Source organism: Lepeophtheirus salmonis, chromosome 4 (assembly GCF_016086655.4).
Source record: "Lepeophtheirus salmonis chromosome 4, UVic_Lsal_1.4, whole genome shotgun sequence".
In the NCBI taxonomy this organism is placed as follows: Eukaryota; Metazoa; Arthropoda; class Copepoda; order Siphonostomatoida; family Caligidae; genus Lepeophtheirus; species Lepeophtheirus salmonis.
Window position 1 is genome coordinate 47237515 of NC_052134.2, and position 72089 is coordinate 47309603.

The 72089-nt window shown below is 30.1% G+C and overlaps 1 protein-coding gene and 1 long non-coding RNA gene across 2 annotated transcripts; one reads left to right on the forward strand and one right to left on the reverse strand.

Annotated features, from left to right (window-relative positions):
• Positions 1–23417: 23417 nt before the first annotated feature.
• LOC121116081 (uncharacterized) lies at positions 23418–25802 on the reverse strand. Its single transcript, XM_040710296.2, has 2 exons — positions 25541–25802; positions 23418–25473 (listed from the first exon to the last, which is right to left on the reverse strand). The coding sequence occupies exons 1-2, from the start codon at positions 25581–25583 to the stop codon at positions 23609–23611; spliced, it is 1908 nt and encodes a 635-aa protein (XP_040566230.1). The 5' UTR covers positions 25584–25802; the 3' UTR covers positions 23418–23608.
• Positions 25803–26131: 329 nt separating this feature from the next.
• LOC139905230 (uncharacterized) lies at positions 26132–28541 on the forward strand. Its single transcript, XR_011779864.1, has 2 exons — positions 26132–28131; positions 28388–28541. It is a non-coding gene; the product is annotated as an uncharacterized lncRNA (long non-coding RNA).
• Positions 28542–72089: the final 43548 nt, after the last annotated feature.

Consider the following 72089-nt stretch of genomic DNA (forward strand, 5'->3'; position numbering starts at 1 on the left):
CACCCTAAAAGTGGTTAACTAAATATATAATTTGCTTGTACATTCAATTAATTTGAAAAATATAAAGGTTCTGTGATTAAAGATGTGTTTTGTTAGGGGGAACTGGGTATGAGAAAATAGCACTTGAATAATATTTGGGCTTAAACATTTAATTTATCAGGGCATTTAACTCCTACAAACAAGCCACATTTTGAATCCCATAACCTCCTTATTTTGAAGTGGATAATTTTTGAAGTTTGAAGCTTATCTTAAGCAAAATTCTTAGTAATATACTGTCTATTGGTCCGTTCCAATGCTATAAACATATATATACATTCATGATAGATCTGCTAATCCACCTCAAGATAAAATACATTCACTTTTTTTTTAAATTTCACCAAAAAATTCCCGAACAATTATTGTAAACAAAATTTTGTTGTTGTTGATGATAGATTAGCAATCTTTTCTGACATTGAGCCAAAAACTAAGTCTATACCCTTAAGTTACCAGAATACTACCTATATTTCAAGATTGCACAAGAACATGAACAACACATGTGTAGTTACTCTTTAAGGATACAAAATATATTATTTAATGATAGATTAGGAATGGCTTTAAATATGTGTAAGAGCTTCTCCTGAGGAATATATACCAATTATATTAGGGGTTAATGCTATTGACGCCGTTACAAAAGGAGGCTGTATCTACCATTAAAAGTTGCCATACTGGCTACCTTTGTTATCAGCTGATTCTACTAAGAATAAGCTTTTGCATGCGTTTTCTTTTGAGATGAATGGGTGCATACAGAGACTCTGAGATTAACCATAGTAACTTGATTCGGCGCAGGAAAGACCAATTCAGAGATTATGGAGTTGAAGATCTTTATAATACCGTCAAAAACTAAAAACGGTTTGGACAAAGTACCTTAGGGCGATTCTACCAGATGTAGAAAAAACAATGAGACCATCTAAAAATACAGTCTTGAATAAGTGTTGTTGAGTAAATTTTAAAGTTTCAATTATTTTAAAATATCTTAGAATATAGCACTTTGTTTGATGTACATGTTGCAAACAAAAAATCTGTATATGTCGCCATAGAGGAAAAACATCATAGACAAGTTAATCCGCGCAGGGAGGGCCACCTCGGAAATCATGAAAGCCTTCAACGTCAGTAAAGCCTCAGCCTGTGGGGTGAGAGGTCGTTTGGTTGATAGGGACAACCTTAAGGGCAAACCCAAAAGTGGAAGACCCACCAAAGTGAAGCCTGAAGACATCATGGAGGCCATGTCAGAGACGCCAAAAAGAAGAATGTGCATCGGTCTACTGTGGGTAAGGCAATCCAAAAGGAAAGGATGAATGTCTGAGAAGAATTGAGTGGCCACTCGTTTGGACGTATGACTTCGAATGCTTCTCTATTTTTATGGGTACATATGTGCAAACATAGTAGGTTACTCTCCGTCTTTTATTAGTATAGACGAATATTCAATCAGGTTTTATATATCACTGAATTTTGTAAAAAAATAAGTCGACTACTCGGAATTTTAGTAATAATGACAGCAGCTCGGGTATAGAAATGCTATTCTTGAGATTACCGATTTCAAATAAACGGGCCAGTTAAAACATACACACGATATACATCACTATTGTGGCGTCTATTCGAATCACTCATCCGTAATTTAGTTGAATAGGAGTATCACAATATATTCGGAAGGTTCTTTGTCATTAATACTACATAGTTACAAATGACTCAGATACCTGGGTCAATTCCAAGCTTTACTAAAGGACACATTCAAAGACTTTTGTTTATGGATGAGGTTGTGTGAGATCTTATCAATTGGATGCCACATAATACTAATATGACGTCTTTAAAATATCTTTGTTAAATAAGACTATTGTTTTCAGGGACATTGTAATGTATTGTACATAGACTAAGGATGTAGTATCATAGCCCCAAAATGATCATCTTGATATGGTAAATCTTGACGTATTTACGCGGATAACATGGCATAATATCTTTCAAAGTAAAATGGAATAACTAAATGTTTTGTCATAGTATCTGTATAACAAAAAACAAAATGAATTATCTTGATTGACATAAATTAATTATATATAGTTATGTTGATTGTACAAACATATGTTTGTATTTAAGTTCGTTGATTAGAACAAACGAAGCCTTCATTCACCTTGTATATATTATATATTTAAGAATTTAAAGTAAGACAAAATAATTCATTATTTCATTTTCAAGTCATTTTTGACAGGTTTAATGTTCATTTTTCTTAGATTTATTGACATTTGTTACATGTAAATCCACTTCAAGTACTTGACATGCAAATATCTATGCATCAAATCGTTGAATTGCATATATTCTGTATTATCTGATCATTTGTTTGCATAGTCCAAAAGTAACCCGTCAGTACCAAAGCAAGTTTTAATGTTTTTTCTCAAAATTGAGTTCGGATTACATTTATATTTTAAAAGGAATTTTTGACAAGTTCCTCTAACAGATTACTTTGAAAATGCCGCAAATTGCAATCATTGTGACCATTAACAATTTAATACTTCAGTATTATACGTTCAAGCCACACACCTCCTGTGACGTAGTTGGTAAGGTACGTCATTTCAGCTATTGTTGTTACCATAAAAGACCTTAGGACTAACAAATTCTATTAGGAGCGGACTGATAGTACTTTAACCTTTTTAAGACGGATCCAACGCTAAAAGCAAGAAATTCATATATCAATATTTCTTTTTTTTACATCGGGTTCTAATAAATAACTCACAATTTATATTTAAAATTTTGTTTCCCTTAGTTTTTTCTAGTACTAAATAAGTATCATATGATATTGGTTGATATTGATTTTTTTGCATCTAATACGGAGACGTTTTGTAGATATAGGACAGGATATAAAGTTTTTAGGATCGCTATATTCATTCTTAGGACAATACTATAAATAGTCATTCAAGTTATTATTGGAATTTTCTATACCGAAGATAAAATCAAAATTTACACATTCAAATGGTTCAAACTTATGGAGATTTTAAATGACTTATTTAAAAAAATTCTGAATATTAATTCTTTCTAGGAAAACCTGTTGTCGAAGTGGGAAATAAGGCTTTAGGTTTCAACATTAGTACGTGCGGGTCACACTCCAACTGAAATTCAAGGCTTATTGGAATCTCCAGGAAGATTGTGTACAACATGAAAAAGAAATAAAGACGAGATGTGAAGATTGAATCGAAGAATGGGTCTGGGAGTAAAGCTGTTATTTATAGAAATATCTTCAAATGCCACATTAAGAGAAACCATACTACGTCAATGCGAAATCATATCGGAGTCTCTCACACTACATAAAACAGTTAAAATAATTGGCGGTAAGTTCTTAGTAATGTTTGTGAGACCTATCCTTACGAACAGCATAAAATAGACCAACTTACAACGTTGGAAATAACTTTTAAATGACCTTTAATCTGCAACATTTTTCAGATGAAAAAAACATAAGATGTAGAGCTCATTTATAACAGTCGTAATGACGCTGTATAAGTTTCGGGAAGATACATGATGATATTAGAATAATCAACACCACAGAAAGGCTGTATTAGCCATGGCTTTGGGTACTGGCACCTTTCATTTAGTTCCCTGGAGCTATAGGTGGAAAGCTAAATATTAATTTGATAGTAATATGGTTTTCAAGTAGGATGGAGCTCCTACACTCACGGCCAAATTACAAAACTATTGTAGGGCAAAAAACTCTTTTTTGGTACAAAAAAAGTGACAATTCAACAGCCCCTTGACTATTTATTCGCACGGCATTATGAAATGAAAGTAATTGTAAATAAAGCCTGGATTAGATTGAGTCTGGACTACATACGAAAGACTTGCCTCACTTTCCAAAATCTATACCAGACATCCTTTGGAAAATCCTTTGTTATTAAAATTTTTTTTTGTAATATTAACATTGAATACTATTAAAAGTGTGAAGCAATTATAATATATAAAATTGTGAATTGAGTAAATCTCCATTTTCCACTCGGTATAGGAAAGATAAATATATTTGTAGGGTCCATGATAAACTATTATCTTAGTTCACTTTAAAAAACAACAAATGCACCGCATTTGATTGGTTTTTTTTGTATTATTTGAACTTTGATAAACCTATTTCATTATTTAAATTTATGTTGAGTCACCCAATAAGATAATCTATTCTAGATTCGATAAATGAAAGTTTAATGAAGGTGCCTCTATGTTGGGATAGTGCTGTGATGCAGACATTACTATCCGAGCTTATTACTTTGTCAAGACTTGGGACGTATATAGATATCAGTATCAATTCCATAGAGGCAATATTAATATTGGGAGTGAAGCAATGGGTTATTACTATTGGGATATAATTTATAAATTACTTTAGTAGTAATTTATGAAATACGGTACAAGAGAAAGTTTCTCTTTTTTAATAAACTTGACATTAAGATAACATTTACAAAAACTAAAAATCTTTACGAACTATAAAGTTTGGTACATACCATGAATCTCAGAAGTATCAAATCTAAAATTATTTTTAAGTATTGGGAGTATAGCTAACAATATTTAGATTCAATCTATCTGAAAATCCCCTGAGCAGTCTTTGCATTCTGAATAATTAAAGCATCATTAATTACCTCCGCCAACGAAGCGCCTGATCGTTTGTTTGTTACTTTGTTTACTAGTCACCAGTTTTACGACAAAAGTCAAAGATCGATTTTGATCAAAATTGGTCACAGTAAGAAGATATTAAATTTTGAGAAGTCAAAATCAAAGTAACACAAAATCTAGAAAAAAACATAATCCAAAAATATCTTTGCAACAAATTAAGATACACAAATACATTTACTTTTAGACTTAGGTTTTGTGGTCTACCAAATGCCCATTCTAGTTCATTATGTACTTATTTTAATAAAAATGATATCAATTTTAAATGAATTAGGTGTATGATAGTTGATTGAATCAAACTAATAGCTCCTTTTTAAAATGAATAGTCAAATTGTAAATAGTTTGAATAAAGATATATTAGAAAAGTTTATTTGAACTTGCTTGAAAAAAAAATATAATACAATATTTAACTAGTCATTCGAAACTTTGTAATTTATGCTTGATTTTTTAAACTTTTTAAATACATTAATTAGTTATTCCTTTCTTTATTAAAAAAGTTATCAATAACTTTGTTTTTAACTATGAAAAGCTATGGATTGAATTTTGGATCAATATAATACTTAACTTTTTATTTTTCTTCTTATCTTTACTGTTGGAGGCACTCGAAGATCGTTGTTAAACAACAACTGCATGCTGTATTATTAAAGCAAAATTCGTCTTTTTACTCCGGGTAATGCCAAGTACTGTCCTTAATTTTATTATAAGAAAAGGTATCTTATCATAGTAATTACAAGGGTTATTTATTGTTTTGGCATCAGTTATGACTAAAATCTTGTTCGTATTTTTCATTCGATCATTTGGTAAAATACTTATAAAGTTTGAAACAAGTATGTGTGTAATTTTGGTTCTAAAATTTGGGTATAATGCTTATAATATTAGAAACAAGGGCCTATCTAATTTAGATTTCGGATCTGGATCCAAAAGTTGGGGTACCCAAAATTTATTTGAATATTTACGCATATGATCCGAATCCGAACCAATACAAATCAAAGAAAATGTCTTTAGTTCTTTCATGGTTTGGATGAATTATGTATTCAATTGACTTAATGTCGACGCATTTACCTTACTTGATACTCGTTTAATGACATACAAATATGTTAGTAAAGAAGAGAACAATGCCATTCTAATAACCTTATTATAGTTTACGTGTCAACCAAATAAAATAAATCCCTTTATCTAATAGTTTAAATTGACCTTTTAATCAAAAAGGGTTATATTTTTAACACAGTAATTTACTTCATGAATGGTTTTGGTTTCCTCATATACCTACAAACAATGCAGTAATATAAATGCAGAAAACATATCCACAATATATAAATATATCTACCTACATACATATAATTAATCTTAATATGATTCCAATTGCATTCACTCATGGGAAAAAATAAATAAAAAAACACGATCGTATTTTTCATTATTTCTATTCTATTTATTCGGCAGAATGTATTATTATTTGTAGTTCATATACCCAACTTAATACGGAAATGCCTCAATTTCAAGTTCAAACAAGGTCAATCCATAATAATAAAGAGCGGGAGGTAGGAATGTACATAGTCATGGAGAAATACCGGGTGCGTAGTTGAAATCTGGACATTTATAAATGAGAGGACTCCGAATAGTGCATGACAAGAATTGATAATTTTGAAGTATTATAATAGTGAACGTTGGAGCCCAATTACATTAATACTACGTGTAGGACCTTCTTGGGGCGCATCAAGACCATTATCAAAGACAATGGAGGCTACATTCAGATGAAAGTGTGTCCGCAGGATAATAAATTTTTTGTTCGAAAAAAAGTGTAAGTTGATTTTGAAGATTTTCTGCATTTGCTCACAGCAAACAAGAAACAACAACGCATGGAAGATTCAGAGGCCTATTTGGAGCTGTTCTAGCAAAGGAAAAATGTATCTTTGTTGAAGCATAGATCCACATTACAGGTATGAATCAAAAAAATCAATCAATAGCTGAGTGAACGGCAGGTGGTTTAAGTCGTTTACAAAAACTGTTAAGTATTATTTGTCTATGTTAATTGTATCATCATTTTTTCTTTGATTCTTTTCATATCTTCAATGTTATTTTAATGAAGATTTTGGCTAAAAAATTTATTTGTCATATATTTGTTGAACCAGGGACTTACTGACAGATTAGATAATGTGGTCTAAATATTAAAATTCAATAGATATATCCCTAGAATAATGTATAGTTAAAAACATTCTGGTTGAACATTGTGCTATTAAACAAACTTCAAATAAAAGCCTTACTTTCACCTTCTAGTAGTATTAACAGGGGTTGGGAGAGTGAATAAAGGATCACAAATGGAAATTTTAGATTTAGAAAATGCCAAAGAAAGTAGAGTAGCAAGTAACAAAAATGTAATATTTTCTCTATTAATAAAAGTAATGAAAAAGTTTCTTTTATTAGATCCATTTATTTATTTATTGAAAAAAATATATATATAATTTATGATTAAAAATAATGCATTTTGAACTCCCTTACGCTTCATTATTATGAAATATATTAAAGTTAAAATTATGTGATATTTTGTTAAGTAGATAAATACTTTAAAGTGTCTACTCTTATATTGTCAAGTAATTTACGAGAAAAAATTAATTAAAAAAATATTGTGTGTAATTTATGATGAAAAATAAACATGGTGTAAGTTGTCACGTTTAAAAAAAAAAAGGCACAATATTAACTCTTTTTAATGAAGATGCATAAAACATATATTTAACAATTTGTAGAAAAGGCATCCTTTTAGCAACCTTTTACTCTCCAACCTATATTGTATTCTAACTCTAAAAAAATAAAGAAATTTGTCATAGTGTAGCCAAATTGTTGGACTTCCAGTTATATTTAGCCCCTAATTTTAACTTGTTTAACAAATATATATATCATATAGTTAAATCACAATACGTGCTTCATGATTTATCAATTTCTAAGCGTGTTTTTTTTTGTAAAAAAATCATTTCTTACTATTAATCACAAGAATAATATTACTCCTTATGTCCAATGGATCCTCCCTACATTTTTAATAATATATTCCAGCTATAATATTGTTCAGTTTAATTAAATTTTCTGTGACTGTGTGAAGTTAAACTTTGGTAATATTTTGGCCCCTTTTTTTGTTAGTCAAAAGTTATAGATCGATTTTTTATCAAATCTGGTACGAAAATTATATATGGTCACAGTAAGAAGCCCTTAAGTTCCATGAGTTCAACGTCAAAGGTCGAATTCAACGTTACACCGAACGACAAAAGTGTATAATCGCCCATAACTTAAGAACAAATTGAGATACATAACTCAATTTCACATTAATCCGAGGCTTTCCACTTTGGCGAGTGCCCAAGTCACTTTTGTCATGTATTTACTTCGATGTTTGAAAAATATCGGTTATGAAAAATATGATTCATCTGGTATCCTACAGATCTAACACAATTCATATAGAACGAGTACAATTTGAGACAGTAGTCAAACATATGTTTTTCTAAAACATACAATATACAATGTGTTGCAATTGTTTTCAAAAATTATACTTTTTTCATTATATACATTACCTAATTAAAAATAATATGCAGTAAGATCCGAAATAAATTACAAAAATGATTATATTTGAAACAATATAAATATTTTCAGTATGGGTAATTTACAAAATTATCTATATAACTGTTGCTTATGGGTCCATTGGACCCTTTTGGTTTGTAATGTCATATTTTTTTCTGGTTAAAGAAAGGGTCACTAATGATTGAAATATTAAAAGCAAGGTTTAGGTTAGACTTATACATTTAATTCGTTAAAAATATGAAACTCGGTGTCTTATTCAAATAAATTTTACCTCCCTCTACCATGTGGACTTCCTTGTTTTATTTTCTTTGCCCCCCTAGAACCACGTGTTTTTATGTTAACTGGCTCCCTCCCTAAAAAATTTAATTTTTTTTTCAAAGAAAGTAATATATTTTTTTCATTTTTCGATTGAACTTTTTTTAAAGCGCTTCTTGTAGTTTTTTTGAATGAAGGTGATTTAAAAAAACGAACATCGTAAAAAACCGACATTATGGAATTTTTACAAAAAAATATACAATATTATTTGGATTAGTATAGTTTATTGAACATAAATAAATATATGTTTTAAAAAAAATATTATTGTATCTCTAGATTTTACGCACTTTTTTACACTTAAAAGTATCCCCAAATTAAAAGTGGGATTTATAATACTTATGTAAAAGTATTTTTTATGATTAAAAAGTGTTTTTATTGATTTGGTATCTTGTTCTGAATTCGATATACTTCCATTTTTAGGCTAAACATATAAACGCTTTTGGTGTGCCTCTCGTGTAGACCCAGTACACCAAACCGGTTACAGGCATAAATCTTAAAGCTCTATGATAGGGATTTTCCATGTGCGGATAGTTCCAGAATTGAAGCTCTGTGTTGGTCCATGTTTCTAGCTATGACGCTTTTATTTCTCGGTTGACTTTGCTTATTTTTTGTCTACAGTTTCTTTAGACAATTGTACATCATATTTTTTTGAGTTCAACATCGAAATATAACAAATGTGTCCGATTTTAAAAAGTGTTGGATTTTAGAAAGAGAGTCCTGTATAAAAAAAATAAATGAAAAAAAATGTTTATAAACCTAGTAGAAATATTGTTCACGTGGTAATTGTTTTGACACTTTGCTCCTTCGTAGAATTCTAACTATGTACATAGTTTGTACATACAACATAAATGTAGATATTTCTTCACTCCCTTAAGCTGTCATGATTATGATTTCTTTATCTAGACTATATTTCACCGTCTCTTACGTAAAAAAAAAGAACATATCTGATACATATATAATATATTTCTTCATACATGAAAGGTAATCGAGAAAGGAAATCAGTGAATTTCATCACCTTTTTATGACTCCTTCATATATGTATGTAAACTTGTTCATACATACATTAGGAAAATAATTTTTTTTATTTTTTTCAAAATTTTTTTTGCCTATAATTACAAAAAATTAATTACTATCTACAAAAACAAATAATACCCTTATTTTATAACAATATTAAAAAATATCACGCATACATTATTTAAAAGAACTGAATGTATTATTATAACTACGGATGTAAAAATTGTCCAAATCAACACAAACATTCATTTAATATATATATATATTGATAATTTGCAAGATGTTTGTCTTTTTATCACTTATTTATCCCTATTAAAAAAAAACAACAACCAAAAAACAATTAAAAACAGCATAAGTACTAGCGAGCAAGGATCATTATAGTTTTTACAATGTTCTCTGTAAGCAAATATGGCGCCTATCAAAGTTGCCAACATGTATGAACTTTTTTGATTTACACGAGGATTTAGATAGTTTTTTTTCATCTCTAACTATAACATATTCTAGCATAGAGTGTTTGATATTTTTGGAACTCTCCACAAAAAACAAAAAATAGTTTTATATATTAAAAAAATTACCCTTACAAATATTGGCGGATCCCTAACCCCAATTTGTCCATGGCTCCTATAAATATACAATGTATATATTTAATTTTATATACAAACATATTACATAAGTATATAATTATGCTATGTCGTAGAAAAATTTCCTATAAGTGGATTACCCCCCAAAAGTGAGTCACGGATCTCATGTATGTAGTTCATAGATAACTGTTCAAAAATTGGAATTACAATATCCTCCCAATGCTGAATATTTATAGGTGTTAAATGAATACAATATTTATACGGATCCTCTAGTGGAAAAAATGGTTCATCACTGAGATTCATCCAATTCAATGGCTGTATTACAAATAATTTGGACTCTTGAAGGGTCTTGAGGTTTGGATTTATATTGTATTTAAGCGATTCTTAAATTTGTATTAAAATAGTTTTAATGGTATTTTGATAGCAAACATTAAGTGTATGCATTACCTTATATTTTAATTAAAAAAATCTTTTTTTGCGTGACGTTCTTTGCTTATATTGCTTTAAATATATCACTTTATGCAATTTAAATGTACTAATTATTCAGAAATAGTTCAGGGACGATAGATATTAATTTTTTTATACCCCTAATCTACATATAAAAAGGTTACATGCTTGTAAATAGTATATGAAATTAATGTATGAATATATCTATATATTATGTACGATAAAACACAAGATATTTTTGAAAGATAGAAAGACTATCACATACAGAAAATGAAATAAAAATGTAGTATCAAAATCTATCAAACACGCTTTTCTACTCCGTCTCCTCCTGTTGTTTTTATTGTGTTTGGTGGATGGAATGATGAGGATCATGATTGATAATTATGATTATGGTACTACTTATCTAATAAAAGATCCCACTGAGGGAGGAGAAAGATAAATAAACTGAATGTGTTGACCTTTTCTCTTCCCCTCTCCTCTGAATATTCAGTTATTCCTCCTGATTGGGATCATCCCAAAAATACATGCTTACATATGTACATTAGACTGCTCCGTTTTTGGATAAATGTAAATCCCACCCCCTCCTAAATTACAAAATAGGGTGGCTCTTCAAGAAGAAGGCCAGGGTTGCACTAAAGCAAAAGAGTAAGTTTTAGAGATCTTAGGGGATTTTTGGCGTGGTAGATGTAATTTTTTGGCCGAAAGTGATCATATTGAAGAACTAGTCTTCATCATGGTCCTCATCATTATCCATATCTACAAATGTAAATATTATTATCCAACCAGAAACCTTTTTATTATTACTTCGTCATGCATTAGCTCATATTTGATGCCTCTCAGGTTATTTTAATATAAAAATACTCTTAAATAGAAAAAGTGCATTTATTTAATCATTCCATCCTACCTGGGGCGGTACAAGAGTCCTAAAACAATCAATTTCGCCCCACATATAACCTTTACCACTCCAAAAATGCCCACAGATCCCTCAAACTTTGATAAATGACCTAAAAATGCCTTGCACTTTGCTAGAAGTCCTAAAAATGATATGACATGCTTAAAGGGCCTCAAATTGACATTTACTACCACAAAAAAAGTAATGATTTGCTTAAAACCTTGCTGACAAGAGTTTTTTTCTATGTTCCTAATAGAAAAGCTCTTTGTGCAGAGGAAGAAACATAAACTCAAAAATGGGACAGTCTACTCCACATACCTACAAATTTATATGGAAATAAAACTGGAATAAATTATAAGCCTTTATAACTTTGCAACAGAGTAGACCAAAATGGAAAAGAGAGTGTTTTGTGTAGCAATACATATGTATCAAGGACGAATCATGTATCAATTGTACAAATTTGTAGTTATACAGATTACAGAGTATTTTTTTGCATGATCGCCTTTCACCTTCCTCTGTAATTGCCTATTTTGGTCACAACTACCACGTTACAGAGGTCATTTATGACCCAGATTTGATTTACGCTTCAATTTTTCCAAAATACATTTAGTTAGCCATTAACTCTGTTAGGCCCAAATGTTTTTTCTCAAGACTATCTTTCTGTAGTTTTATATGATGGAAAATTGATTCTAAAAGTCCAGTCCTTTTAAATCCCTAATGTCATATGCAGATTGAAGACTAGGTAAAGACTGAAAATATGTTAGAAATACAATATTTTTCATTATAAAAGAATAATAAATAATCATATTGCTAAGTCCACAAAAATAAACGTATTGAATCTTAATTTTATTCTGTTAGTCGTATTTTTTTTTTCAAACATTGTTAGCCTTAACAATTTCTTTACTTTTTCATTTTTAAAGATTTTTTCCATTTTGTTAAATGTCCCCAACTTGACACAAAACTCTGTATATAAAAAATATGTGATCAGAGGAAACACAATATTTATTTAAAAATCTGTCAAAGAGTAGTTTTACTTTAACCTTCTTGTTGATTTTTTGGTCACACCAACTACTTTAACGTTTAATTTATGAATAAGATACTATAAATGGTAAAATTAATTTATTGTCATGTTTTTTGTTGTCTCATATTGAAGCTTTTGCATATTTATAATAATATTAGCAGGTACTTTGCACCGTAATGAACTTTTTCATAATAAAATATAACAACTATCTAGTATTCTGCATAATTCTTATATCGAAGAGTCTTTACCTAACATTTATTTTTCTAACTCTACTGTTTGATGTATTGAAACAAAAGAAGAAACGTATTCTAGACAAAGTTCCCAAATATATCGCAAAAAAAAGCACGAATACTTCTAATAGTAATTTCTAAGTTTGTAATAGTTTCATTATTTAGATCGATTTGAGTCTCAAATAACTCGTGTTATATCTATCAAAGAGATAATTTTAAGGTTAGAAATTTAATATATTTAATTCATCCATCAAACTTATCAGGATATCAAGCAAAGTCAAAATGTAACTATTATAATCAAATCACTAATGAAGCAACCATAAGAATTTGAACTTGAGATACTAACATTATAGGAAGGTCAATGACAAATATCACCATCAGTATAAAAATAGATGCTTCAGTTCATATTATAACGAAGATTCGTTATTTCCATCTAAAAAAAAATTGTTCAATCTGTTTTTCTTTTTCTTTAAATGGACGAGAGGAGGAGTATGGAAGCTGAAAGATTAATGAATGAAGGCATTATGCTTATCAAACATCGGATTCCAGACGATATGATAATTCAACCAGGAGGTCTATTTTTTTAATTTTGAAGATAAATGTACTGCAATAAGTGTGCGTAAAGCCATTTCCCACTAAAAAGTTTCCTTCTAGGGTTAGGTTCATTAAACTTTGTAAGTGCAATCTGTGTGGAAAAATAACTTTAAACAATTTTGTAAAACGAAAAAATTGGCCTCCGTCTTGAGCAGATCTGAATCCCCTTAATTTTCCATATTGATCGAGAGAAATGCCAATTAAGCTTACATAAATACTTATTTTTGTTATTTGCTAACAAAATCCCTGAAGAAACTGCTCATACCATTTGCAAAGCAAAAACCCAGTAGCGTTTGACCAAGCTTGGCTATTTTGAACAACTTTATATACTTAGTTTTAAATACTTTAATTTTCTAAATATATCAAGGTACTTATTTGCCAATTGGCTTATTCATATTTGTTTAATTTTAAAATTTCTACGAGACAATTACCAAAACCCGCCCTGTACATATTATATAAGATCTCCTTGATAAAAGCCATTTTCTTAATCAAATCTTATTGACAATTTTTGGGGTTTGTCCCTTTTGCTACTTTGGATCAGTGGGAGGAGTAAAGCAATGAGTTTGCACTTTACATATTTTATTGTAAGACGACACAAGGAAGGAACAAAACTCCCTTTTTCATATTAATCTAAATAAGTAGACAATATTATACATATATGAAAGAGAAAATGCTGTATATATATACAGTTGTATAACATACCTCGACTCTTTTCAATGCAGATCAGAAATAGAGCTTTTATAAGTCCTTCAATTTATATCCTACCAATATACTTAATCCATAAAAATCAAACAAATGGAAAAAAATAACGATTCTTCATCGTTTTCTGCTTCATTCACTTATTATTTCTACTTTATATAAAAAAGAAATGATGATTTTGCAATATTTGTTTCAAGAGATAATTAGCAGTTGAATGCATTTTAATACAATTAAGATCTAATCTAATAAACGCAGAAGATCAAACCATATATGGAGTACATAAACATGCATTGAACTGGCAGATTACATAAATGATAAAACAGTAATTTTCCATATCATTCTTGTTCATTTTGGCCTTTATCTCATGACAATTTTCAAGGTTCTCTTTTAAGAATTTTGAAGTTATTGGGAAGAAGGTAACGACTGCCAATCAAAGTTCATGGCAATGTGTATAAATTTAGGGCGAAGAAGAATTTCAATAAAGTTGATCATCTTGGATGAACAGCTCATTTGAGAAAACTTAAATTTGGCTCAGATTATTTTCATATAATAAGTAAGAACTTTTCTACTGAAAATCTTCAAATTCTTAAACAATCGAGTGATACCATTGTTTTTATTTATTGAGAGTAGGCATTAAATGTGAAATCGTTTCCACAATTTTGAACAACTAAGGGATTTTTTTCTAGAATAAAAATATGATGATTTGTCTACACATCTTTTTATCCATTATAATAATTTTCTAAGGCCATATGAAATAAACTCTCCAGCTAAACTTGGACCTTGGGACATCCATTAAGGATCCTTGATTTAAATCGTGCAAGGGATCTACACTGTGCATTGAAAAAATAAGTTATGGCAAATGAAGCACACATCACAAACCTACAAATGATTGATTATTAATTATAACTGTACTTTCCAACATTGTAAACATTGATTTATTTGGGATCTTAAACCAATGTATGTGTACCTTAAAATTTATAACTTCTTTTGTGAAAAATAAATGAAATAAGAAAAATTTTATGTTTTTATTTTCGGTTTTAAGACAATTGGTCTAAGGACAATTTTCCGAACGACATATCACTAAAGGACAATATGGCAAATTTACAATTTGCAGAAGGACAATTTGGGACATTTGGCCGAAAAATGATGTATAGCTTATTTATAGTGCGATAAATAGGTTTAATGACTAAAAAAACAACTCCCAAATATTTATTCGAAATTTCATGTATTTTGATTAATACTATTTTGGCCAAATATATGGTAAGGTAACTGCTCTTGTAAGATATTATGTTTGCTCGTCAATACATGAGTAATTTACAATATTCGATATTACATGTCAAATGATAATTAATTGGAAACGGAGAAGTGGTTAGCACTTATTCCATTAGAACCGCTGTCATGTTCATTTATTATTTGTACTCAAATGGTAAATATTCGAACTTCAATGGAACCACATACTACTGTGTTGTGTTTATATAATAATCATTAATGAATATAATCAATAAAAAAATATTTTTCTGCAAAAGAACAATAATTAATTTTCCTATATGACATATATACAATATGAACAATACCCATTTATTTTAATATAATATTAAATTGAATTAAAATATACAATTGCATATATCAATAAATTAAAAATCATTTTGTACGGCTAATTTAAAAATTGTCCTTTAGCAAAATTTCTGTTAGGCCACTCCAATTGATCTTACAATCAAATGATGAATTGATTAATGTGTTAAAATGATCATTTTATCCGAAAAATTCTAAATTAAATTGCAATTGAGCTTCTAAAAACAATCGGGTCTTCATTTTTGTTGAATGTTTAGATCAAGATAGTTGTGTGAGGTTGCTTTCTTTTATATGAATGTGATGAAAAATAAATATCGTACAACCTCACTCATGGGCACTTCAATGAGATAATGAGGATTGTCACAACCAGAACTTAAAAAAAAAATGCACTTAATCCACGGTCAATTTATAGTCATCGAAGTTAAAACATCTCAAAATAAAAATATTCAAATGTCAATTTTTAATGTGTTTATATTTTATACTGTTCTACGCCAATGTTTAAGTAGGGTGGCCTGTGAGATGCTTAAATATCTTATTTGGCATGCAACCTAAAACTGAAAGAAACACTTTCATTTAAAGCGTTAAAAAATGGATCTCATGTAAATCTTCAAATTTTATTCAACCTTTTTTAATGAATTAGGTACATATGGTAAGGTTATCCATAGGGTTTCTAGCCTAATTTATGGGGGGAGGCTTAACCTTCCACCCCAAAAAGTTGAATAACATTGTAAAAGTTTCAATTTCTTCGTCTCAAAGTGTATTATTTAATTACGACATTGGTTGTTCTAATTACCAACTATTGATAATATAATTTCATTTTTATCTATTAAAATGAGATGGCTATTACTTGTTTATGAATGAAATAACTCTGAGAATTTGAACTCTATAATGTACAGAAACGTACTTATATTTTAGTAATTTGTATAAAAAAATAGCCAAAAATTACACTATTAATGTATTGATCATCATCCATGGAATATTCAATCAGTGAATTATTCTCATCCGAAGTGCTGTAAATCATTCATCTCATTTTTAGGTTGCAACTGTTGCTTGTACGGCTTACAACTTGTACAAAGTCGCAACTTGTACATAACATATATATAAAATAATCCTATTTAAATAAATGGTTAAATTACTGTTTTGATAATTTTTGTTGCAAAGCTAGCGAAGCGCCTAAAGGTTATGCTATGAAAAAATTGAATGTAAGTTTTCTTTCGAAATAATTTATTTCCGGTAAATTTCCCATCGGTGTAAAACACCTATAAATCCCCCTGATTTTGAATTTTCTTTATCTTTCGGAGGAAAAGTTGAGAGATAAAAAGAAGATGCCTACATATTTATGAATGAAGATGAGTATATAACGATAGTTAAAGGCCCCACCCCCACTTTTAAAACAATTGACTATGAGTCAGGATTTCTGCTGTGTATGATTTTAATATAAACAATTATAAATATTACATACAAGGTGCGCAAGCTACCTTTCTGTAACATTACAGACTCTTTTGGGTAAACGTGGCACTTAGGCAGCTAATTGTGTTTTATATAGCTTGTTCAAATTTGTACCAGTTCGAGAAAAATGAAATCAACTGACAAATTTGTTTTCTGAAATATTTGAAAAAGGCAGGTAGCCCTCCTTCGAATCCACGCTAAGGGTGGCAACATAACAATTGTTTGAACTCTTGGACTGAGTGTGACGTTTGTTTGCCAGGTAAGGAGGGAATGTGAAGCCTCGAAGGCTTATTTTGAAGCAACAACAATTTCAGAAGAATCTTCACTGGCTCCAAACTAATTTGGACGACTTCATCTTGCCGGACTTATGGCCTCAAAATTGCCGAATGATAAGCTGATGAATTTATTTTGTTCTCGAACGACAAAGCAATTGCGTTTCAAAGAAATCATATTCACAGTACAGACAGCTAGCACACTCTTTATATGTGGTTTACCAGCTATGATATTGTACAAGTTGTAACCTATACAATAAGATTTCGCAAGTTGCAATTTATATGACTTGCAACGTTTGATTTAATTGATAATACAATGAAACTTTGGTGATGGTAGATATGAGACTAGCTTTTATTTTTATCTTTATCTTGAGGTTAAAAACTTTTCGGATCACCCTCGTATATTTTGTGTATAGTAAAAAATTTGGTTTATAAGATTTTTAGTGTTGGATTCGAATATTACTCGAACTCAACTTTAAAAAAATTAATTCTTGTATCATTCCTAAGGATTATAAAAAGCAACAAACTCTTTTTTCTACTGATAAGAAGTGATGATCATTAAAAATCAAAAACAATATTACTGTTGTATAGTATAATAGATTTGTGTATCAATTGACGTAAAAATAACCAGTGTATATGGCAATGTGAAATATCAGGGATTTTGCAAAATATCCAGACAATCTATCAAATTTCAATGAGAGTGCTCTGTGGCCATTTTAACTTCATTTACATTGGCAGATGAAATGATTGAGGGTAATTTGACTATTAAACAATTCATTTCTAAGCCATTTGAGCATTAAGGATTTGATTATGATACAATTGCATTACAAGCAATTTGATACTGTGGTTTATTTTTAGAGAAACTTATATTGTATTCATACAATTAACACTTATATTTCCAGTAAATTATTCTTGAAATCGACCTTGATAATTCAATATGCCCTCCCTCAGCCTCAATGGTGGCCTTCACTTTTTTCCTGTAGGCTTCACAAACCTTATTGATGAAGTCTTTTGACAAATTATCCAATGTGGCCTTGATGGAGAACTCCAAGGATCTCACAGACCTTGGATGCTTGTCACATGCAGCTTCCTCGACCTATGATTAAATGCAATAATCAAAAGGATTCATATCGGGAGAACTGGGAGGCCACGACACATTCAAAAGAAGCTTCTCTTTAGACCCCATCTTTTATAACAAGAAATTGTCTCGAGGCACTCAATTCTATTTTGAAAAATATACCTCGGCTAACTAGGTCTGGAGAAAGACACCTTGTCCCAAAGGTGGATCAAAACCTATCGCCACCATTATCCTTAGTATCAACGACCCTTTTTAATATCCTATGCTACACCCCTGCCCATAGGTTGAGCATGTGAACCACTGGTCCAAAAAATGGATCATTATCTTAAACTTCTTGAGCATCAAGGAACCCTTTTAAAAGTCCATAATACACCCCATTCAGGGGTTGTGCAAAAGAACCTCAGGTTCAATAAGTGGATCATTACCCGCCGCCTCCGCTTCCATGAGCATCAAGGAGCCCTTTCAATTTCCTATAATAAATCCCAGCCCGTGGATTGTGCAAGTTAACCGCTGGTCGAAAAGGTGGTTCATTATCCACCGCCTCCGCTTCATTGAGTATCAAGAACCTTAATTATCCTCACAACTCAACGGATAAAACTTTTTTTTTGGGTATTATACTTAGTAGGTTTTATAAAGTTATGTGTAACTTTGGTGGTGGTTTATGACCGTCAGACGGCTCCTATGCAACTGGAGGGCTAAGAGTTTTTTCTTAATACTAAAATGTAAGCCAAAAAAGTGAGAAATTTGAACAAACGTGATAAAATATCAGGAAGACTACACCATCAAGTAAAGATCTAATAAAAATTTATATTTGAATTATTGATCCTATTTAATAAATAATAATAATAATATTCGAACTAAACTGTTGTATATTTCATATAAATTTTATTATTTTCTTCAAAATAGACATAAACAAAATACTTATTTAAGTATACTTTTGAATATAAAATGTAATAATTTCAAAAAATCAGGAAGATCTCTGAAGTAAACTTCCAAATATGCAAAGTCCAATTGTGATAATCATAGGATCCTTTCTATGTATCGCTCTCCTACTGCCAAGCATGATGAAGAAAAATTAATTTCTACATATCTATAATAACCTACACACAATCATCTGTGGGGACTTCAATCTTCGTAATATTGATTGGGCATCTTGGATCCCCTCCTCGTCTACTAGAAGACTGTATATAGAAATTTTTCAAGATCTTTTCCCTGAACAAAAAGTCAGTAAAGCTACTCACTCTTTGGGCAATATTCTGGATCTGGTGCTCTCCTCCTTCAACTCTACTGTTAACACTAAAGTATTGAATGATATTAATCTATCAGATCTATCCAATTTTTTTCCTTTGTTTTTTTTTCCCCTGCACTGTCACGTTTTTTTATACTTTTATTTTATATATTTTAATATCTGTAATATATATATATTTCATAAAATAAGTCAACCTGTATAGGCTTTACTTATCGCCGCTGGTCGAAAAAAAAAAGAAAAAAAATTCTTAACCCTGTTAGAATCTCCAAAAATATTTAACCTTTGTATGTATTATGAGCGTTCTACTCGTTTTGATGATATTGCCACAATATTGCTAAAATATAAAATACATGAAGTGTAAATCAGTAGTGGGTCACACCTTATGAGGCCCAAGTTCCACAGGTTGGACATCCCTGCGATATATTATCAAATTCCTTGCAACAAAATTGTATCATAAATAAATCTTTAATCATAAAATGGCTTAGCAATGAATTATTTAATACTCAAATAACCTACAATCATTTCACCTGACAATGTAAATTAAGTTAAGAGGACAATTGACTACTCCGTGGGAAATTTCATAGATTGCCTGGATATTTTGCACATTGCCAACTCTGACAGACATTTTGTGCATTGCCCAATCTAACGGACATTTTGTAAAGTAGAACTAGATACAAAGATAACGCCAAGTTAAATAATAGTTTAACTTGTGTGGGAGTTTTTAAGAACAGAACTCAGCCAATTCGAAAATTGGCATATTTTCCTTACCCAAAATCTACCCGACAGATAGCTCAACAGTTTGATTGGTTTTTTTGTTTGGCTTGACTCCAACAACAGTAATTTATTTTCAAAAAATTCCACACTTTTTTTTGAATTAATCAAATTAACATGGTAGAAATTACTTAACGAGTGAAATATCCAAATTGTACACTAGGTTAATTAAATTTTTTAATTATACGAAACCACTCCCATAGGAGGATTTAGTATATGCAATTTAAGAATATTGATATTATTTTTTAAGGGGAAAAAAAAAACTTCCCCTTTCTGTTAAGTATAGATTCGTATAAATCTGTAATTTGTGACATAGAATAATTGAAATATTGATTTCTTTTTATTCGTTCTTTTTGTTTTAATGCCTAACGTCAATCACATAATTGAGTTTTATATTTCCAATAAGAGCCTTACAGGAGAGAGGGACATCAAGATTTACATTCCAAAACATTTTTTATGTGTAAGCAAAGATTTGAAACCAGCTTTTTATTGCTTTTCAATACTGATTACAAAAATTTAGTGTCCAAAAATTCAACAACTTCATGACATCTGACAAAGATTTGAAATAATGCAGAACCTTTTTGCTTTAAAGGAAAGGAGGATGATTTTTCTTCTAAATTGACAAATTGGTCATTATACTACTAAAATAATTTGTAGATAATTTTTATTGTTTGCAGAAAAAAAAAAAATATTTTAAAATATATATTGCACTAAGATATTAGAATGGTACACTAACTTCCATTCAGTCTATTTAGTCTAGATTAAATGACAAATGAAAGTATTTTAGTTCATATAGGTACACCGTCATGGTACTTCTTACATATGTTATAATCAAATATTTGAATGTAATTGAAAATGGATATGTTTGAAGTCCAATTGGTACAAAATCATTTTCTTTTGTTTATACAATAAAACACAACAAAAGAAAGGATTATCTATTAAATTGTTTTCAATGTACATGTATATCTTCAAAAATATTCAAATTATAGTTATTTAAAATTAAAGTTGGTGGCGTCAAGGATGAAACTTTAGAAGCCTCTAAATCCTGAACCGGAGGACAATAATGACTGAAATTTTGAATTTTTGAGTTTTTGACTAATATTAAAATATTTGCCAAATTTGAAAAAAAAAAAATCGAAGATGGTGCTGTATTGAGTCAATGATTTGGCTTGGAATGCCCCTTATATAAAATAAAAAGAATTTAAAAATCTTGAGAGAGGGGGAAATTTTTAAATGTATTTGAAAAATTGCTAGGATTTATGATATCGAAAAATAATTTTTCCTCCAAATAAAACGGTTTTATTTGCTAAAACTTAAAAAAATAAAATAGTTCTCACCACATTGTCCAATCGTGATGAGATTCTTGATAGAGAGTGATTGTGCTGTATTGATGAATTTTTAAATTTCTTGGTCGTCTCGTTGTCATGACCTGGATTAAAGTCAGTAGATCAAAATTATTACCTTGTAAAAACAAAGCACTATCACTTCTTGGGTCAAGGTCTTAATCCTTCAAAATTTATTTGTGTGAAGTTTTGCTCTTAAATGCAACACGAGTGTGGACATTACATAGTCAGAAATGTGAATACTAAAATACTTGAGAGCGTCATACATTCTATGCTTTAGGATTGAAAGTATGACGTCATTCACATATTGTAAGATAGAATAAGAAGTATAAAATAACCTTTTTGAACTTAGTAACCTTCAGTAACTTTTTGCTAACTTATCTCCACTGGCAGTATTTTGTATACTTTTTACACTTTATAAAGATATACCAAAAGTAATATTGTCTAACATTTGATAAATTTTAACTTTATACAAAATTTGGAATCATCAAAAAAAAAAATTTAGAAAATATTACTTAAGCAAAAGTAAAAGAAAAGATGTGTTTCCCATACGACCAAAAATATGCACATGGTTGGTTTTAGGGGTTGGGTAATTGTCACAGACACAGTTCTTGATTAGGGACCGCGCTAAAAATAATTTGTTTATATATATACACAAAAGAAATTAAAAAGATAAAACAACGTTACTCATTGGACAACGCAGTTGGTACAAATTATACTCTTAATGTGCATAAGTTCGATAATCTTAGTCAATTTGAATATAAATTATGAATATGTACTTTAAAAACAATTCCTATGTCAATTTAAGTAACTGTAGTAGTGTAATGTTTACTTATAAACCACTAAAACCCAATGCAAATCCATCTGACAAATAAAAGAAACATTGAAAAAATATTAAAAATACTTTCAAAATAGATATAAGATTGACCTTATTATTAAAAAGGGCATTTTAAAAATTCAAATAATTATTTTAAACAAATTAAGTATGAAAAAATATTAACAAAAATGGCTAAATCAGATTAAATCTTTTTTTAACAAAAAGGTCGGTCTAAAACAAACAATATGTTCTTTATTTTATTTTTGACAAAAGTGAAACTTTAAGAGTTTTATAAAAATCAAATTTAAAAAAAAGAAAGAAAGAAAAAAGTCCACTCATTTATTTTTTCTCCAGGCCTCGCTCATTTAAAAACCCGCCCTACATCCGTAAAATAGTTTGAGAACCAGTGCCCTATCATATGTAAAACGTACAAATTTGGTATTATAATTTACCTTAGACGGAAGTCTTTGATTATCACTTTTTGTACTAAAATATCCATGCAATGTCTGTTATATGTACGTAATGTCTAAATACAAAGGTGTTGTCGATTTAGCAGAAGGGGTTACTGATTGTGACCTTTGATCAAAGGAGGAAAGAAGAAGTGAAAAAAACACAGAAACTGTTTAATGATAAATAATAACAATTCCCCTCCCCAAAGAAATACAATCATTAAAAGAACACTTCTAAAAGATTCAAAGAGGTCGTATCCTTGAATTTTAATATACAATAATAGTAATAATACTCTCATAATACCTTCATATTTTTACTTTATCTTTTTCATGCCTTTTAAATATACATGCTTATATACCTATATGTTGGTATCGTTGAATAAAATAACTCATAGTTTAAATAGAATAACGTATGTATTTTTACTGAATAAAACAAATTAACAGTTTCTTAACATAATTAAATTTTGTTTCTTTAAATGATAAAATATTTGTCATAAACAAGAGAGCAGAATAATCATTGAATAATAATATTAATCGATAGATTAGAGTAGTATGAGTTGAAAGCGCGTGTTGGGATCCTGCAGAATTATTTACCACCATAGGTTGGTAAGCTATCAGAAGAGGAAGAGCCAAATCCGTTTTGGGGTGGCGAAAGGGGAGAGCCATAAGAAGACCCAGCTGAAGAGCCACTGCTTCCACGGTTACCACCACCAATTCCACTGGATGAACCTCTGTTGCCACTTGATCCACTTGATGAACCTCTGTTGCCACTTGATCCACTTGATGAACCTCTATTACCGTTGGATCCACTGAATCCTCCTGATGAGCCTCTGTTTCCTCCAGTTGATGGGGATCCGTAGTTGTTGGATGATTGGGAAGATCCAGCAGATCCACGATTTCCACCAGAAGAGGAAGAAGAAGATCCTCCAAATCCACCGCTTCCTCTATTGCTAGAAGAAGATGATCCACTTCCACGGTTACCAGAAGATGAGGGAGCGCCATAGCCGTTCCCAGCTCCTTGGGATGTACTTCCTCTATTTCCACTTGAGCCACTGTTTCCTCCTTGGGAGGAAGATCCTCCAAATCCGCTTGAACCACGGCTTCCTCCTTGAGAAGAAGATCCACCGAATCCACTACTTCCGCCTGAAGAAGATGATCCACTTCCACGGTTTCCAGAAGATGAGGGAGCGCCATAGCCGTTGACAGCTCCTTGGGATGAACTTCCTTTACTTCCACTTGAGCCACGATTTCCTCCTTGCGAAGAAGATCCTCCAAATCCACTTGAGCCACGGTTTCCTCCTTGAGAGGAAGATCCACCGAATCCAATGCTTCCACCTGAAGAGGATGATCCACTTCCACTGTTTCCAGAAGATGAGGGAGCACCATAGCCGTTAACAGCTCCTTGGGAAGAACTTCCTCTATTTCCACTTGAGCCACGGTTTCCTCCTTGAGAGGAAGATCCACCAAATCCGCTTGAGCCACGGTTTCCTCCTTGAGAAGAAGATCCCCCGAATCCACTACTTCCTCCTGAAGAAGATGATCCACTTCCACGGTTTCCAGAAGATGAAGGAGCACCATAGCCGTTAACAGCTCCTTGGGAAGAACTTCCTCTATTTCCACTTGACCCACGGTTTCCTCCTTGGGAGGAAGATCCACCAAATCCACTGTTTCCACTACCTCCTGTTGAACCACTTCCAGATGGAGAACCATAAGAAGCACCAGCAGCAGATCCACCTAATCCACCAGAAGAGGGTCTAGACCCACTTCCACGTTGAGATCCAGATCCTCTTTGAGAACCACGATTATTTCCGGCAGAGTATCCACCACCTGGGGCATTAACAACAGAGTTTTGATTGTTGGAGGATGAAGCGAGGAGAGCTTGAGTGGAAGCTTCTCTTTCAGCAGCAATGTCATTATTAATGGAGTAGAGTCCTTCAGCAGTAGAGCAGTCAAAGTTGAACCACCAGTCACAGATAAAGTATTGCTGATTAAAGATGGTTCCATTGGGGCACAAAAAGGAGTACGTTGTTAGACCGTCGGCTCCATCAGCAGCACAGATATGAAATACTTGACACTCAGCTCCAGTATCACCATAGTATCCACCTTCTACAGTGTTAGCATCACATGTGAATCCGGTATCAGGGACTTCGCCATAAATGGGATAATCCTGTCCAGGTACTCCGGGAACAGCTTTTTCAAGATCAGCAATGGGATCTCCGCTTCCACCCTCGAAGCCACCATTGCCTCCTTGTGGTCCATTTGCAAAGGTATTTTGTGTATTTTGAGCAGCAAATTGATTTCCAAATCCAGAGCCTCCAGAATTAAATCCGTTTTGAAAGATTCCACTTCCTCCGTTGTTAGATCCTGAGGAAGAACTTCCATATTGTGTTAGGGGACTTCCTCCATGATGTCCTCCAGATCCATCACCATGAGCAAAGGCAATGGTAATTCCTGCAATATGATGAAACAAGTGAATGAATTTTTTTAATTTTAATAAATGGGAGCTTGAAAGACATACCTAGAATTATGGCACAGGTGGAAGAGATTGAGTGAGTCTTCATTTTTAAGGATTTTTGTACTTTTTAATAAATAAATAACTCCTTCACTCTATAAAGTAATAATGCCCAAAAAATATTAATAAAACACTTTTGGAAGAAGAAATCACTGAGTATTTGGATATCAAGAATTGGAATTTTTTATAAAAAGAGATATACAGTTTATTTCTGTAATTTTATGTAATTGTGTACTTGTGACTCTATTGGAATCTTTAAGTTGACTGTAGATTAAAGGAAATGTCTGATCCTTTTATACTAACTTACAAAAGTACGTAAAATAAGTATGTAACCCCTCGTAATGATATGAAATTGTTGAAGATGCGCCGTAGAGTTGTTCCTTCGTTCCTGAAGGGTGATTGTCCCCTTATTTTATTTTTATGATATACATTATTTTGCATGATGTGTCGGAGTTCTACAACCCGTCGTTTCTTCCTCATTTTGTAAGTGCATGATTTTGGTACTGTAGTAGTTGTAGATATGCGTAACTGCGTGCACTCCTTCAGTACTCCGTCTAGGAATTAAAGTCATTTTCATTGCCATCTTCAAGAATTTTCCATTGATGATGTGAGTAAATATTTATTATTCTTAAAGGAAAGAAGATGGTTTCAGTCCACATAGTATCTACTCTTACATATATTTCCCCTTAAAAAGTTCAGTCCTTCACATCATTTTGTACGTAGGCCTATAGTCAATACCACTTTATCAGAGACAAATACTTTTGAGGGATCAAGACCAACATAAAAAAGTTGATATTGCTTTGTGGGTGGAGTTACTTTGGTATTGGTCATGACTCCCTAAGCTAACACATTCAAAAGTTGAGAAGAAAATACATTGAGAACTTAGAACACAACGAAAGGTTTTCAAATTAAGATGGATTCCGATAGTCACATCACTATTTGTAAGTATTTGAATCTGAAAAAATTATTTGACCATATAACAGAACCCATTGAAATTGATGAATGTTTGAAATTGTCTATCTGAATCCCCTATAATGTATATTAGACTGTCCTGATTTCCGACCAATGATGTTTTTCAATGTGCACAAAGACATTTTCTTCTGAAAACAATGACCAAAGTCACTTTGGTATTGTTTTAGGGTTCTCCGATCTTTTTAGGCGTAGTAAAACACGTTTTTGTATTGGAATCGATCATTTTTAGGCCATTCTAAATATGATATTCATAGTCAAAAATTGTACTCTATGCAGTATTTAATATGTAGTTGATATGTAAATTATTTTTAGTAGCTATTAAACGATGCATAGATGTCATTTATCAAAATGTAACCTTAGTTGTTGATTAAGTAGGAAGAATATCTTTAAATTTGATAAAACAGGGAAAATGCAAATCATCGTGTACATCTCAAACACTTTTAGTTAATAAAAACTAGGGGTACTATCTTTATTTATCTCTAAACCAAATACTAAAAATATAGAAAATACAATTAGTGCCTCATAATATCGTATTTGAGCCTGTACTAGAGGCTTAAATAGGGCCGATTTCGCCCCAAAATACAATTTATTTCAAACTTAAACTACCTGTGTTACGCTAAAAATAGCTTGATAGACCTAAAACACTGCTATAGTTAGGTTTTTGATTGACCCTTATAGAAGAGTTCTTTGTTCGTCCTGAAAAAATATATATTCCTGTAAATGGACACTCTAATCTACCTACATAATGTCCTTATAATTTATTTTATAGTTCAATTGCCCTTCATTTTTTGACATCTTTCGATTGAGTTTTTTATTTTCACATATTTTTTTTTCTCCTCAAATATTGCCACTTATAATTTATTGATTTATATGTAATTCTTTTCCCAAAACCCATAAATATAGTTCCATTTTAAGTCTCATATATAACGTTTCGTCTAAACCCCTTTCCCACCTAAAACGGTATATTTGTTATACCGAGTGGTCCAATAAAATATAAACAATTCGAATTTTAAACTTCAACAAGATATAATTGATTTGTTAGCCATATAATTTCAACAAAATTAATATAATAAATATGTCTGAACTCTCTCAATCATTATTATAAGCGACCTTAGCAGCAATAACCACTTTCAGAAGGCGACAGAAGGCTTGTCATCCGTTACAGATGAAGTCCTCTGTTTTGGCGTCCCAGGGCTGTCTGACGGTGGCTAACAGACCCTTGGTGTTTAGATGACAGACACAGCAGGCCATCACCTCAACATGCACTCAAAGGTGTAGTCGATGGAGCTGGCATCAATGCTGTAGTGTGGCTAAAAGTGTCAAAAAAGAGTTCAAAAGGACTCAAAAGACTCATTCTTAGGAATCTTGCAACGGAGAAAATTGATTTATTTCATTGTTTCTGTCAAAAAGGGCTTCAGGGATTGCCCTGTGCTATTTTCTGTAACTCCTTTAGGTCCAGTTTGGCCTCCATGATAGACCCCTTCTTTCTCTTCAACGTTTCGGACATCTTGACGGCGTAGACATTTATCCTGGAGATGTACAACTGCATAGAGTGTGAGAATGGAAATTGGTCGATCACGTTCAAGTGTCATTTTCTCGACTTGCACGTAATCTAAAGAACTTAGGTTTGTTTTGTTATGTAAATAATTGTTTTAATAAATCCAAATATGAATTAATTCATTTAATCAACCAATTATTGAATAAATCAATCAATTATTGAATTAGTACGTGTTCGGATTTCCAAAGACCATGCTGTACTTTTAAACAATATTTTATGCCAATGGGTTTTTAATATAGAGTTTTTGCTTGGGACTGGTCCAAATTTCAGTACAATGTTTTTTATTTTTCATTTAATAAATTAAACTTTTCCTTTGATTTTAGGTTACTTACCAACACACAATTAAGAAGAAAGTGGAAAATCGAGTTAATAAATTATATTGTATTTGTTTAATCATAAATCCATTTTTATTATTTGATGTATAAAATAAATTTGTCAATTTATTCTCAGAAAAATAAAGGATAGTTTTATTAACAATTATAGTCATAAGTAATTTTGCATGCCTATGAATTAGAATTTTCGAAACGCAGGAACGTCCCTGGGGAACTCGAAAATCTATTTATTTATACATTCAAAGAGGTTGGGACATCAATGGGAGTCTTAAGACCTGCAACTTGACTTGATCTACCAATCAAATACTTACGACTTAACTTGCACTCAAATGATAAGACTTGTGAATCGACTTGTGCACGAAATCTAATTTATAATAAATAAAGAAAAAATTTAATATACTATATTACTTTACAAAAGTATATTATGACTCTCGACTTAATGAAATGAAATTGATCATATTATTTAAGTATTAGGATTTGGAAGCAAAGACTTAAGGTGGATAGTTTGGAGTATAAACAATTTTTTCCGCTTCTGTAGCGCCATTATTCATATGTATTCCTGAGAAAAGGTTTTTTTTTTTTTGGAAAACCTAAACAATGTTATAATTTCGCTCAACAAAGTTCCCAATAGAGTTCCATGGATATATCGACGAGTTCATTTTTCTGAGTTTTTGACTGATTGATAATATGTACCAAAAGTGTCGAGTATATTTGTTATTTTTTATTCCATATCACACAAAAAATTCAAATAAAAAACAAAATCAGATATTATTTAAGCTCTCAAAATATTAATGAATCTATTTGACGCATTTTAATTTCAAAGATAATACAGAAGGATTTCAGCCTCTCAGATTGTGGTCACTTAAAAAATATGTGCATTTAAGTCTTTTCAAATTTTTTTATACTAAAATGAATATGATACAGCTCATATTCAAAATAATTTAGTGTATGCTGTAAAAAATGATCCCTTCAAACCGTGAAAACATCATATCGGCCCTAAAAAAAATTGAGAAATGAATCTTATAAGGTAAAAAATTTACATTTATTTCCTATGAAATATTTTTAAATTTTAGAAATGATAAAATAGGTTATTCATAAATTGAGGGTGGACGTAAAATTTTTTCATGAAAATACTTGAGATGGACGGTGATTTCAGGGGCTTAGTTAAATGAAAATTGTCAGATTGGACTAAATATATGAGTTGAATTATTTAGTCGTAGGTATGGACACGAAAAAGCCCAACGAATTGATTTATTGGTTATAAAGTATGTGATTGTGTGTTACCATTATTACAATTTTTGATTATTTTTTGGTGTAGGTCATGGATAGAATGTTTAGTTTTAAGATGAAATCCGTATTTATTTTAGCAATAATGAAATTCCTGTTAGATATTAATTCATTTAAAGTAGTGGTTCCCAAATATTTTTGAGTTCGACTCTTAAAATATGTGCCTAAACAATTTGTGAACCTTATACCTTTCATTGATCAATATAAATAAAATTTGCAGAGTATTTTATGAAAATAGGTGACATAAAGTCATATCACACCCTTCACCCAGAGACAATTAATACAAATTATTGGATTATATTTATCAAAAATAAAGATTTAATTCTACATATTATATTATCATAGAAATAAATATATAACCCAAGTGACAAACAGGATATTGGAATTCCCCACATCAAATTATCCAATCAATTCTTTACACCTTTACAAAGCAGGACTTTGGAATTAATTGACAACTTAATTGATTTCCCCTTCCCAACGGGATCAAGGAATTATTAATGTCATATTATTTATTAATCTTGTTAAGTATTATTTCGTTGATAATATATCTTTAAATCTTCAAATGAGTGAAATTTAGGCATAAGTGAAAGACTACTTAATTTCACTTTTTTGAATATGTAAAGATATGTTGTAAACACACTCATATATCCTTCCTATATCTTCATTTATTTTAAAAAGGACCATATTATTTAAATATATCTTGTAGTGTTTTAAATTTACTTTTTTCTACGACAACATTCACTCCAGTCTAGTTTGTTTAAATAACAATGGTCCTATAATATATTTAAAAAAATAAGAAATACCATGAAAAAATAATCGAATATATGGTAAATATTAAATCAGTCGTATGTACTACTTGGAATAATTTAAATACTATCAATTCTCTTTCTTTGTAATAGCAACTCAAATATTTTCTTCCATGTTCAGCTACGATCTGTATTTATTTTTTAATAAGTAAATACAGAAAATATATACAAACATACAAAAATAAGTTGAACCTATTTGTGCAAGTAAATCCGAAGCTGTTTTAGCCTACAGGAAGTATTCATTCGTAAGATAAATCCAGAATACGTTAAGTGTTTTAGAATCCCAATCCGTTTTTAGTGTTGGGTTACATAGAAGTTTGATAAGCACATCATCCCTGTTAGATGACAGATGATTAGCTGTGGCAGTAAATTGGTTGTATCAGTTATGCTTTTGTGGAGTACTATTTTCTGTAAAATATATTTTATTTAAATCCAGAAGAAAAAAGTACAATCATGATTATATAAGTTTGGATGGCAATCCAAGTAATGTCCATTTTAATTGTATACTTCTTTTTTGGAAATTATTTTGCGAACCCCTTTGGAACCACTGATTTAAAGTACATACCCATGGAACCAATCCTTCAAGCAGTTATTTCAATTTTTTGAAAGAGCTGGTATTTTTTGATGATAACCTTAGATAACACAGGGGAACAATTAAGTGGGGGGGATTTTGTACAAATGAATGGAATATAATAATCAAATTTATCTATGATTGCAGAATACAAAACTGATCTCAGTTTTCTCTCAGTCATCTGAATTCCGAAATATTGGATATTACAGTAATTTGGCACTATTATTGTTAAAGAGTTAATTTTTACCCTTAAAAAATCCCCCAATGAAATGTGGGAATTAATATTACGTATTTCGAAGTATTTTGAATGATTAAAAAGTGTTTTTATTCATTTTGTATCTTGTTCTGAACTCAATAGATTTCCATTTTTAGGATGAAAAATGATGAAAAACGACACTGTTCTTAATGTAGATCTCCTAGGATTTTTGCACCATTTTGTAGTGATCCCATTTTTACTGGTGTATACCTGTAAATAGTCAACATTATCATCACATTTTTTCTGATTTCAAATCTAATTGCATGACGCCATACGTTGTAAAAGGAAGATCGAGGCAATCGAAGGAAGATAATTTATAAATTGATCATAGATATTTGAATTTGGATACCTAATTCCATGAGGAACACAAGAGGATAATTCATCCGAGGAAAACTACCAGACCACATAAGGGAGTAGAGTGGACCCGTGAATGATAAAAGGATCGGAAAAATTAAGTGATCCATTCACAATGAGTAAATAATTTTAATATTTAAAAATGGGATCACATGAAAAATGCAAAATGGAACAAAAATCCTTAGAGATTAATATTTTTTTTAAATTATACGTTAATTATTTTTCAATAATATTAGATATGATATTCGTCATCACTACTTATTATGAATAATTTATAAAGGTCTAAAGAAGAATGTAATTTTTCAGCATTTGCAGCCTAAAAATGTAAATATATCGAGTTCAGAACAAGATACAGAATTAATCAATCACTTTTGAACATTAAACACACTTTAACATAAGGTTTATTAATTCTACTTTTAATTTAGGGATTGTTTTAAAGGTAAAAAATGACTCTGATCGATAATAGTCCCAAAATACTATAATCCTAGATATTCCAGAATTCAGATGAGTGAGAGAAAAAGGGAGATTAGTTTTGGATTCTACGCTCAAAGATAAGTTCCTTTTTTGGCTTGAATTTATTTGTACAAAATCAGTGTTTCCCTTTATAATTTATCATATTTATTAAAAAACAAACACAATTAAAAATAAATATTTTGCTAATTAAATATACATAATTTAAACATATCTTAGAGGTCTAAAAGTACTTAGTATATAAATAAAGAAAGTATACTTGTTTGAGGTGGAACGATCATAGTGGTACTTAATATAGGACAGATCCATATTTTCTTAGATCCGAGTCAGTTTGGATCTTTCACTCTGAAAACTTGTGTATATTCAGTTACCCAAACTCTCAGATCCAGATTCGAAACTAAAATTATACAAATACTTACCTCCAATTTTATTAGTATTTTACAAAAAGTTTAGACCTAAATAAAATAGGACCAGAAGTAAAATTATATTTTTACTCATTATTGATGCCAACCCCATAAAAAAGATGTTATTACAACTATAACATACTTATAAGTCATTATAAGAGTTATTTTTTAATAATATTATATACGTCATTACTTTTATTATACCTCACAACCTCTCATTCCAAAAGAAATTGAAAAGGGCCCAAAATCAGTTGGTAGTTGAACAATTCTTCCAGCTATGGAATTATTTTTGAATAATAGTTTATCACTATTCACACCTTAATATGAACTAATTTCTATCCAACCCATCAATGATAAAAACACCGATTAGGGAAAAATAAACTTCTACAGCTAACAACTAAACACTGTGTACATTTTAGTGTTGTAGTTCATGGTGTTACCTCGCTCATATAAAAATATAGAGTGTACTTTGTAGTATACTGTCAATGTTTTTGCTTCTTTTCTCCAAATAATTGTTCTAAATCTTGATTGGCTGTGTTAAAATTAGCTTCTTTTAAACTGTGACCAATTCTAATCGATCATTGAAAATAGCTCCATAGTTGAGAAAAATTGTTTTACTACTCTCTGATTTTCAACACTTTTTTTCTGTTTTTTTTCCGGGGAAAATTATTGAATAAAATAAAGGTAACGACGTGTGAGATAAGAATGGAGGAAATACAATGTGATGCAACTGTTTATATAGGTGTCACTTCGATCACTAAGCGAGATAAATAGAGTATATGTTTCTTAATAGGTAAAGGATTTTTTTACATAAGTAGGATTAAGAATTAAGCAACACTTGTGTAAGCATTTTACGATCTGGAGGATCCCTCAGATCTTTTTTATAAAACGTAAAAGTTTGGGTACCCGAAGCCAATTTGGGTCTTGATCTTCGAATTTTGGATAATAAATTTTTTTATTGCCTGTAGTTGCCTGTATACAGTTTATTCTTCTTTGTGTTGACTTTATATTCGTATTCAAGTTAAAAAGGGGAATTCATGGAGGCTGTATAGGTAGTAATACAGACTGTTTTAAAGCTTTAGTAGTTACAGCAGCTCCAGTGGAGTAAAAACAAAATTCTGAAGATGGAACCGCAGCTGAAAAGTGTAAATTGATATTTAAGGAAAACAGATTTCTCTTAAACAAGGGACTCCTTTCTTCTGAATTTGGAGAATGGTTTGGACTTCACTTTGTTGCTTCAACATTCAGCACCTTGGATCGAACTTATTGAATCTGTCAAAGAGTTACTTGTCTTAGCATGATAAAGGCTAAAAAATTTACAAGCATAATAATGAAAAATTGGAAAAATCATCTCAAGAGGCAAAAAAAAAAAAAAAAAGAAAGTAAAATACTTTATGTACTTGCAACAATCACATTTGTGATTTTTGGTTCCGAAAACAAAACATTGAAATATGCCATCAGCCACTTCTATTATAAGATGAATAAATTTTGAGGCAAAATCTTCAACTAGGAGATTGTTTTTTTGATTTTTTTTTTCACATAATGAGGTTTTTGAATTTAGTGATAATTTTGAAAAGATAGGTTTAAAAAAATTAAAAACAGGACCCATGGACTGTGTTTATAATATTTTGAGCATGGTTAATAATGGTCTGGAGAACCCTATGCTCGTTATACAGTATTTTGGATAATACATAAAATAGTTACTAAGAGTACTGTGTATGGGAAAACTAATATAGAACGAATGAGTTTCTTTTGAAAATGTGTCATGAGATACGGCTAGGCATTTTTCAATTGAATGTAAGCAAATAAAAAATGTCTGGGATCCCTTAAGGTGTATTTTTTAATTGAAATTTAAAAAACTATTAAATATTAAAGACTTTCCATATTTTTATATTGATCCTAATTAAAAAGAAATAAATTTTATTACCACAACAGTTCAGAGCATCTCATACAAATTCATATACATTAAAACGCAATTGTCTCATAATTATGGACATAGAACGACTTAGCTCGATGGACAACACCCTGGGGAGAAATTATTCTCTTCACCTCAATGTGCGTAGAGTCGCGCCCTGGTCGATTCTAAAAAAAGGAAATATACATTATGTATATAGACTTCATAGAAAATTCCAAGCCAGGTGGAGTAATTGTAATAATATAAGGTTGACTCATACTTAATCAGTGCAACTCCATCTAACCAATTAAATGAACATTAAAAAAATGACAAAAATATTGATAGATGTTTATAGGAATGTTTTTTTTTTGTGTGTGTTTTTTTGTTTTTCGATAGCTGCTAGCTTACCTCCACATTGTATGAGACTCATAATAAACTTATATAATTGAAATATAGTTGTACATGGATACAAAAAAACAATTGGTGATTTTATAATTCTGGAACACATTTTGTTTAATAAAACTTATACTATGAGATAACTCAGGAAGATCGGGAGTTCTTCAACACTGAGGAAGAGGTGATAAAAATTAGCTTTTAAACCAAATTCTGAAGTGATCAACGTATTATTATTTAAAACCCGTATTCGTCGAGGAATATTTTACGAGAAAAACATTTTTTTTTTAATACTTCATTTGACATCTGCAATATTAACCAACCCTCTCTTTTATTGACAAAGTAAAGACAATACTAAATTCTACAAATATGGAATGCAAGGAAATAAAACAAAATTTTGACACAACAAAACGAAAACAATACTGCAACATAGATATATAAGGGAAAATGCACGCCTTGTTAAGCGTGCCAAAAAACAACTATAAAATTTGCTGGTACAAGTTACAACTGGGATATCATAAATTGTATATTTGTATTCTTGCACGCTTAAAAAGGGACACCTCTTCAGAACATAGTTTTGTAAAGATTAAAGTATAAATTTTAAGCAGTCTTTTGGATGAAGTCCCTCAGCACCCATTTTTAGTAGCTTTTTTTCTCTTGAGCAATCTTTATTTGTTAAGAAAGAAGATCTAAATGCTTAGACTTTCAATTTCTTCTTCCCGCCTCTTAAATGATAATTTAACATTAATTCAATTTTTTAAATAAAAATATAAAAATTACACTATTAAAAGCAAAAATCCCAGAGTTATTTGGCATAATGTAGTTTTATACATATATGCATTTTAAACCTAAAACTTTACAAATATATAAATATGTATTTAACATTATTTATATATAATTGCAATTCCAGAAACTTGGGAACTCTAACAGCGTCATTATATAGCTATAACTTCGATGTTATTATAACTATTTTTAAGTTTATTATTTCAAGGTCCAAAGGTTATGGTTGTACAGTGTATATATATATATTTTTTTTTAAATTAGAGTATTAAGATCTTTTTGGATTTATTTGCAATCCATATGATTGCATTATTCTTCCTTAAAGATGATCTTAACAACAAACGAAAATATTAGTGTTGAAACTTGGTCCAAGTCCGAAATGTTTTTTTTTGGTTATGTCTTTAGGTAAAGTAAAGTTTCCAGTTAGAAAAGGGTAAATCAATCTGGTCTTAATATTGAAATATCGATTTTTTTTTGTTTTTCTAGAGCCAGTTATGAAAACCAATTTTTTTAATCGTACATTTGAAATTTAAGTTTGATTTTGTAAAAAATAATCTGGAAAAAATTATAAAATTAGATTTAAAAAAAAATTTATAGTTATCCTCTAACACATTAAATTTTTTGAAAAAAATGACATAACATAAAATTTTAATATTAAATTTTTTGAATACAAATTTGAACAATCCATGGATATTCACAAAAAATTGATTTTAGGTAAAAAGTTCCAAAAAACAACGGGAGTTTAAAAAAATTAATTTGTTTGTTCTTGTAAAAGCAAAATTCGGTACTCAGCCCCCCTGTAATCCCCCCTCCTACCTACGACAAGAAATAACTGGCTTGACATGTTGGTGAACAGATTGGTAGCTCGTGACGTTAAAAGACAATGCCCATGAATTGTCGTGATGGTAACTTGGAGCGCATCCAAATTTGGATGAGAGGTGCAACAGACATTCTTCTACTAGATGCCACAAACTGAAAAATCTATCCGGTTCAAGTCAGTGCTGAATGAAGTTCGCTTCCATGGTACACCACACTTTCATGATGGCTGCTAGATGTGGCAGACATTCTTCTGTAAGACAGTATCAACGACAAAGTACAGGTTGGCGGAAGAGGGGCACATAAAAAAAACTTATTCTTGGCTGTATTGGGTTGTCATGCACTTCTTGATGTTTTAGCTGTCCGGATGAAGATACCAACGATCTATGCAGAATTCTCAGCACTGATAACGGTGCAAAGGAGATCGTACACAGATGCGTCGTCAGGGTAAGTCTTGAAGGGTTTTTTCTTTTTACTAGAAAATTTAATATTGTAAATTTTTTAGCAAAGAATTAAAAATTTCAAATATACTTACTATTTTTAATTTTTTGCAAACAGCTGCAGATTTGTGAAATGAAAATTCATTACCAAAAATTAAGTTTTTCAATTTAAAAAAGAAAAAAAAAAGGACATGCAATAAATACAAAATTTATTTACTTTTGTTTCAGGTGTTCTTTGCTGGCATAATAAAATCTTGTTATTAATAATAAGGGCATAAAATTGTAATTTTACGCTACTGGAAGTATAACATTATTTTTTTATATTTTCTAAAAAAATAAGTATGTGCATCACCAATATTTAATATGGAATTTTAGTACGAGAAATGGGTACAGACCAAGTTGGAACAAATTAATAAAATGTATTACAAACTAAATACTAACTCTAAAACATACATGGGTATGCAAATTAAGAGACATACAACATAAATATGCATACATTTTTAAAATTCCCATCTCGTTATTTCAGTAAATCTTATTATATGTTATTTTTTCTCGAATAAGGGTAAGAATATTGTTTTAAATAGTTTTAAGCAGTATTGATTCAACTTATCTCACTGCATTATAGTGTTGGATTGAGATTTGGGTGGAAAATAATTTTAAACTATCGGATCCCTGTAAATTTCAGGATAGCGTTAGTATATAATAAAAAACAATGAAATTCTTGTATTTCTTTTATCGTTTTTAGAATATATGTACATTTTTTGTTAGATAGATAAATACAACATTGAGTTTGTGGAAGTCAATAGAAATAACTTAGGTATTTATTTAACTTACGAGAATTATTGTCAGAATCAATTTTGTGCTACTTTAAGTGCTATTTGAGGCGCTTCCAATGGGTTAATAAGAATAATTTGTTGATAGAAATGAAGAATAATTCATCAAATACAATTGTAGTCCAGACTCAATTTTGCAATAAACCATTCTAGCTATTTTCCATGTTGACGGGCACATATATACAAATCATAATTTTTGAAGAAATAATAAGATGTATGTTGGTACTACAAAAATACATTTTCAATTCTCATATTTTTCATTTCTATAATTATTTCTTATCGTGCACAGATTGTTTTTTAAGAACCCGGGTCCAGCATTTTAGAATTATATCATCCGATCCTATACAATAAAGAATATATATATGTATAAAAAGTGATAAACAAACTAATTTTGTGGTGAACTATACATAATTAAATTAAACTTTTACAATGAAGTTTGTTTTTATTCCACTTCAATATTACTTATTATTTAAAAAAAATATATATATATCTACTAGATTTTATGATAAGCTATATTTTAAAGTTTTTGTTATCTTTTAAATAAAACTTTATTATTAATAAATATAGTGGTTAATAATTACTCATTACTTCCTACTAGAACTCCATACAATAAAATTAATGTAATTTTTCAATAATAAAGTTTTTTTTGTGTGTTGTTAAAAAAAAACTATATTGAATATTAACAAAGTAGTATGATCCTAAAAGTATACAATAAAAAAAAACTATAAATGACTTTTGAAGAAATACATAATAAAACTAATCTCTTTAAAAACATTTTTTTTTGTCAAATGAAAGCAAAATTATTAATATATATTCACTAAAACTAAAGCAACACCATCTACATTAAGCATTATTAAAAAGGAGAAAGGCGTCAACGATTGCTCTCCTAACAATAAGGATAACGTATACGCATAAAGTAATCACTAGTGAGTGAAAGATGAAAAATATTACTGAGGATTTTAGTATGTCATTATTGTAGTCGGAGTCAAATTGAGGATTAACATCAGAGTAATTGTTGCCCATAGCTTTGCTAGATGCGGAGTGGGATTTGTGATCCTTTATCTATTATCTGCTTGAAGAGAGATAGATAGGACAGATTTATTCAGATGTCGATCCTCAATTCTACTCTGATTCCAACAAGGACTTATAATTATAACTCCTGAAGGTTACTCTCCATCTTGTACGAGTATATCCAAAAGTTCAATTTGGTATTTAATAGATATTGAAATCCACTCCTCGGGAATTCAACAATAGTGACAACACTTTAGGAAAAGAAAATTTAGTATGCAGTTTGCTAATTAGAAAAAAACAAAAAACAGGCACCCAATTTTTATTACTGTACCTAACATGATACTATAATTTGGGATGCAAAAGTTATTGAAATACTCGATAGAATATATTTAAAATATATATATGTTAGTAATATGCAATATATTATTGCTCCTATTAAATAATTCTACTTATTTGAAAAATTCATACATATAAGCAAGCAAGGAGTACTATAGTTTTTAAAGTGATATATGTCAGCAGATATGTCGTTTATCAGAGTTGACAATATAAATTTTCTTTTCCATTTACATTCAAAATAATTTAATTAATTTTTACGTATCTAACTTTAAGAATTAATGAACAAGCTGAATACTTCTTTGACAAACACTTCTGAATTCACAATCAAAAATAGAAGTCGGATATATTTTTTTAAATTTTGTAGGCAATAAAGGATATATTATTTCTAAATTATTATCAGAACAATACCTTTTCCACACAAAAAAAGACATTTTCCACTCTTCTCCATCCACCTTTTCTTTCATATTTATCGTTAAAGTGGATCAATAATAAGAACTCATCCTGAGTGACAAAGATTTCCCTCTTAAAATAAATTTACAACCATTTGATCAATAGCTATTATTTATTTATCTCTGTAGTTATTTCATTCAATTTATTAACATTTATGCCTTATTTCCTACGTTTAAGTATATCATGTACCATTAACAATAAATAAAAAAAGAAAAAAAAGATTTCAATATAGATAAATAGAATATTAATTCTCAACCTATCACCAATTTATGATTGATGAACGAAAAGATGCATTTTGAATTTTAGTTGTACCTAATTGATAAATTATTATACAAAGATGTAAATACATAATACCTGATCATATCAAGAGTTATCACAGTTAGATCTGATCAGTATTATAATGATGTTTATTAATGAGCTTTGTATCACTTAAAATTATTCAATCTTAGTCGTTATTTTCCTGGGTCTATGAAAGTACCAATTTTGAAAAATATAGCCTGTTTTAGTATCTATTTTATTATTGCCATGTTGTTGTTTTTTTACTCCACCTTTAACAAGAATGAATGGTTTAGCTTTGTTATTATATATGTGGCAAGTCAACATTAAAATAATCTAGAACAAAAATTAAGAAACGAAAGAAAATCCCAATTATATTTTATAATCATATTTGAGTCAACTATAGTCTTTGTTTTCAAATTTTTAATATGAGTTAGGAAACTCATTTTTTTAGGTATAGTTATTAAAGACTTGATTTTGTCCTAATTTTAGGTAAAGTAAAAATTTCAAAGTGTTTTTCGATAGTTGTCTTTAGTGAGCTATATCTCATGATTGATACCTTATATAAAAAAATCTTCAATCATATTAAAAGGTTAAGCGTACACATTCAAAAAAGTTCATAAAGGGTTTAGTGTTTGTTAAAGACATTTCTTTGTCACAGCGTTCCAAAATGGAAGTAAAAACAGAGAAAATTCGATACGTAATTCGTTATTTTGGATTTTAATTTTTTTTTGGTGTATTTTCGAAAATACAGCCTATACCCTTAAAAAAACTTAGAGCACAGGAAATTGATCTTGTTGTTTAAATAAATCAACTTAATTGTAAAAACAAAACAAAATTGTCCTTGAGAGTCCATGAATCAAGACCTGATCAGAATAAAACGTAGTTCTAGGGACGTAAGTCGAAATTATGATTAACTTTGATCTAATTCCGTTTTTAAAATTTTTTTTTGATTAGCGGACATGCATGAATACAAACAAAATATTTTACTATTGTAGTTAAAAAAATGAAAGTATTTTGGTTTCAATGTAAAATCAATCGTGAAAAAAAAATCTAAAATAAGATAAAATTCAAATATATTTTTGTCCAATTTTTTAATTTTTTCATTCGTATTTGTTGCAAAACAAAAATAATTTTACTTATAGCTATATTATAGAAATTGAAAATACCTACATTTTTCGACAAAAAAATCAAAAATAGGAGTACATCTCAATTAATTTTTTAATGTACAAATGTATAATTAGAATTAAATGTATTTTAGATGTATTTAAATCAAATATGGGTATTATATTCGAAGTTATGAGACGTGTTAAGATACTCACGAATGGTGGCTAAAGTTTAGATTCCTTTTTTGATTTGAAAAACTTATATTGGTCCCGATATAAAATTCCAAATAAAATCTATTGGGAGATCAATTTTGGCTACAATAAATGTAACAGTAATGGCGCCTCCATTTGGTTAATACAATAAAAACGAGGATAGAAATGATTAATAACTTACCAAAGAATACAAATTTACTCCACACTCAATTTTGAATTAGCTGGTTTGTGTGTTGACAGGCCACATATTATGAAGTTGTTCTAGAAATACTATTTTAAGTTAAGTATAATTTATTAGTAGATTTCATTCTCTTGTGTTTTATGTATCAATAAAAATATTTGTATTTTATAAAATGAATTTGATGATATGTCTATAAAGTCTTGGAAGTGGTTTTAAGACTTTATTTGATTGATATTGCCCCCTATATAGCCTTTCAAATAAAATATGTCGGTTTCTTTTTCTTTTAAAGTTACAATCAATTTGGATTACTTTAAGGGAAATGTGCGACGCTTCAAAAGAGTTAATAAGAATAATTTGTTCATAGAAATACAAATGTAGTCCAGATTCAATTTTTAGAAACATCATTATAGTTTGTTATTATCTGGACGGGCACATATATACAGGGACATCCTCTCAAAAAAAAAAAAATAAAGGAATTTTGTCTTTTTTTTTTCAAAACAAGGAATATCGGAAATTCATCTTATTTTATTAAATTTTTTTTAAATTGAATTTTTCAATCTGTTTTCCAAAAAATTTAATTTCCTTTTACTAGTTCTGAACTGTCAATAAAAATTTCAAAAAAATTCTACTTTTTGTATAAAGTTGTACATTTCTGAAAAAAAAACTTCCATATAATTTATATTTAAAGATATTTTCGAAAAAATTTAATTCTTTGTGAATTACTTTAGACTTTTGAATCTTTTTCCAAAAAGTTTTAATTTTTTGATTTTCTTTTTATATTCCAAAAACCAATACTTTTAGGGAATGTTCACGCTTCCAGAGAGTTTATAAAATAATTTGTTAATAAAAATTGACTATAATTCATCGAAGAATACAAATGTAGTAGAGATTCAGTTTGGAGAAACAATATTTTAGTTTGTTTTTATCTTGATGAGGACTTATTTATAGGGGTGTCCACAGGGGGTGCGCTGGAGGGGCTGTACCCCCATCCCCCGAATTTTGCCTTGAAAAAAAAATAATATTCGATTTTTTTATTTATTTTTAATTTCTTTTCCAACAAATTTAATTTCCTGTGGAAAACTACGCTTTTTGGATTTATTTTCAAATAAAAAATTAATATTTTGTTAACAACTGTAGATTTTTTAGGGTTTTTTTTGCAAAAATTCTATTTTTGAAATTATTATTAATTAAAATTTTATATTTTCAAAAATGTATTTTTTAAATTTTTAGGACAAAGGTTTTAATATTTGGAATCTACTATGAATGAATATAGCAAAAAATTATTTATGCTATGATAAATTTAATAACAATACGAGTTTGAGAAAAAAAAAAAATTAGTATAGTAATCATTTTTTAAGATTTAGTCATAAATCAAAAACTGAGCAGCAGATACAATATATGATAATGTATATCACTCAATGTATTTCTATTTATCTCTATAACGTTCTCAATTGGGATTCTAAATCGCTCGCAGGCCCTGGAAACAAGAACCCCATCCAAAACATTACATTATAGGATAATGGGTTCGATCATGGACTTCTTGGTGGTGTTAGGATCTCTGTTGACCAATGACTCGTGGTAGCTTATGTCAAAATAAAACATCAAATTCAGGTATGGTAAGCTAGAAAGCCAAATATCCTTGGAAACCCAGTCATAGCATGATCCTAGAGCTTCTGGTCACGTCAAGTGTAGTGATGCGAAGTGAAGAGAAGAATATATTGACTCGGAAAAAGGAGAAAAATATATTGGCTCGCGAAGAGGAGAAGAATTGCGACTTTTTCGAGTTAATATAGGGTCACGAAAGTAAATGCAATATTTCATTTTGTGGTAGGGCGTACTTAAATAAAAAAGGAAAGAAACATTTAAAAAAAATTAAAATCATTAAATTAAAGCAGTCCAAATTTTCAATTCGTTCAATAATATTTCAGAAATACTTCTTCTTAGACGAATGCAATGTGTATAATTATGCTATCAAATCCACTAAGTCAGGAAACAAAAATTTGAACATAAATTAACTTTAATAAAATATGAAAGAACATCATATCAAATATTGTGTCATAATGTAGGCAATAATTTCATAAAAAAGGACAAATATCCTTGGGGCACTTCCTTCGCATATGCCCATAGAGATATGTCTGAAAATATTCTCTAGAGATATTCATTACTCCTAGCCGTCTGAGCATACCCTTGAAATGACACCACAAAGACTCGATCGTCTGCGTATGATCTTTAATTACTGGATCCACAAAGTTATACTTATACATAACAGATAAATGTGCCATATTTAACTCACTCCCAAGGTTGCAAAAGGCTGCCCAATCGTCAAAATGACAGTTGTTCTGGGTAAAACTTAAAAATTAATTAAAAAATTATAAGATAATTCAGGGATACTAAATTATAGTATATATTAAGTTTTCATATAGGTAACAAACAAATAATGAAGTTTGAACAGGGGACATGATTATAAACTGTTAACTAAACGTCAATATGATGAAATTTGTTTTGTGCATATTTTTTAAATAAGACAGTTAATTTAAATTATATTAATAATAATAGACGAGTTTATTTTTTAGTTATTACTTATTTACTATTATTGTATAGTTGTTAGCTATAGAAATATGCATGAAAAGATTTTATGATAGGATAAACATGTCAACTTATTCCAACAATTATGATCAATAAAATCATCGCAAATCAAAGGAACAATAATGATATATAATCTTAAGACTTATTATTAGGTAAAAAATAGTCACGACAATGATTATAGACTGTTAAATATGGTTATAAATACTTTAATTAGGCTTTGAATTCACTCTAATCCGAGTTCATCGATCTCCATGAAAAAAAGCCAGTACAATATTGCACACTACGACTCTCGTGCAAAGTTTTCCTAAAAATAATTTTGCTCTCATGATTCATGGTAAATATAAGAAAAAGTCCTAATACCTTACATAATTATATGTTATCTCCTCCGGTCTCATCTCTCATTCAACGGATTGACTCCAATAGAACTCATCCCCTTCCTTCCTCCAAATACTCAATTAGAGCCAAATTCACAACTTGTTCCACATAATAAGCCTTTCTATATATTTTCGTGACGCTTCGAAGCCCTCAATTCAAAAGAGTCGAGATCCTTCTCCTCTTCATCTGGCAATTCATTCTTCTCTTTAGAGCTGTAAATTCTAAGTATTTACTCAAGAATCAAATTTTTAGTAGCTGGCAATCAAAACAGTGTTTCTTTATTTGACAAAGCTGTTATCTCAAGTATTTAATTTTTGAAATATCTTAGTATAAGGTAATCACGAATGTGTGTGCTCTTGAATGACGAAAAGTAACACCGAGTATTTGTTGGAGAGTTATAAGTTCAAATTGGAATTAGAGTTAGAATAGAATTGAGGATCGACATCGGCCCATGTCCTTTTTAGATACGGAGTAAGATTTGTCTGCATTCCTCTCATAGCTGTTTGTAGCTAGTTTAAACAAACATCATGACATCTAAACTGCTCTCTTCCCAAAAAAATTTCAAACTGTCAGGAATAGTTTACCATATTTAATATACTTTTCTCAACAACACAATACTGTGAGTTATAAAAACTTATATTTAATGATACTACAAATCATTAAATACAGAGTAGGGCTGAAAAACGTGGACTGTTAAGTAATATTTATTTTCACATAACTATGAAAAGGTTTAAGGATTATTTTTTGATATTCTGTTTCTGCCATTCTCTTTACATAAACAAACTATACTAATCATTTAGTAATTTCATCATCATTAGCAATCAACTATTAAAAAGGTAGCACATCTCAGATTTCATCAAATGCTGAAGTTGATTTGATGAAAATTACGGACATCGTTAAGTGTTATAGGAGCCTGATTTTTAAGTTGTCCAAGATGAAGAAAACTTTCCCAGGATGTGAGGAAGGGGAGGGCATATTTTAAAGAGGGATACGATGTTCTTTTAAAGTTTGGAGCATAATATAATGCAGGATCCCGCTAAGTCGATTAATCGCCTCGCCAACGACTTCTCTGTGGCTCCTAGGACCCTCAGGAGGGATATAAAGATTAAATCTTTCACAAGGATCCCACGCTACCCTATGGCAGAAGGCATGAAATCCAGGAAGCTAAAGAGGTGCAAAAAAATTCTCACATGGATCAAGACAAAAAGGTCATTTGTGAATATTTTCTCTGACTACAACATTTTCACACTTGATCAATTCGAAAACTGCCAGAACGACCTCTGGCTTGCAGAAACAAAAGAAAAGGTCAAAGAGGTTTACCACACCAAATATCCACCCTAAACAATGGATCTCGGCGTTGAGGGCTCTGATGGGAAGAAGATACCTCCATTCTCTTTTAAGGCTAGACAAAAAGTTGGCAAGTACTCCTACTATATGGTGCTTGGGTAAACTATCTTGCCATGGCCGAAGGCCAATTATCCGCTCTGTAAATGTAAAATTTGAAGAAATATCATTATTCATTAAGAAACAAATAAATACTTCCCTCCTATATATTTATTCTGATCTATCTACATATAAATAGGAGTAGTATGTACGTACTATTGTTAAGCCTTGGCACAAGACCAATCGTTGAAGTCCATATACATTAAGTATGTTTCCTTCTCTAGAAACGACCGTGGCACAAACCCCCACATATTGAGTTCAACAGAATAACTTATCTTTGCATATACGTAATTCCAATTTTTAGATATCTTAGAGTACGAATTACAATAACAAAAATCAAGGATATGGAATTATGTCCAACATATTTCATAGTTAATATTCACTAGAGTAGATTTGCCTGACATTGCATGGGACATTAAGAATTAAAATGAGATCTGACCTCTTTTGCGTTATTTAAAACAACAAATTAGGCCCTATCGAATTTAAAAAATTATTCTAATTAGATGTTGCTATGTATCTTTTCACACAATTTTTTTAAGAGAGATTAAAAGACTTTAAAAAAATAGTTGTTCACTCAACTTTCATATAATTGTCAATAATCCTATGTTTTATTTTCTCTTTCTTTTTCTTCCTCTTTGAACCTTATAATCTCCTTTGAAAAGAATATGCAAAAATGGATATCAGCGCAATATGCAGCGAGAATAATTCTTAGAACTTTACGGTCTATATTTTTTGCTTTATTTGAAGTAGTCGTTTGTTATTCACAAAAGACCATTTCTTGAGCCTTGAAAAGGTACATGAAAAATTTCAGCAAAATCCCTTCATTAGTTTAGCTGTGATTCCCGGACACACATACATTCACATTAAATATATATATACAAAAATCTGTCAAAAAAAAAAAAGATTTTTGCTTCAATATATACATGCAGAACTCCAGTATTACAGGCTTTCATACAATCCCTTAGTTCTGGATGTGACATTAAAATTAGAAGGAAACATCATTTTTGGGACTAAAATATACTTTGTTTAACTTTTACCAACATTTTGAATTCTTATTACAAAGAAGGTTTTTTTATTACATGCATGGATATTGAATACATTTCAAATATATTCTTTAAAATAGACATACTACATTCATAATATAGACTCTATGTTTCTGAATATATGTAGAGGGAGAGTGGAACAAATCTTGATTCGATTTATTGTTATACTTGGGAATAAATATTGAAAATTTGATTCGTTTTATTTAGGAAATCCCATTTTCTTTTGAAGTAGTTTGAATAGATATTGAATTATATTGTGAAATTTATTTATTTCAAGACAGGGAGTAAAAAATATATCAACTGATGATACCTACATTTGCCTACAATAAAATAACATAAATATATCCTTTGAAGACAGATTTGCATAATAATAATTTTTATTTGGTACATATTCGTTAAATAGCAGTTGTATATCTTAACTTGACATCACTAATTTGATTTTTGTTATACAGTGTATAAAAATCAAATCTGCGCATTTTTCAAAAATCTTTAATTTGTCACTGAAACCACATTTTGTGTATGAAAGTTGCAATAGAGATCATTGGATGTAAACGCCACCAGCATAAATCAATAAATCAAAGTCTAGATCCGTACCCAGAAGAAAAAGGATACATTGACAAAGTAGTTCCATGCCATGTTGGTCATTGTTGCCTTGATAGAGGCAATCAGAGAGTCCTTGATGGGATGATATGTTCGATTTTCTTTAGATTGAATGTAGACCAGACATAATAATCCATTGGATTAAGCTCCAGACTACTGGGGACCAAATTTTCTTTGCAACGAATTCATAGCAGTGTTCCCTCAGACATTTCAGCGACCTGCCTGACGCACGGCAAAAGTTTGAGTCTTATTGGCCAATACAAATTGAGACGCCAGTCACATTTGAGACTTCCTGATTTGTAATATCCATGTTTTTTGTACAAAAATCATCGTCACGGCACAATGGCGATCCTGCAATGTAAATTCAATTTTCTAAATATCTGGAGCAGGTTTCCCAATGATGCCAAAAACTCACTAAAGTTTGTTTATACAACAATGTTTTTGACGGTTATAAAAGAAATGTCATCAAACAGCTGTGTCATAAAAAATCGCCGTCGCACTTATGTGCCGATTTAATCTAAACATCCTCTACATATTTATTATAGTGTCCCACAAAAAAAAAAAAAATAATTTTTTTCTTTGTCTAGGATAAGGATAACTGGTGCCGAATTGAGTTTACACTCTGAGAATGACTTGATCGTAGGGGGACCAGAACATTTCAGACTTGAATGCAAGTTAGGGAAAAAGTATATATTATAAGTGATATTTAATTAAATAGCATTTCAGTAAATATATTTAAGTTTGTAGTATAAAAATTTGCTATATGTAAATCAAATAATTTCTAAGTAATTGGACATAACGTGAAGAAATTTAACTATATATAACTCCCTTTTATAGAAGTAAAATTGAGTTTGTGTTATTTTCTTCATTGTGAGGGTATTTCAAGTAGTAACTCAATATGTGCAAACCATGCGACATATATAAAAAGTTTGGATCAAAACATCTCGTTTTACATTGTGTTGGTTGCTGTTTTATATTTGGAGTCCGTATCAATGCTGCATGGGATTACTTGTCAGAATACTACATCCGTATGTTTTGGGTAGCCTAGAGGAAGAGGGTAAATGTCATTATTGTGGCTAAGAGAAGCCAAATTGAATAAAGAATGTCGAAACAATCTGCAGTGTAAACTTAAAAAGGATGTTGACTAACGTTGGCTAATCTTTCCACATAAATACTTGCATTAAGATTTAAAGGAAATTAACGGAGAGCTAAATGAAGATAGTTAAAACTATTAAAAAAATACGTCAAAAAGTTATTTTCAAATCCCAAAATCTTCTTTATTTTTGAAAATGTACCTTATTAAATCAAAAGCAGTTTGATTGGTAGTTTTAAAATAACTTAAGAGGCAAATTTAGTATACCAAACATGTGTTTCAACTATATAACACATATTTTACACAAAATATCTTCTTAATGTATTATGTTTCTTTAAAAAAACAATTTTTTATTACCCTAGGAACCGCAACTAAAGTTTTAAAACTCAAAATTTATTACATTCATATTTCAACATTAATTTTTATGTCTTTTATACAATAGCTAATATTCAAAGCATATATCTAAGTCTCAAGCTTTGTTCCTATATACATTTTTTATTGTATTTTTTTTTACCAAAAAAGATAGCATAATTTTAGTAAGCTAATATGTTCACGAGGAATTATAATTATAAAACGAATTTGTAAATGTTGCCAACAATGACTAGGAATAGGTTTCGGGTATTTTTTTTTTTTTTTTGTAATCGTGTAGACACGGATAATTGAACAAAACAGGTGAAAACAGGGTAAAACAGAGCCTTTTAATAAAACAACATATGTATATATGCTGATAACCTTAACTAATTACAAAGAAAATTTTAGAAGTACATATTAATGAACAAATATGGAAAGCATTTAATATATTGATAAGTGATAGGATGTGGGGTGGCAATGGACCATTTTCCAATTCATCTTTTGAAAGGCTATAACAATGAAAATTTGTATGATGAGGTTCCTTCAATATATTCCTCATTAGAGCAGCTCCTCTTGATCAATCGTACGGTGCCAATTCAAGTTCCATGAAGCCATTATTATAAACACTACATTATTGCAATCGATGTTAGATATATTAAAAGAGAGTACTTCAAAATTTATTAGCTTTCCTACGTAGTTTTATTCGTTGTTATATATAAACAAACGGCAATGGATGCAAAAAAGCAACGGATTGCAGAACTTTTCCGCGCATGTCACTCTCTAAAGGAGATTAGGCGTACGTTAAGCCTGTTAGGAAGACAAGAAGTACAACAGTACAAAACAAGATTGTCACTGAAGACTTCTTGACTTCAAGGGACTCAGGGGGAGGGGGGGGGAGGGCAAAGAGTTCCAGGAGGTGATGAAAGGGTTGTGAAGCCCTGGTTGTATTCCAACAACTCTCAAGGGGACTATCATTGGCAATAAGACTCAACACCGTGTCATAAGGATCCTAAAAGCTCCAACTTGGTGCAAGTTAAATTTAACCGATTTCTGATCTCCAGACCTTTGGTGCACCTCATCAGCGGACTGATTGCCACTGGACTATGCAATTATGGGACTTCGTACAAAATTCTTCACCGTAATGTTAATTCATGAAGGCCCCTGTTGAGAAAGAGATGGCTGATAGGTGGCTGCAGCAAGATGACATTTTATGAAATAATTGTTGATAGTATAACATATAATAGTTATAAAAAATACGCTTGATACTATTTGTATATTGATCTTGACAAAGTCTTTCAAGTCTGTTTTTGTTAAAGAAAGGTTGGGAGAGTTAAACTTGAATGCTATGCAGCAAATCATTATTGAAAACACCTCCTTCCCTGTATGTTCACAGATATTTCTGCTTAAATGCAAACAATTTATGTTACTTTTTGCTTAAGTAATACCTATATGAATATAAGGTAATGATTTTATTTTCTCTCTGGTTAAGTATGCTTTAGCCATTTAAAAATAGAAAAATTACATGGGCGTACCATTCTTATGTCTCAACATATGCTATACCTTATAAAAAAAATGGAACTACCTGTTGTTAAATTAGTTTTTACATATAAGGTTAAGCATTAAATAATTACAAAAGCTATTAGGATCTCAAAAGTTCCAATATTACTTCTCTGCATGAGAGATCTTGATGTAAAGGTAAAAATCAATCCTTTTTAATGCATAAAATCTCTCTTAGTACTTGACACAAATTTCCTTTATTCCTCAAACAAAGAGATCAAATTGTCCTTTAATACACGATAAAGCTTTCTTCATGAATTATTTAACTACTTATATTTCAAATAGTTTTTTTTCGTATATACTAAACAAGGTAGTATAGTTGTTTTGTTTTTGTGTATTCCGTATTGAAAGTAAAAATGTTCTTGTGGACTTTGAGTACTATATCCTCAAAAATCTCTTAAGAAACATCATTTAATAGATTAACTATGTAGTTGTAGGATCTATGTACTTCCGCTATTTTTTTAAAAATAAACCCATAGATGACATGGTAGTCCATAAAATTTGAAGAATGTTGGGAAAGAGAGCAGTTAAGCTGTCAATGTTATAACGTATTCTTCGATTGGGTATCAGAAAATATACAAATATCACTCTGCGTCTAGCCAAAAAATAAAAATAAACTACTCCAATATCCATCGTCAACTATACTTTGAGTCAAACAAGGACAAATCCTCCAAATAATGTACTATTAATTATTACAGCTATAGGAAAAAAACAACTTTCAAATTGTCAACTATCAACAAATTCGCACATAAGAAAATTCTACAACTTTATTTTTACTGCAATATACTGTTTTGTCTTTTTTCGGACAGTCCACTGTTAATGTTCAATTTGTCTTATCTTAATACTATTCTGTCAAAAAGAATAAATACTATATGTAAAAAAAAAAAAATCGTCACTACCGCTTGTGTGTAACCTGAGTCGTAGATTTTTTGCACAGGAGTATTAGTCTTCTGCGTGGGAAAAAGTAATGATATTAAGCCCTGAATAAGATATGACAAGTATAAAAATATGAGTCTCTCTCTTATGCACAAGCCAAGACGAAAAGAAGACAAAACATATAAATGATACACAGTAATATAGCAAGCATTCCCTAAGAATTGGTTCTCCTAATATACTTCACTGTTTAATGCACTAGAGTTGTGAAATTCTAGGAACTAAAATAGAACGGCGTAGTTCAACGGATAACGCTCGTAGGAGAAATTATTTTCTTAAACTAAATGTGAGTAGGTTCATGTCTGGGTCGTTCCTAAAGAGACATATATGCTTAATGTATATGAACTATAAAGACAATTCCTAGGTCGGATGGAGTATATATAAAACCATTCTGTTAATTTATATTAAATAAGTGTAACTTCATCTCACCCATTAAATGAATATATTGGAAAAATAAAAACTTGAGACAATACATTCCTTTAAACTTCGATAATTATTTTTAGAATTGGTTAATATCTAAGTAACAATTGAAATACTATTTCCAAAAAAAAAAAATGTTGGATAAAGGAACATATCATAAACTAAAACCAAAAATAACAATAATGTTCGGTATACAGGTACACAGTTGTACTATGATACTGATGATGTAGACCCTTAAATTTCTAACAAACAAAACTGTCTCGTATAATATTATTTTAAAATAAAAGAATATACCCCAAATAAAAAATTTGCTGACGCCCCAGTTAGTATCTTGAAGAAAGATATTGTCCTATATCTATTATTAAAAAAGTATTGAAAGGCACAAACAACTATTTTGGTACTGGTACCAATATTTACGTACGTAAATATTGATAACGTGACAATTAAAGTATCTGTCAAGGTGGCTTGATATACAAGGCATTTCAATAACATATATCGGGACAGACTTACTTTTTAAATTGTTGTACCGTACTGACCGCTGGTCAACCTAACTAGAATGATTGTTTTTGTGACGTCAGAGTTGATGAGAAGAGTTTATAATATAATATTGTATAGTCATCGTTAATCAGTAATCAATTATTATTATATTAAATGCATAAATTTATATGGTGACTGGCGATAGAGTCCCGCATAAAGCTTGGATTCGCACGGTTGCTATTTGTATGAATTTATACATTAATCTATGATCATGCTATCTATCCATGATGATGTTAACGAATTATAAGTTACTTTTTAAAACTACAGGGATTCATTTTGTATCAGTGTGATTCAATCATCAACAAATTTTTTTTATCATTTCATGAAATATATTGGAAAACGCAAAGTAGTAGTTTTTTGCTTTTATATTTATAATGATTTATTTGGTATACCCTTTTGTATATATATATGATATTCCAATCAGTTAGATCTATGTATAATGTTGAATGCCTTAGATAAAACACGTTAATATATTCTTTTCATTATTTCAATATATTTACTTAAAACATTATTCCATATCGAGCCAGAAGGTATGTGGAACTTTTTATATCGGAACACAAATTGAATTAAGTTGTGGGTATTTTTGCATTTTGCTATAGTGTATACTTAAGCATGAATAACTAGAATAATCAATTACTTATACAATATATCAATATGTACTCAAGATAGTGGCGGCGATAGGGGTTGATCCCCCTTCGGGACCAGCTGTCCGACAATACATCTTGTTGACCAAGGTATATTTAACAAGATAAAATGGGACATTACATGAAAAGTTCTTATCATACAATAGTTTGACAATAAAAACGTCAGGGAAATTTCGCACCATTGTCAAATTGTTTGCAATGAAATTGTATCATAATAAAATCCTTAATGATCAAGTTTCCCTTAACATATTTATTACATAGTTAATGAAAGAGGTGACAAACCAGATGAAGTAATAAGTCTATGGCAATTGACCAAAGGACAATTAGCCGAGGGACATCTTAGAACAAAGTGATTTGAAACATCTATTGACATATTGACATTTTAATACTTTATAAAATGATTGTATGATAATTATTTTCCTTACACTCTTACATAAATAATTTATTTACCAGTAACGCAATATTATTTTTGTGATATAGGTAAACTTTTTGATCAATAATGCAGTCCACATAATCTACTCTAAGTATTAAATAAGACAATAAAGGATTATTATCCCAGGGAAGTAACTTTTTATTTTTTTAGAAGTAGATGCAATTGCGTTATAAATCTTGAAGATTAAGAAATGTAATTATTTAATTATATTACACTATAAAATAATTTCTTTGTAATATTAATGAAAAACATCAGTGCATAAATTTAGTTAACTAATTTAAACATCTTAATAAAAACAATAATGACTAGAATAATCACGCTCGAAAAATGTAAATAATTAAAAGAATTTTGGGTCTTCATTTAACATTACTTTATAAAACATGAAAAAAAAATTAAATAAAAAAAGTTAAAAGCTGCAAATTGCTCAAAACTACGAGTTCGTTTTGCCTTTTATAGAGTAATATTTAATCAACACACAAAAATACTTTCTCGTTCATTTTTTGAAAATTCCTTCACTACCTCGATTCAAACGAATGCCAACAGAAAGAAATTTATCAATCTGCCTGAAAGTTGGTTTGTGTTCTTCGAAGTGTCATCTCTTGGACTTTGAATATACTTTTCAAACGACCCTCGTATATTCACACCAAAGATGGATATGAAAAAGGGAGGTGGGAGAAGAGAAGTAAATGCCTTATTCTTTTGAAAATGTTTTTCTGTATTAATTTATTTATTTGTACATAATCTGTACTAAAATAATATTTTTTCCAACTTTTAATTTGTATTATAAATTCACTGGTATCAAATATAATGGTAAACATTATTCAATGTGTCCACGGATACTTACTAATTAATTGGCACTACTGAGTGGGGACCCAGCGCATGCAGTAGCATTTAATAATACTTTCATCCCTGCTATTTTTAATTACGTAACCAAACGCCATCTGAAACAATAATACACAAGGTTTGTTTTTATCAAATATCAAAGTAGAAAAATGTCAAAGCAACAACTAAAAATGCAACTTCTTCCACGCCGGTGCCAGTGCCTTTGGTATCTCAATTCTGACTGTCTGCCATATTATGTTGACTTCAGGATAGCCTCTATGTAGCTCTCCTCAAGCCCTGATCCCAACCCTCTGGACTTTGCATTTAAAAGTGCATTGAAGAAGAATGTCTGCTGCTCTTCAAATCCAACTGTGGATTGTCTCTGTGCATCTTTCATGACAGCGTGGTACACCATGGACACGTTGTTCATTGTCAAGAGCTGCCAATCTCTTCTCAGGCGAGTCAAGCCTGTTTTTTGTTAGTGAAAGAGAAAATATTGAATGAGCTAAATTTATTATTTAAATATATCACAAATTGGTTTTGAACAGGCTTTTCTTGTTTCTATACAAATCACATATCTTTTCTAATTAAGTCAAGCTGCAGGTAGTTTTTGACACAACTCTGTATGGACAAATAAAGTGTTGAGCCGAGTGATCCATTAAAATCTAAACAACTTGCCATTGGGGCAGTAGGGGGAACAAAAGTGTCACAAATGAGTTAAAAAAACTTATTCAGAGAGTATTGCGAGTGCTTGGACACTGTAGACCTTCCCCTAGATATGCACCCAAAATGAGTAGTCAAGGGAATTGGCATCAGGGCTATGGGGTGGTTAAAAGTGTCAATAAAATAACTCAAAAGACTTATTTAAAAGAGTCATGCAACGGAGAAGATGGGTTTTTTCCATTGCTTCTTTTCATGTCTTCCACCTACTTTTTTGATAGCTCTGTCAACAGATTGGTGTAAAATCCCAATATATCTTCCATGGGCCCTCATTGACTTGAGGGGATTGGCCTGGTCTGTTTTATTTAACTCCTCCAGTTTGGCCTTTTTGAAAGAGCCTTTGTTCCTTTCCCACTTTTCGGGCTTGCTGACGACGATGGTCCTGGAGACGCCAAACTGCTTGGAGTGGGCGAATGGAAATTTGTCAATTACGGGCAACTGTCATTTTCTCGACTTGTATGTAGGTAAGCAAGATAGTTCTGGTTTGTTATGTTTTGTAGTTAGTTGTTTATGCTTTAATATATCAAAATACGAATTATTTTTAATTTTTTGGTGATATTTATCCACCCAGTAATTTTAAATATACATATTAATATTGGGGTGGATAAACATCACCAAAAAATTATTGCGTTAACATTTTAAGGAAAGTGACAAAGGGATCTTCTATAACATTTTAAAAAAGTTACTCCCATAAATTCTATGTTTATAGTAATACGAATTTTGGGCTGTACTCAGCAGCTCTACTAGAAAGAAACTTGACGTAAACTATAATTTATATTCCTTCAAAAACGTATAAAGAGCCGGCTTTTGATTATTAATAACATTATCTCCAATACTTATTATCATTATTGTTAAACATCAACATAAATTTGACATTTATTCGTATGTGAGTCCAGCAAGGTATGATGCATAATTATTATTTCTGTGTGGTCTACAAAGTCCCTTTTCGCAAATTGGTATGGTTCTATGATTGCACCATTTTTATCTATTTATGCAAATGTACAGGTACATATATATAAATTTATGCAAATTTTTATCATAAAAAATGCATCATATATACCAAATCACATTAATTATTTGTCAAACATTATTTTTGTAAGGCTAATATTTCTTAACATATGTATAACTGTGTTTTAGTATTTTGATGTCTACAAAAAATATACTTAATTGATTTATTTATGATATAATGGGTACTTTCAATATCAAGTAATGACTAGTGCTGTACTGGTCCTCATTAAAGACCGTGGTCAGGTCTAGTCTGGCCCTTTCAGTCCAATCCCACTTGTCGGTCCTTAAAGGTTATAAAATTGATCTCGCGTGACGTTGTAGATAGTTTTTTCCTTTTTTATTACTGATTTAAATAATAGAACAAATTATATATTTAACTTAGTCTAATTGACTCCCAAAACTATGTATTAATTGAAAATGAGCTATTTTATATTAAAAGTATGAACTATTCCCCTTTTGTATAACAATATCTATAGTTCAATAAGTTGTAGTTTCTTCTATTGGAACGTCGTTACCTTTATTGTATTATCACGCAACCTTTCATCCTAAAATTAACGGAAAAAAGGCCCTAAATCATCTGGTAAGCCAAATAAGTGAATCTTACCAACTACTAAGCCTACCAATATTTTTTTGTACTTTCAAAAACAAAAAAGTTAAGAAGAATAGCCTTGTCGAAAAAATAACTCTCGATAACTGGTTCATTTCTGCAAATATTGCAATTTGTCATAACATTCAATACGATGAATGATGACTTGGACTGTAAAAACGAATTATTTACAAGAAGTATGCTCCTGTGAGTTTTAAATTTTAAAATCTATCAAAATATTCTCACTATGGCTTAAGAAATATTGCGTTTAAGCAACTGTTTATGAATAATAATTGATTGTACTACGCGGTTTTTTTAGAATTTTTAGAGTTTTTATTCTAAAAACTATGCCATATGCCTGTGAAAATTCCCTTAACACTCGATTGAAACTTCTTCACAACACTGGGTTTGCTCCAGTTTGAGAAAACGCAGCACTTATCTTAAAAATTTCTTATTTCCAAATTTTCAGATAAATTGTAAAGATGATTACATCTCCCTCTGAAAAAAAAAAGTATACATCCATTTATAAATTGAAATATTATCGCTACTCTAATGCTATTTGAAATGCAGAAGGTTATCCTTTTAATAGCAGTAATTCACAATCCCTCCCCCTTGCAATCAAATGATAAGCAACTGCATCTAACAAGAATCTGAAATTAGTTGCACCATAAGTATTGATTTGTTCTCACGCTCTACTAAATACACATTCCTAGTAATGCATAAGGACGAAAAGATTGTCTGATTATTGGTGACCATAAATTAAAAAAGAAAATGTTGGTAAAGCAAGATATAAATTCTCTTCTCAAATATTCTTTCCTTTTTGTGAATTCTAACTTATCAGGTAGCAAGAAGCACTGTAGATAGGGATGTTTCTATAATGGGAATGCTTAAAAAAAGAAAAGAAAAATCATTATTTTAACCCTGACAATTTAATGTTTTTTTCCCAAGGAAATCAACTACAATCAGCTCTGACAAAGGAGGAGGAGGAGAAATAAATAAACAAGTACATTGGCAGGAATACCTCCGATCTTGATCCTCAATTCAACAAGGACTTCAATTCCAACACCGTAACAATAGCTCTCTTTTATGGGCATACATGAATGTTCAATCATGTTTTGAAATTATTTTAATCTATTTAGGAAAGTAAGTTCACTATTCATTCTTCAGACTACAAATACCAAAAAGGTCCAGCTAAAAAATTTACACAATTTATATAACTAACTACACTATATACGCAGTGTGTTCGAAAAGTAAGGGTACTTTGTATTTTTTTAGGAAAAAATATTTATTCATTCATCAATATTAATGTGTTTCCCTTCAAAGTAATCCCCTTTAGATACAATAGACTTGTGCCAACGCTTTTCCCAATCTTCGATGCACTTCTCATTAGCTCCTTTCGATATAGTCTTGAGCTTTTCCAGCGATGCAGTCTTTATCTCCTCAATCGTTGCAAATCTCCGTTCTTTCATGGATATTTTCAGCTTTGGGAACAAAAAAAAGTCCCATGGGGCCAAATCCGGTGAATATGATGCCTGAGGTATGATTTTGGTGTTGTTTTTGTCGAAAAAAATGCAACGATTCTTTTGGTCAGTTGCGGCACAAACTTGGTTGACACTCATTTAATGCCTAAAATGTTCGAAACAAATCTATGGTAAGAACCAACCAATATGTCAATATCCCCAGCAACTTTTCTGATAGTGATTCGACGGTCTTCAAAAACATTTTTTCCCCCACTTCAACGTTTTCATTTGTTATTGACATGCTTGGACGTCCAGAGCAAGGTTCATCATCAGCATTTTTTCGGCCATCTTGAAGTGTTTGTACAACTTATAATTTTTTTTTACTCAAAACAATTTTATTGTATGCCATTGTCAACATTTCAAGGGGGTTTTGGAGCACTTAGTTTCCTTTTTTTTTTTACAAAATTTAATAAGAATTCTTTTATTCATGTTTTTAAATAGCAAAAATCGTCGAATACGAAAAATACTTCAACTATTATCCCTCTCATAAACAAACAAAATATATTATATAGCTAAAACAGTAAATATATGTTCATGACTAGTGTACTAACATAACAAAAAATCAAACAGCAAAATGTACCCTCCTTACGAAATTTGAAAAGTCATCTTACTTTTTGACTATACCTCGTAGTGATCTCTATCAGTAGAAAGGCTGTCTCTCAATACTACTATATGTCTTAGTGGTAGTTTGTACGCTCAGAATAATTAAGATAATATTTTCAGCCCTAATAATGAGAATACATTATAGGTTACCAACTGATTTTTGTGTTATCAGCGATCGTCGGAAGGACTCTTGTCTGTAACACTACTTATGCAAATAAATTATAGGTTACCAACTGATTTTGGAGTAATCAGCGATCGTTGGAAGGACTCTTTTCTGTAACACTACTTATAATTTTAACAAAAGGTTAATTTGTGTGTGTTTATATATAATTTATATACATTTTTGCCTATTGCAGCAATGGATGCAAATTTTCTACTACAACAAAGACACATAATAATATTGCATATACTCGTGTAAATATTTATGGTATGTAGATATTATTCATTTAATTTGAGGAAAATAGTAATTTTAATACAAATTTAACATAAGGAAATGCAACAAATATATATATAATATGTAGCGGGTGCAACGTTAAAAACTGAACAGTCAATGCTTTTAAATTTAACAAGATCTTTTTCCGTAGCTACAAGACATGGTCAAGAAATATATATCTACTATGGTCTCAAGACCCCTTCTGAAGACTTGCCATTTCTTTCTTATGCATTATTTGGACATATTGGCCCAGTTTTCGTTTACGTTTACTTGGATTTTGCCGCGAGTGTCACTTTCCGACGTAACTTTCTTGATAACTATAAAAAAGTTTTAGAAATGAAATTTCGACAGCAAAGTGTTATAAAATGTTTAACGTCCCTTATTTTATGTATGTGCGTCTCTGAAATTAGAACTTCTCCATTTGCCAATAACCTATTGTTCACATTTCACCGTCCCACTCGGTACGTAATACTTTTTTTAAGTGAACAACCCACGAATTAGCTATCCCAAAAAATATATATAAATTATAAAATAATTTTAGTGCATATTATTATTTGCGCTAATATGTAATTTTTTTTAATGGTTTCTCTTCAACATCATTACATATTATTTGTTAGTGTTCTGTAATGAAACTTTAAGCTTTTTCTTACCTTCACCTTTCTTTGTACTTTTTATTTTTTCTTCGTCATAAAGTACTTAATTAATGCAAGTACATAAATATGATAATAAAGTTTTAATAGGATCATGAAGGAACTTATGAGGGAACTGCAACTCTATTAAAAGAATGGTTCAATGTTCTATCATGCATATCCTTAGTGCCTGTCCAATAAAATAAATTGTATCTAGGAAATAAATACATATTTTTAATGGATCCTTCAGGCTCTTTCTGATGACTTGGTTTTAATACTTTACTTAAAGATTTCATAGGAAATGTCCGTTTTGTGGATCAAATGAGTTGTAACAAAAGGAAACTGAGCTATTTACGAATCGGAGTCCAGTATTGAGTATGGAAGTTTGCGTATTCATCTAATTTTTATTAAGTTCGTTTTTACCGTTAGTTGGACTAGAGACAAACACAAATGTGAAACTATAGTACAATGGCTAGGATTGATTACGTTAGAATTCCCCTATATTACAATTTTGAAGGATTAATTTTAATATTAAAATTCGACATATATGATAGGATGATTTACAAAACTTAAAAAAAAAACTACAACTTTTTATATTATAAATATGTCTGCTTGTTGCTTTTTTTTTTTTTTAGCAAAATTAAATGAATTCATCGACTCTTTTAACCCTTCTGTTAGTGAACTGGGATATTAAACAATGAGATTTAACAAAAACGGTCTTATTTCTTTTGAATATACATTTAACTACGAATACTTTTTCGTCTGCTGCTGTAGTATAAATTTGATTATACATCATTCCCGTTTATGATTTATTAATATATTTAACCATTTGTAACGGAAGTTTTGTGAATTGAATTTACTATTCTGTTTAGAAGTCGTTCCTCTGTTTTTTTCTTTTGATTTCTGGGATTCGTTCATTTTCCAATGTGAGGACTGAGGAATACCACTGTACCTACAAAATTATATTAATGTAGCAGTTATTTTATGTCATACACACACCCTCATCATAAACAGATGGGTGATAATTTGATTCCCAAAATTCTTGCAAGGTATTGATTGAACATTTAATAGACTTTTTATAAAAAATAAAAAGTTAATTATATTGCTTTTAGAATAACAAAAATATATCTTGTTGAAACCCCAAACTCATGCTCTTGAGTTTATTTAATAAATATGGATTTATTTTTTCTCGCAAGTGACATTCACTGAAGGAGGGTTAAAAAATGTTCATAATGTTTATGAAATAAAATTTGGGAGTGAATGACTTTATTGAGATTCTGAAATTAAGTAAAGAGATAAAAATAACTAGTTATTCCAATGCTAATTTAAGTTACTATTTTAAAGTAATCATTGTTCATTGGATTTGATTGGAAAATAATAAATTTTTGTACCATTTAATAATACAGCATTTATTCCGCATTTATCATTTATATATTAAATTTTGTAAATATTTGACTCAAAAGATACCCATAGCCTTTTATTGATCAATGTTTGGAAAATAATTAGTTTTGGATAATTAAATGATGCAGAAACTGACCACGTCATTTCAGTTCTCGAAGTTATATGTTAACTTCTTTCAAAGGGACAAGATGCTCGAAGTTTATTGTCGGATGTGTGTCGCTAGAACGTATTTTATAAATTCTAAATGGCATTCATCATTTTCTTCTAAAAATCTAGCCAAATAGATTTATCTATATAAAAAACTTGTGTTTTTTACAATTTTTTAGGAGTATTCGTTTAAATGTATCTCTTTTGTTCGTATTTATTTAAAAATACATTTAGCTATTTCAAAAAGGTTGAGTCTCAAAATATCGTAGTGTGGCGATGTCTCTACCAAGTAAGGCACTCCGGCCGGTACATAAGCCCTCTACAGACAATTGTGGATCGATACTGCATATATAATTTATTTATTTGACAAATTTGAATTATAGTATTTTTACTTTAAATTAATTGAAAAATATGGGTATCGAATTTATCAAGAAATTCCATTAAAAATATGTAAATTTGAGTAACACTCTCGTATAAAAATGCATCTCTTTAAATACTTCATAATATCTTGACATTTCCAGTCTTTTTACTAAAGTAAGTGCCTTAAAGAATGTTTGATACTTCTTTTAAAATATAATATATTAGAACAACAATTATAACGCTTCCAGTGCATATAAGATATCCTAATAATTCATACAAGAGGAATTATAAATATTTATCTCAAAGCGTGGCTTGAAGATATGAGATGAAATAGGATGGTAGATTCTTCATTCTTAATTATTTAATAATAAAAATATTGTTATGTTTATATTAGTGGATCTTCATTTATATTTATTAAAGATATTTTAGTTGGAATGAAAAATATTCGATTAGAGGTATGTTGTTAGAGTCACAATATATATTTGTTTTATGGTTTCCAAATGATACAAGAGTATGTCTGCCCGGCGTTTCCCGGGACATCAAGAAATAAGTATTAAATATGAACTCCTATTGAACTATTGTTCGCTCATATTTCATGTTATCGTCATTTTTTCTTCTCTGAAACTTATGATCTCCTTTAAAAAAAGTGTGCAAAGATATATACCAACATGCTGCAAAAATCATTCATAAAATTGTACAGTCTTTATTTTTTGGTTTATATGAAATAGTCGTTTGATTGTCATTTTTTTAGAAAAATGAAAATTTAATGGCAAAAAAATTGTTAGTAGAACCATTTTTTGAGCATTAAGAACATACATGAAAAATTTCACGAACATTCGTAGATTGTTTTAAGTGTGATTCCCGGACAAACACGCATAGAACAGTCATAGTCTTGATCTTTTTGTATTTCATGTAGTTGTCGTTTTTGTGGTTTTAGTGAATTAATATTATTGATTTTGCCTTCATTTCATGAGCACCTTCCACGAATTTCCTTGATACATATATCATATATGTTCTCTCCTCAAGAATGAAAGAATAACAATAATGGCTGGAGAAGAAAATAATAATATGATGTTATGACGGATGAGCCAGGGAGTACTTTACACTCTATATGGCTCGGTCTTAGCTAAATTATTACTAATTAATTATGACTCAATTGTAATTTCTTGGAACAAAAATTTGTATAAAAATACATCAAGGAGTACTATATACAGTGCACCCTATAAACATGCTCACTGCTACATGCAAAACACATGGGAGATTTTATTGCAATAAATGTATTCTTATTTCTTAGATAAAAAAAGTATATGGATTTGATATATTTTTAGATATCCAAATATCCATTCATAATAGTTTACTAGCTAGCAATAGTTGCTTGAGATTTGTACATGGACACCTATACAACTACAAACATTTGTAATTTTGTCACACATAACCTCTCATATCAATATAATACAAGAGTGTAATTTGCATGTTTCCACACGGTACATAAATACAAAACATTATTCTAGAAGTTATGAGCGCACTCCGCTCACTTCCGGATTTTGTGCATGCTATATTGCACTTGCTCATTTTTTAAGAATCATTTAGCACGTTTTCACTCTTGACATATTTTTATTTAAACTTAAAATGGCAAAATAGCGATTTTTCCGTAAAATTGTGAGTATACTATATTGTATATTACCTTGGTCTAAAAATTGCAAAAAAGAAGAAACTATATTATACGTAAAACCAATTTGCTAACCCGAATCAAAGAATTAAACTCTTCTTAAACCCAAAAATTATTTGTGCTTAAATGTCTCATTATTGAGGTATTTAATTAATGAGCATGTTATTAATAAATAATCATGTTTTGATTCCTTCATTTCAACAATTTATGATAAATGATGTATTCTGGTATAAGTATTTAAAAAAATATATAAGACGTGGTGTTTTATTCTTTTTCCCGTAATTTATAATCATAACTTTTGTGTTTTGATTACAATTAAATACATACTATTATATTCCAATTTATGATATTTTTGAAAGAATTTAAAGAAAAGATCATACTTGACATATGTGCACTTATTTATCTATTTATGATGATGAAAAATGCCCATTTTTCATACAGATTCATGCATCTTTCATCTAAAAAATTATTAGTAAAAAAAGTATTCCCATTCATTATCTTATGTTACGATACCATTTTTTAAAAGGATATTGATTTAATGAACATGAAAAGAGATTAGAGAATCAATTTTCATGATTTAATCCATTGAAAATCTTTTAATTATTTAATCTGCACTAACCATTAAATATTTCAAAACCCTTTTGTTTGTTTTTCTTTCTCAATAGGAGTACTAATGAACAAGAATTATAAATTACTTTAAGTTGAAGTAATTTAATCAATCCAATGTGAAAAAGGTGCTTTGTTGAGAGTGCTAAATTTATTAATTGAAAAATATAAATCTTGTGTTGCAAGGGATTCTTTGGCTCCTTTTTAGGTGGGATCAAGCTCCTTCCCCCAAAAATTTCTGAAGCCACATTAAAATTGTTTGACGTATATATATATATATATTATACATGTTTAACGAATGGGCTGAAAAATCTTGGGCTTCACATATAGATTGCACGATTTTTTTAATTCACCTCATTTATAGTAAGTACCAATCTTCAAAAGACAGCTGTCAAAATTTTATTACAATCTGTTATGTGTATGTACTATTCTACTAAAAGTGATGCTAATTTTTTGTTTTATTTTTACACTGCTTCTTGATGGGGGAAAATACCGTTTCAGCTAAGCAATTGCTCGAAAAATTCTTTTTTCATTTAACAAATAACAATGACTAATTGAAAAGAGCTTATTTTGTGTTTCCCATGAGACACTTCGTTGTTAATAACGCGAGTGGGAAGAGTCTAATACGTGTGGAGTTGCGATTGTTGACACCTGAAGTCAATGCTTTACATCTGCAACGTTGTCGAGTTCCTCTTCTAGACATTAAGTACAGCTGTTCGTAACATAATTTTCAGAGATGACAAACTATACCTTCAGTTGCTTGTATGAGCATGCAAGGTCCGATACCTGAATATTGAGAACCTGAAAGCAGAACTTTAAGAGGAGGTGAATAAAATGGACAATGATTGCACAAATAAGTTGTGCATCAGCTTCTGTAAGCACCTGGAGGCCATTACCAATGTAGGCTACCTTGAGTAATTTAATTTTATATGAAATATGTATCAAAATTTAAGTCACGTATGACTTATTGTTATGGAGTAGCTCTTGTTATGTGTAGTATTGTAAAGTGTAAAATTAATTTCCTCATAAACAATATTAGTATTCAATTTATTTTCCAATACATCCTTATATAATAATGCCAACATATTCATTTAATTGTTGGAGTGGGTAGGCACTCCAGGGAACCGCTTGTGTTAGGATTTCAGAGAAGTAATTGTAAATTAGGATGTACGATAATGTTTTGTAATTATTTTTAATTTAGGATAAATTGAAGTATTTATCATTCATATCGTAGCGTAGGTCGAGCATTGAGGGTCTATGTAAGGCAAGAATATAGATAAAAAAATTACACTTTAGAGGTCCTATTTGGAATATATATATACGGTAAAGACTCAATTACCGTTTTTCTATCATCATACCATCAATTAAAGGATAATGCTTCCAGAATGTTCATACATTTAGTCGAAACAGATCTTAAGTAATATTAAGAATAAATTATCATTTTTAATTAATTGAGTGTATTCCACTTTTATTCCTTAATTTTTTTTATCCATACCCATAAGGCATTATATTTTTAGTTGACAGTATTATATTAGTTAACGGTAATTAAGTATTAATCCTATGTATGATTTAAAATCAATTTATAACTACAGTGTGTTTGTACACAACAAATGATGGATTTCACAAAATATATATTGATCAAAAACAATTATAATTTAATTTTAATAATTGTTATAACTACACAAAAAATACTCTATATATAGAAACCACATTTGTTTTTCTGTTGTTGTTTTTCTGACCAATTAAAAGTTATTATTTAAAGTAGATTGAAATAAAAGAGAGACTTGAATCAAAACAATCCTATAATGAGTGTCTTAAAGAGCTAAACTCTTTATTTATGCTATTCAAATAACAATTAATATAAGTATTTTTGGAGACGTTCATTACACGATTGCTTTAATATAATTACATCTTTCATTTTTCATGACTATTATATTAATTGAAAAAAAGGGGACATAGTTGGTAAAAAAAAAAGGAAGTAAAAAAAAAAGAACGTGTGTTCTGTGTACAGGGTACAACAATAAAATCCGGTGTTTTTGATCAATTTTTGAACATAATAGGATCATTTTTTAAGATTGATTCAAAGACAAAAACTGATAATTAGATACAGCCATTGAAAATATATTTTACTCAATATAGTCTCGTTTGGTCTCAATAATAGCCTTGATTCGGGTTAGGACCTCTGTCAACCTTTAACTTCAAGTAGCTCAATGATAAGGTAATCTAATAGATTCAGATAACGGGAGTTGGGAGGCCAAATATATTTGGAAAATTAGTCATAGCAGTTCTTCTTGTCTTGTCTTTAACTTTGCAACCCTTCTCCTTTCGATCAATCAGATATTTATCCACTTACGCCCAGAATTAAATTTTTAATGAACATATTTTATTTACATTTTTAAAACATTATTATTAGGGTGTGTATAGTTCATGTTTGTATTTTGTGTTCCACAGTCGAGAAAAATTTACATCAATTTAAGTAAAAAATTGTCAGTTGGTTCTGCAGATGTTACTAAAAAGTCCCACCGATGAAAACTGTTGTGTTTGTTTTAATCTGAACTTATAATGTGTTTTAGAGACATAAATGGATACTTTTATAAACGTAAATGATTATTTACTACTACTTAGCGTACCCGGGCTTTTGTCTATCCAGTAAAATGAAACGGATGTCAAGGAGAACTGAAATGCATGTAAAATACACCACCAAGGCTTTTGTATAGTGTTTCTTTCTAATATATTCAAAACCAAAACAAACTCTACTCACCAGTCTATATTTCAGACTTTAATTCAAGTCTCTATCATAGAATGATGAAGATGTTATTTTTTCCTATTCAAAAATAGAATTACTTATGGATGTACAATATAACTCATTAACCATCCTCACTTCATCCTTCCCCAAGGGACAAACGTGTATATGTAAGTAAATTGATGGGAGGCTTAGACCTGACTAAGTACATTTTTTGGTAGTAAATGACAGTTTTTTGAGAAAACATTTTTTTGCAAAATAAAATTTTTGACAAATTCAAAAACATGAAAAATATAATTTGTTTTTTTTTCCAAAGTGTCATTATTTGCTTTGCTGTGTTCAAGGAAACATTTATGAAACTCAAGACTTTTGTTCATTAAGTCCTTAAACTATTTACACGAAAAAATGTAGCGCGTTATTCGTCAAAATTTAAATATTTCTTGGAGAAATCTAATATCTGTAAGAAAGTATAGATTAGTATATGTTGTATGTCAACATAAAAACAATCTTCTACCAAAAAAAAAAAAAAAAAAAGGAGAAAATCCAAACTCGATTTTTACTTGGTATATAGGTACATACATCCCAATATTTCATGGATATGTTTGATTCACTTATAGGATTATTACTCAAATTTATGGTACGAGTTAAGATACCCTAAAATTTTAATTATAATCTATTATCTTAGTTTGATTTTAGAAACTTATATTGCCCCCAATGTGGCATTTCAAATAAAATCTGATAATTTATAATTTTTTTATTGTGACTATCAATTTTGATAACTTTAATTAGTGCAACATGCAGCATCTTCATAGGATTAATAAAAATATTTCTGGATAGAAATTGACTATCATTCGTATAGGAATAGAAATGTAATCTGCATTCAATTTTGAGAAAAATCATTTTAGCTTGCTTTTGTGTTGACGAGCCACATATTATATAGTTGTTCCAGAATAACCACTTCTCTTGAATATTAATTGTCGAAACATTCCAATGACTTGGTTTTTATATATCAATGGTAATTGTGATTATGAATATTTAATAAAAATGAATTCCACAGATACAATATTAAGTCCTTGAAAGTCTCTAAATATATAGTTTATCTATGAATGTGCATGGTAAGTAGATTGAAATATAGTAATTACATATGTACTTAAAGTATGTATTCATGCAGAGAAAATTGAAGCATATTTATTAAATATACCTATAATTACATACCAATACCATAAATAAAGAGAGAGATTAAAAATTTATGCATTTTTTTCAGAAAAAAAAAAAATATAATTCAAATTATATAGACAAGAGCAGAAACTGTTGTATCATTCAATGTACCGAGTGGTATCCAAACTTGAAGTGATTTTAATTACGATTTCCCTTTTTTTCAATAATACTTTATTACGCAACCAAACGACCGTTGTAACTAGAATAAACAAGTGTTGTCTTTATCCCATATCTGTAAGTGTAAAAAAAAGTCGGAGGGACAATAAAAAAGGTAGCACTTGTGCAATCTCCTTTGCACCTGTGTCAGTGCACAGAAGACTGCAGATACCATTGATATCTCCATCCGTACTACCTTTATCATAATTTCATTACCCCCTATAAAGTGAAGAAGAATCAAAACCTCTGTAGTAAAAATATGCCTGAATTCAAGACAGCCTACATGTGGCCCTCATCAATCCCTGACCTCAACTGCAAAATTGCTAAAAGGGGGAAAAATAGCTATTTAGAACAGACATGGGCAGCAGCCTGCTACTAATTCTTTTTGATCAATTCTCAAAAAGTGTCTGGAATAGAAATACAATCAAACCTAGTTTAAAGGCCAGCTCTTTTAAGATTGTCAGCCTATTAAGCGGCAATATCCAGATTTTTAATTAAAAATTGTTAAAAAAGAAGAATTTTTTTTTTAGAGATTACTAAAACTTTCCAGTTTATCCTTCCTGACCGGTTAAAGCAGGTTTGGTCGTATAAATATATATGTGTGTACAAGTTGCTATTTTGTACAATTTTTCACTTGTAAAAGAAAATTGTTCAAGTTGCAACCAAAACATGAGAAGAAGAATTATATACATATATATAGGGTTTACAGAACTTAGGATGAGGGTCATACAATAATGGAGTATTCCATGGATGATTGATATTGAAATGATCAATTTTTTGACTATTTTAATACAAATAACTAAAATATATGAATTCTTCGGAAGTTATCAGGATCAAATGCCCACATTTGCTTTACACATAACCATGTTATTTTTAAAAGATCCAAATAATATGATAGTAGCAATTAATAGTTGGTAATGTTGTAATAAAATAATGGAATTTAGGATGAAGAAATTGCAAACTTCAAAGTTTCAACTTGTGCAGACATTACAACTTGTACACAACATATATAATATACTTACGACCAGCAGTCACTTGGAAATATTATAATGTGCATCTAAATTGGAAAAAGGTTGTTCATGTCTGGTTTAGAGTATTTTTGATAAATAATAGGAAGCATCATTAAGAAAAATTATTTTAGACTCAATAAATCAACGTACATTATACTCATAAGGCCCTTTTTAAATTTGATCCAAAAGAAAAGAAAAACAACTTACTTTATTAATTACATTATATTTTTAAACTGTCCGACTATTTGTTATTTTTATTACTCTCCAAGAAAAATTCACGTTCATTGGAACTAACTTTCATACCCTTTATATTAAGACTAGAGGTGGGAAATCCATAACTAACAAATAATACATGATAAATTTTATATAATTAGTATACCATTAATCGATATCTTGAAAATGCATTTCCTGTACCAATTAATTTTAACATAAGCCCTTTACCTTTTTTTTTAAATACCTACTATATTTTGTGTAAAGGCGTTTTGCAGACATAAAAATGAATATTTTTTCTCAATTCGGTTTCTAAGAAAGGATAATTACAGATTTGTACAATATTAAAGAAATGAAAGCGTTTTTTTTTATTGATTAAAAAGTAATATTTATTAATTAGTTTGCAGTTGTTTTAATACTGGACAAAGAATTAGGTAGATTTTTTAGTAAGGAAAGCTTTTTTTTTGTTAGTTACATATTTATTACTGCTTGCCATACATACATAAAATAAAATTTTACAAATATAAGGCAACGAACACGGTTAAACAATGGGGTATTTGTGCTGCTACAGCAGATTCTGAAACCTAATTTAAATTAGAACTTTGTTCAAAAATATTATTTATTTTCTTACATTTCATAAAGTTTAAAATACAAAAGTCTTCGTTTTCCTCATTCATAGCTTGATGTCTCTCGAAATACAGGGTGGGCACCTATTGATGAGATGGTTTGCACTTTGCCTTTCTTCCGTACATACATTGCACGTTGAGCTTATGTCTTTCCACTTGCTTAGGTGGGCTAGCAAAGGGTCATATCCATTGTAGGTTTGTACAATGAGTCTCAATTTTGATACACTTTGACTTCGGCTTATTAAGAATAGTATGTGGACGTTTTATACTTTGATTCCTTTCATATCGGCCAGACCAATATTGATAGAAGAAGTCATGAATTACCTTTTTTCTGTAACTTGGAGGCGTTCCATGTGTGCAGCTAAACTTTTAGTACATTTGACAGCTGCTTATATGTAGTTAGGAAGTTATTGATATTTTGGTGGCTAGACAGAAGTATTAGGTGTCATTTAAAAAAAACTTATTCTGCAATTATGGAAAAGGCAGAGTGCCCTTGTTAAGATCCGCTCCAGACGAGACTATATAGATATTTTTAAGTTATTAAAGCTGGACAGGTCTTTTGTATAGAGAGTGAGAACGTAACTTGAAGAGTCTTGAAGAAACAGCAAAACTCTGATCCATACCATACTGGAAAGAAAATGTTGACTAGATTGTCAACCTTTCTTTGACTTTGCTTTATCCAGTCTTGACATCAAGCTCAATCGACCTCAACCCGATGGACTTTTTGTTTGTTTTAGTTGAGTGACACACCCACATATCTCCTTCAACACAAAACCAATCTGATGTCCGTAATTTATCAAACGGGACTGTCATCAACCCTGCTCCAGTTTTAGAAGTCGAGTTGAGGCCATGATTGAAGTCAAAGGCAATTTTATTGAATAATAATAAAAAAATTAGATGGAGCATTGATTTTTTATTAAAAGTGGATGAAATACTTCGGAGAAAATCTATTAAAAAAATTATTTGCTATTAAATTGAGGTTGCACCCTGTATAAAAAGTTTTTGAGGAGATCTTCAGATTTTACACCAGACTGTCCAGAGAGCTATCAAAAAGTTGATGGAAAGAGCCTTGTGAGGGGAGAGATCATACTTAAAATCACCAATAAAAGAAACCCATCTGCTTTGTTGCATGACTCTTTTGAGGTTTTTTAAAACTCTTTTTTGACAGTATTGACCCTCCCCCCAACCCCTCCTACAACCATGAAGCCAACCACTCGACTACACTTTTGGGGACATTTCGGGGGAAAAACTGAAGTGTCCTTAATCCAAACACCAACAACCTCAAAGCCACTATCAGCCAGAACTGTGACGCTGTAGCAGAGAACAACATCGGCAGCGGATGACTAGTCTTCTGCAGCAGCCTAAAAGGCATCATTTGCACTAAGGGCGGCTACTCTAATGGTTCAGAGAGCTCAAACGCACATTTATTTATAATATTAATTTTGTTGAAATTCTCTGTTAATTAATAAAAATATCTTGTTGAAGTTTAAAATTCTAAGTGTTCTGACTTTAATCAACCACTTGCTATATACGTTACATTGCATTTTTACTTTAATTATCCTTTTATTTTAATGACAAAAAACATTTTTCAAGAGACTTACAGGAAATTTTTTTATAAGTTTATTTGTTCAACTAACAAAAGTTATTCAATAAGTTTCTATTTTTATGTACTTGGATGGTAATGAAATAAAATAAAATTATCAAAAATAATAAATTTTCTTAACTTTAAAGAATCTCTAGATGTTATTTATATTTATTCTCTTGATTGGTAAACTGATTTTTGCATGAAAATGAACAAATTAGAAGTGTAACATATACCCAAAAAATTTAAAAAAGTCGTAAACTCATTTTAATCCTACCCCAAAGTACATGTTATTTGGTGCATCATATAATCAATCCTGAACAAAAATCAATAATTGGAGAAAATATAAACTAATATTTTAACTTCATATTTAAATACATATTAATATTTCATTCAGCATATTTAAGTCCAATAAAGGCTTTTATTCATATTTATGAAATGAATGTACAATACTCAAGAAATTAGTTATAGTTTAGAACGTTTAATGGATTTAAACGACTTATTTTGAGCCCTATATGGACTTCCAAATAAAATCTATCAACTTTTCATTCTTGTATAAAAACAATCATTTTAAGCTACTTTTTGTGCAATTTGCAGTACCTCCCAAGGATGAATAAGTATAATTTGTTGAAAGAAATAGACGATAAATCGTAAAATAATACAAATTGTGTGGATTACACACTCACTTTCGAGTGAAATTTTAACTTGTTATTGTGTTGACAGATCATATATACAGATCTTGATAATTGTT

Excerpts from the sequence above, each read along its gene's own strand:
- LOC121116081 (XM_040710296.2), bottom strand. The coding sequence starts at position 25,583 with ATGAAGACTCACTCAATCTCTTCCACCTGTGCCATAATTCTAG. Across the intron at positions 25,474-25,540 it reads CACCTGTGCCATAATTCTAG|GAATTACCATTGCCTTTGCT; the intron begins GTATGTCTTTCA and ends ATCATATTGCAG.